At 39.3% G+C, this 67,925-nt stretch overlaps 1 protein-coding gene across 2 annotated transcripts; it reads right to left on the bottom strand.

The window, feature by feature from the left end:
• Positions 1-7,339: 7,339 nt before the first annotated feature.
• On the bottom strand, positions 7,340-52,682 carry LOC149822227 (putative LRR receptor-like serine/threonine-protein kinase At1g63430). 2 transcript variants are annotated; one of them, XM_089980765.1, is made up of 13 exons: positions 52,315-52,682; positions 51,807-51,945; positions 51,627-51,698; positions 51,315-51,458; positions 51,079-51,231; positions 42,985-43,101; positions 42,848-42,915; positions 11,589-11,825; positions 11,307-11,512; positions 8,697-8,829; positions 8,435-8,592; positions 7,938-8,144; positions 7,340-7,825 (listed from the first exon to the last, which is right to left on the bottom strand). In XM_089980765.1, the coding sequence occupies exons 1-13, from the start codon at positions 52,415-52,417 to the stop codon at positions 7,580-7,582; spliced, it is 1,983 nt and encodes a 660-aa protein (XP_089836891.1). In that variant the 5' UTR covers positions 52,418-52,682; the 3' UTR covers positions 7,340-7,579. The 2 variants fall into 2 exon arrangements, with proteins under 2 accessions (XP_089836891.1, XP_089836890.1); XM_089980764.1 differs by having other exon boundaries at positions 42,848-43,101; positions 52,315-52,674.
• Positions 52,683-67,925: the final 15,243 nt, after the last annotated feature.

Here is a 67,925-nt window from a genome sequence, read left to right as displayed (position 1 = left end):
CTTCTCTCTCTTCCCTCTTTACCTCATCTCTAACCCTTGCAGATGGATATTTTTGACAATCCCAATACTAGCGTGATAACTATTGTTATATGCAAACTCAACTATTGCTAGATATGTGTCCTAATCGCCCTTTCAATCGAGAACGCAAGCTCGTAACATGTCTTCAAGGGTCTGAATCATGCGCTTCGATTGTCTGTCTGCCTGGGGATGAAAAGTTGTGTTGAACTTCAGCTTCGTACCCAAAGCTTTCGACAACTATCCCAAAAAATGAGAAGTGAAATGAGAGTCTTGGTCAGATATAATCGATAAGGGAATACCGTGCAAATGAACTATCTCCCGAATGTATAACTCCGCTAAGCTATCTAACGACTAACTAATCTGAATCGATAGAAAGTGTGTTGGTTTGGTGAGTCTATTGACAATCACCCAAATTGCATCATGCTGACGTTGAGTCCTGGGCAAACCTACAACAAAATCTATCATGATCTCCTTCCATTTTCACTTTAGGATCTCCAACAACTGCATCGTACCACCTAGTCTTTGATGTTCGATCTTGATCTGCTGGCAAGTCAAACATCTCGAGACAAACCTTACGAAAAGAAACAATAATATGGTTATAAATTTATAAAATATATTATAGCATTATTAAAAAACTATTAAAATTACCTACCTGGCTATCTCCTGCTTTATACCATTTCACCAATACTTTCTTCGCAAATCCTTAAACATCTTAGTACTACTCAGATGTATGGTGTACTTGGCTCTATGAGCTTCCTCTAGCAACTCTAGTGTACTTGGCTCTGTGAGCTTCCTGTAGCAGCTCTGGTATACTTGGCTCTATGAGTTTCCTCTAGCAACTCTTTCTTCAATTTGGGATCATTGGAAACCCAAATATGCTCTTCCATCCATATACTCTCATCTTTTTTTTTATGGATGATAAAACCGAGAAAGAGCCTGCAATCTATCACACTGGGGTCTTTTTTTTGGGCTTCGATGATCCGAGCGATGAGATCAGACTAGACGGTTACACTAGACAACTGAATCACCCCCGCATCAACTGCAAAGGGCTACCAAGCCACAAAATCTTCCAACAATTTCCACCATGCTCCTAACAAACTGGTCGAAATGCCTCATGTTTTCCTACTAAGTGCATAAGCTATCACGTTAGCCTTTCTTGAATGGTAAGAGATATCAAAATTGTAGTCCTTGATGAACTCCAACCATCTTTGTTGCCTCATATTGAGTTTCTTCTGCGATAACAAGTACTTCAGACTCTTATGATCTGCGGATACCTTAAACTTCTCTTTGTATAAATAGTGACACCATATCTTCAATGCAAAGACAACTGTTGCCAACTCTAAATCATGAACAAGATAATTTCTCTTGTGAATCTTAAGTTGATGAGACACATACACAATGACTTTCTCATGCTTCATAAGAACACATCCTAAGCCAGTGCCTGAGGCATCAGTGTAAACCATGAAACCTCCATTGTCAGATGGTAGAGCCAAAACTGGGGCTGACATGAGCTTCCTCTTCAGAATCTGAAAGCTCTCCTCACACTTGGCGTCTCACACGAACTTGGTTCCCTTCCTCGAAAGCTTCATCATCGGCATAACTATCCGTGAGAAGTCTTGGATAAAACGTCTGCAACAGCCCGCTAATCCAAGAAAACTCTGGATGTCATGGACGTTCTTCGGCTGCTCCCAATCTAAAACCGCATTCATCTTCAAAATCATCCAAAACTGCTTAGCGAAAATCAAATTTACGAGTACGCTACATCAAAACAACGGTTATAAAGACTCAATTACCTTAGCAAGGTCTATGGCAACCCCATCCTTTGAGATCACATGACCCAAGAACATAACCTTCTCAAACCAAAACTCACACTTAGAGAACTTCACATACAGTTGGTGTTCTCTGAGTGTACTGAGTACGATCTGCAAGTGATCCCAATATTGTTTTTTGCTTTTCGAATACATCAAAATATCGTCTATAAAGATAATCACGAAAGAATCAAGGTAGGGATGAAACACTCGATTCATCAAATCTATGAATGTGACTGGGCCATTCATAAGCTCGAATGGCATCACCACAAACTCTTAGTGTTCATATCTCATCCGAAAAGCGATCTTCTAGATATCGTTATCCTTCACTCGAAGCTGATGGTAGCCAGAACATAGATCGATCTTCAAAAATATCTTTGTTCTGCGTAACTCGTCAAACAAATCCTTGATTCTGGGTAATGGGTACTTATTCTTAATGGTAGCTTGGTTGAACAAGCGATAATCTATGCACAACCTCATTAAACCATCTTTCTTTTTAACGAATAGAATTGGTGCTCCCCAAGGCAAAACACTCAGTTTGACAAATTAATCTGCGATCCACCAACTCCTGCAACTTCTTCTTAAGTTCTTCGAGCTCAGCTGGCACCATATGTTAAGGTGCTTTGAAAATTGACGTTGTCTCAGGCAACAGGTCGATACTGAAGTCCACCTCTCTAACTAGAAGAAGTCCTGGTAGGTCTTAAGAAAAACATCTGGAAACTCCTTGACTACCTTGGGGTCTTCTATCAACGAAACATCAGGCTTTGTCCCAACCACACTAACCAAAAAGGCAGTGTGTCATCTATCCAAACATCTTTGAGCCTTTACTGTAGAGATGATATGACTACACAAGGTAGGCCTGGATATCCTAAACACAATCTCTGGGACATCGGGTCTCAAAATCAAAACTTTCTCTTCTCAATACAAGATACTGGCAAAATGCTTGAACAACCAGTTCATACCGAGTAGGACTAGGTTGGCAGGCAAGACCTGCCCCTGCAACTCTAAACTAACATCCCAGATATAAGAAACACACAAAGAAGTATTCCCAATTGGGGTACGAACATTGAGAGCAAAAATAAGTGGTTCTACAAGCAATCCCATTTAATTAGCACAATCTACTGAGATAAACAAATGAGTAGACCTACTGTTGAAAAGGACTAAAGCGGCTTGTCGAGCCACAAGAATTGTACCTTGGACCAGATCATTCGACTGCATCTGATCTGTCGTAGCGGCATACATGCATCCTGACACCCGGTTCTGTTGGTGAACCTGCTACTCCTGTTGCGGCTATCACTAGGGCTGAGTCTTCCCAGGTTGTTGTCATCCCTCACCACCTTGCTTCCTGTAGCAATCTCCAGCAAAGTGACATCTCCTGTCACAGTAGTAGCAGATGGTAGTCTCATTAGAGCATGTCGATCCACTGTTCACCCTGCTGCACTTCTAACACCTCTGCTTGAATCTCTGTTGCGGCGGCTGCTACTGACCTCTACCTGCATGTTGCTCCTGCCTCTTGGCAGGAGGAATGAACTTCTTTTTACCTACGGGATACTATCTGCGATGATCATTGATCTTTGTAGGTTGTTGCTACTTGAATGGTTCCTTCTTTCCTTTCTTTCACTCTGCTGACAAGGTTGTAGCGGCCTTAATCGCATCAACGAAGGTCATGGGCATGCTGGTCATGACCTGATACCTAAGCTCATCCTTCAAACCTCTGGTGAACTTAGACGCCCTAGCCTCATCATCAGTAAAAAGCATGGGGCAATACCTCTCCAAACTCCTGAATTTGGTAGTGTAGTCTACCAAACTCATATTGCCCTACTCGAGCTCCAAAAAAAACTCCTACTACTTCATGATCCTGGCATGTTGAGAGAAGTAGGTCACCAAGAATGCTCATCGAAAAATCTCCCATGGGATGTCGACCACTTCTGTAAAATGCACAGTGCGAGCAATATCCCACCACTTTCTAGCTTCGCCTTTCAAGCGGTAGGTACCGAAATCTATCTATCTCTCATCCGGGACAGACAGAAATCAAAAAGCTCGCTCGATCTCCTTGAGCCAATTCTTCGAAGCTTCAAGACCAGCTTTCCCCGCAAACGTAGGTGGATCCAGCTTAAGGAACTTCTCGTAGGTCACCAGCCCTGGGTTCGGATTCTGATAAACAACCTGCATAGGAGGAACTGAGCAGTTCTGGTTCTACACCAGTGCCTAAATGGCCTGGCCAATATTCTGAAGGGTGTCCATGACAAAGCCCCTTTGCGTCTGCCACTCATCACTAGAGTTGGTCTTATTGAAAACATTTTCACTGAAAGTGTTCCTATGATGAGCCATCTACAATAAATTAACTACAACTTAGTTATAGTGCAAAACATTTAATTTAAACAATATCCATCTTATTATTATTCTCATAATACCCATAAATTCAAATATTTCTTCATGCAATCACATAATTTTAATTAAACATACTTATAGTGAGATGCCGAATTGTTGAACAACTATGAACCAATGACTTTCGATCCCAAGCATTGATACCAATTGTAACAGCCCGATAGATTTCAAACCAAAAATAGCAAGATTTTTTTTTAACATGTTACTGATTTACTTTTTTTTCAATATGTACTAATTCAACAGTCCCACCAACATACATGTTTCAACCGTACCAAGTACTAGACGGTCTGCCTGAGCGCAAGCATGAGCATGTCTTAGCCTCTTCGTACCAGATTCAATACAAAACCACCGGTAACAAATCCGATTGAACCATTATATAAAAGAAATTATTTAGTTTAAGTCTTTTATCATTAGCATTGCTTTAACCGAAATAAGCTCTAAGGAGTCAGCCTGCGCATGCACCAACATTTAATAGCTCCCTAGAACAAAGTTCGAGAATAAAGCGTCCAAATGACAAAATCCTTAAGTTATTATTTATGTGAGCAAAGACAATGGAAAATATTGATTTGGAATCAATTTAATAAGCTAAATTTTTGGTTAAATCTCTTGAACACATTACATTTTAAAAGCATCGTCATTCAATCACCCATAAGAGAAATTAATTGATATATGAAATAATTCTATTAAGTATTAAACCGTTCAAGCCATTGTTCAAAAATAAATAATTAAATAATCAATAAATATCAAATAAAAGAAAAGACAAGACAAGTATCCCCTGGGATCTTGAAAGCATCAGTCCTCATAGCCCCCTCTAGCATCATGCACTCGCTCTATATATCATATATTACCTGAAAAATATTTTATTTTGAAAGCATGAGACTTTAAAGAGTCTCAATAAGATTCACATAGCTAATGCAAGATACAATACATAAAGCTTGCAGAATAAGCATCAATCACCAAAGAACTATAATATTTTATATTTAATAAATAAATAAAGCATTAACAAAAAGTTCACGCATTCATGATTCTAAAAATATACACAAGCATGATATAACAATTTCAATCATACATAATTGCATTATAATTGAAACCAAGACATTTAATAATATGCATGAATCCATATAATCACATGAACATAAATAAAAGTGTAAAAAAGTAAAGTCAGCAAGTAATTTATGTTCCACTTGATTACCAAATGCCTATCGGGTATGCGTAGAACCAACACGAAATAGACTAGACTACTCAGATGTTTATTATGCCATGTATTTTAATGTTTTGAATAGTTGACCGAGTCGTCTCTCCCAGAAGTGGAGCCAGGTCGTGAGAGGTAGCGGTGTGCTCAGAGATAATCTACCCGAGGGTATGGTTTTATGCCACAACGATGATCATGATCACTCACTTCTGCAGAAGTATCAGAGACATGCCCGCCTAGGATATAAGAGACAATCCTAGTCCCCCTAAATTCTCTAAGCTGGGAGACCATTGAGGCATTACCCCTTGCAGCATAATAAGAAAGAATATGGCCTAGAGAGTTTCATACCGCCTACCCTCTCTAAGGTAGACCATCAGCCATTCTGTTTCAGCATTTACCATTTAGTCTAGTGCATTGCCATCTCATTGTTCCCTCTTTGGAATCATAAATTATCATTTTATCAAGCACCCCCAACTGCTCATGCAACCTTTTGGGAACAGATCCAAGATCCATATGAATCCCAATCTGGACCAGATCTTACTTAATATACATCTTGGACTAGGTCTAGATTCATATCAACTCAGATCAAACAGATCTCATCTAATCTAAAAAATGATAAAAAATAGAGGCGGGTCATTTTTAAAGAACATGATTTTCGAACCAACCGTAACCCGATTTCAAAAAAATGAAATATCAATATTCTCATAATTATGAGACGCATCTAACAATATACTTACCTGATTTTTGCCTTCGAATTTTGCCTAAATTTAACCTGTTTAAGGTTAAAAACAAAAAGTTTCTCAAATACTATTCGCCTCATTTTGGTATTGTCAGTGAGCCTTGGGCCATGCCCAAACCCAGCTAATGTCACCTATAATTGAGGATATTTTCTATGATTTTTATCAACTTTATAAAACACTTAGTCAAAATTTCAGAAATTCAAAATTTAAAACTATGGAAGAAACACACTATATTACAATGACAAAGTGCAAGTTATGATTGGTGATTCTCACTTGAGAATGCCCCTCTCAAGTGTGATGATGGCTCATTCCAACTGTGACCAAAACAAACGTGCCCCAAGTGCTTCGAAATGTACCATAATTTTTTCCCATCAAGTGAGAAAATAGGGTGGGATAATCAATGAGAATTGACCAGGGGCCGCACTTCAAGTGCTTGTTTCACCCAGGTGGGAATGCTCTCATATGAAAATGGGCCATCTTCTCACCACTTTTGGTGTAGCAAATGGAGCAATTCAGAGTTTCATTTCCTGAATATTCCAAATAGTGCCATGAGAATAAGTTGTGGCATGGGGACGAGTCATAGAACTCCATATATGATTAGATCATGTGCATCTCATAATCCTACTCGCATTAAATACATGTGGAATAGGAACGAGTTACTTTCTTACCGTATAAGGAAGAAATAAAATTGCTCATCTTAGTATTACCTGAAGAAAAGCAACTTCTTTTTATGAAACTTTATATATTGTAACTAGAATCAAATAAATAGCTTTCTTTTTCATTCAACAATAACTTTTTGTTTTGCGTGCCCACAATATCTGCCTTCAGCAAGGATAGGACTCTTAAGCATGGCCTCAGTTTTGTAGCACTCGATCTTACATGTTTCTCAATCATGTGGTATCAAAACTTGCTTATCTTGTAAAAATGTCTATTACTTTATCTAGAGAGATGTAAAACGCACATGCATCCAGATTGTTGATGGCCATTTTCTCAGTAACTCTTGCAGTACTATGGAACTCTAGAAAATAGGGGGTAGATAGCTTTAATTGCAGAGATACAGGAAAAGGCAAGGAATTGGAGAAAGTAAAAGAAGAGATGCATAAGCAGTGGATACCCACAAAGACAATCCGATATGTAAGCGGTCTACTAACAAAACTCAATTAGGACATGTACCAAGATGGACCAACCAGACATTTCATCAATGAACTTCATTAACACAAATGCTTTCTTTGTCAAACAGGTCCTCTTGTTATGATGTTACATAGGTCAACTTACAAAACAAAAACACGCACCTAAATCCTATGCTGTTAAAATGGAAATAGAACTTACATGTTACAAGCCAAGAAAACGAGTCAGCTGTACAAGAAATTTGTCTTCTTCACGATTAATACACGAACAGGGACTTTCATCAACTCCAAATATCTTCTCAATGACTATGACGCTAAGGCCAGCTCTGCCCAAGCCAAGGAAGATTCCTTTAGATTAGCAGTGGGTGACATATCAATACCATTTTCCAGCATGGAGCATAGTACAGTCATCAGTGGGCGCTTGGCTGGGTCGGGTTGAATGCTCAAACTCACCACCTCGCATATGACTTGGATATCTTCATACCGGAAGTATTTCAGTTGTGGATCGACCAGACAAGCAATGACCTCAGGCAGCTCTAAGTACTCTCTTGCCTAGAACAGAAATCCAATTGAATGTTTAACATGCATCATTACTCAAAATTCAACCTTGAAAGCATATATGTGCAATTTCTCACACATTTAATTTACTGAAAGAACTACTTACCCAGTCAACCAAGCACCCTTTCTCTTTGCAGTAGGGAGGTCTACCACTGATAATTTCGAGTAAGAGTACCCCAAATGCAAAAGTGTTTCCTTTGACATCAGAAGAGAATCTTCCAACCAACTCTGTGGAGTATCCAGTGTAGTTGACCGAACCAGAATTTTTCTCCGACCTTGAAAGTATTGTTTTCCAACTCTCAAAATCAACCAGCTAAACAGTAAAGAATAACTTATCAATGATAACTTCACCAGGATCACAATAACACAAAAAACAACGAAAAGAAAAGAAACATCTGTTAGGTTAGGTCATAACAAGCAGTGGCACATGTCAGTATCATATCAACCTGGGTGGACTGAATAATATTTTCTGTCATTCTTCACAAAATTATATTGATAATGAAATAGAAAGAAAAAGTAGTCATATTCCAGAGTTCAATATGGAAACAAACATTCGCATTGCAAATGATTGAAAGTACAATGCTGATTGTCCACTAGGTGTACCTTGGGTGAAAAATCTTCTGTGAGATAAATGGCACTGGAATTCAACTCTGATAAAGTGAAAGAAGGCTGAAGCTCACAATGCACGTATCTGAGGCCACGAGCTATTCCCACAACAATTTTCATGCGCTTAGCCCATGATAGTTGGCATTCCTCTCCATCTTTAGTAGATTAAGCAAGCAAATGTTTTAATTATTTAAACATTTAAGACAATGGCAGAATCGACATAAGTCTCAAAAACAATCTAAGAGGAGAAAGAACATACAGTGAAGGTGTTCATACAATGTCCCATTGGATGCATACTCAAAAACTAGCATCCTCGAAAATGGATCATTCTCACTGCAGTAGCCAATCAACTTGGCTGTATTCTCATGGTTCAACCTTGCCAGGTCTGCCACCTATGTTAAGGAACAGTATTTTAGAAACTTGCAATTGATCTCAATAAAACCGACCTTATACAATTTTCATTTTGCTAATTTAGCTAGGTTAAAACAGATTTGAATCAAACAGGGTATGTAAGATGAGGACTTCTTGGTGATCTGTTACATAGGTGTGGCGGTGAAGAGTGCGACAAAGCAATTTCAAGAAACTTGGGTGGGATATGATGCGGATATGCTTGGTATGAATCGATCATTTTCAAAAATTAGGACATGGGGACATGGCTGTACACACATATAGATGTATGTGTGTATGTGCTTATGTATAAAATAACAATTCTAAATCACTATAATTAGGAACATCAAATAATGACACTAAGTTGAAATTGAAATGTAATGTAATTGATCACAAATTTTAAAAGAAAAAGAACTCAAGTGAATATGAAATAGGTAAATATGGTCACAAAAAGAGTACATAAAGTTATTGACAATATTGACTGTGCACGAAACGGGTTTGACTGTGTCCATGAAGTGATGTATCGTATCTATGAAGTTTCTGAGTGCTCTGTCGTACCAACACGGGATACACATGCTAAGAGAAGTGTCCATGTGACATTTTTTTTTTGTGTGTGTGTGTGTGTGCGGGCACTCGTGTTTATATATTCCATAGAATGCATTTACAATTATACAGATATAAGTTTTTTAAGTTTTTTAGTTTTTAAGTATTTTAAAACTTGGACAGTTTGGAGCTATTGCCACATAGGTGCGGGTGCAGGTGCATCACAGCTGCTTTGGGGGTGCAGAAGCACCCGTGCTACATAGCTGGTGAGAATTCATCTAAAGGTGCAGTTTAGAACAGGCAGTGAGAATTCCCACCGGTGAGACTTCTGTTGATACACGTCGACACTTGGACACACGATTTTACCCTCCATACATACAAGTTTGTATTCAATTTATAATTTATAATTTATAATTATATTTTCAGTTTATAACTTTATATTATTTTAGATATAGCATATATATTTAGATTATATTGTTTATTTTGAATTTATTTTGTATTTATGTGATATTTAATATATATAGCTGTGTTCCTGTACTCACATCTTTTGGAATTTCCGTGTCGTACCCTCCATACCCGTACCCAGGTGACATAGGTGAGTGGAAAAGGAACCCAAGTTCCATCAAGTTCCCAATCATTATTTTCACATTACCACTTAGACAGGTGGTGAAAGGGATCCTGCTATCATGAATTCCTTGCACACATTTATGTGGAAAGATTGATCTTGAAATTTTTTCTTGCAAGGGTTCATATTTACACTCATTCAAAACACAAAACTTTTCTTCTAATGTATCTAAATACAAGCTTGAGAACAATACAACAACAACAACAACAACTACGCCTTCATCCCAAAACAATTGGGGTCAGCGATATGAACCAAAAAGAAATTCATTTTGGGTCTTCCACATGAATCCTTTTCCTCCAATCATTTCTATCCAACGCCGTGTCCTCGGTGAGGTTCAAAGCATTCATATCCTTTCCTATCATCTCCATCCAAGTCTTCCTAGGCCTACCCCGACCTCTTTTAACTAACATATTTTCCCATTTCTCCAACCTTCTAACTGGAGCATCATTAGGCCTTCGCCGAATATGTCCAAACCACCGTAAACGATTCTCTCGCATCTTATTTTCAATGGGTGCAACACCTACCTTCTTACGTATCTCTTCGTTCCGAATCTTATCTTTTATTGTATTTCCACACATCCATCTAAGCATCCGCATCTCAGCTACACTCATTTTTTGAATATGATGTCTCTTGGCAGCCCAACATTCCGTACCATATAGTAAAGCAGGTCTAATAGTCGTCCTATAAAACTTTCCCTTCAACCGCAATGGCATTCTACGATCGCACAGCACTCCAGTAGCATTTTTCCATTTCATCCACCCAACCTTTATCCTATGATTTACATCTCCATCAATTTTTCCATACTTTTGAATGATGGATCCCAAATATTTGAAATAATCATTCACTGGTATATCTTGCTCACCAAGCTTCACTACACTCCCATCACTACTTCGTTGCTTACTAAACCGACATTCCATATATTCAGTCTTACTCTTACTCAACTTAAAACCTCTAGCTTCCAATGTTTGAGAACAATGTTTGAGAACAATGTTTGAGAAAAATGTTTTTGGCGGCCTATAACTCAAAGATAACAGGTACAGATTAGTTGAGGATTTATGTTCAATTTTTTTTCTTCAACAATGAAACTCTGGCTTCAACTTGATCTTTGTGTACATAATTTTAGGGTTGCTTGTGAGCTTTAACATTCAGCCTATAGGGAACTAGAAAGCAGAACAGTAGAGGAAGAGACTTCAAGCTCTGGAAATAATCCTCTAGCTTTTCGATTAACCATCATGCTAACATTGACTTTCGAACATAAATATAGGGGAGGAGAATTAGATAAGCCTCACGGATGTGAAAGCAGTACTTCATTACCTCAGTTTGGAAGTAAAGATCAAGATAACTTGTCCAATAGTCTTCTGAGATGCAAAGAGATATCACTGCAATCTCAGGTCCACCTTTCATGGTGCCCTTGTATACCACACTGTCTGGAGAGGAGCCAATTATGTTGCTGAACTCTTCACATGCTACTTCAAGCTCTTGCCAGCTTATCTTCAAAACTCCCTTTACTATTTCATAGTCTGTTTGCAATAGCATTAGCATTTTATAGCATTTGAACTACTTATAAACATAGGAACATTGAACAAGTTGGCTAACCTGTTGGTAATTCTTTCACTTTCAGTCCTGATGACATTTTCTTCCAAGAGAACTCAACTTTGTATTTGCACTTAAGGAATGCAGTACCGACAACATACAGCAGAAGAGAACCTGCAACAACCCCAGTTGCAATTTCCACAGCTAGCAGCCACGTGGGTTTAGATGATGTTTTCTTTGCTGTTTCTTTTTTGTTTACTTGACTGGCTGCTGAATGGCCTTTTAGATACTTTGTAGCACCTGCAGAAAGATCAGTCCTGGTAAGTAAGATACAGTTTACTTTTGAAGCCCTTCACTTCAAAGTCTGAACAACTAGAAAAGTTAGGTCCTTGTAAGTGCAAGAAAGTCTACTGCAATTTTATTTTGTAACTAAAATGGAACAATAATATTGGCATCATTAGTTCAAGGTTAAAGAAACTTCCAGTGATGGTATAAAGCCATAGTCACAGCTATAGCCAGTATATTGAAAATATCAGCTATATATAGCTTTTTTGGGTAAAATGATTTAAAAGGAAAAATATCATTATTTAAAAAAATTACATAAATATTATCACAATAATATCATGACAATATCACGATAATATTTTCAGTTACTTTTACTTTTATATTTATTTTATATATCTTAAATATGTTTTTGCTTCTTTCTTTTATATCTTTTACTTATTTCTTTTATTATATTTATACATGTGTATTTTATTATCTAAACGTCATTTTCTTACTTATTTCTGCTGTTTTTATATATTAAAAAAATCTATTAAGAGCAAAGATTTTCCTGAGACTTATCAACCTGGCGTATATTATTACAAGTAGTCTTGCCGAGACCGATATTTGTGACTATGTATATAACATACTCAAGGTAACTTTTCGAGGATAATAAGTGATGCAATTGTGCAAAGTGACTACAAAATTTATTAAATTTAGGCAAAAAATATTGATGCCAAAATTCTACAACTATGTTGAGCACACAATCACATATAAAACCCAGTAAAGAGCATGCCAGCAGTTTGCATTTAGTTTCCTCGACAGCTCAATGTTCTTGCAATGCCAGTGATAACATTCATTAAATGGAAAGGATGCATATCAATAGATCATCAATGACACCAGAGTCAACCTGAACTCAAAAGCTCACAAGAAAGACATCTAAATATCCCAAACATATTCAAAACTACATTTATATGAAACTAGCATATGCTTGTGGTTTGTCAATTCTTACCATGTTTTTTCCTGGATGAAAATTAGTGAATCTTGAAGTAAAGCATTAAAAGACAAGAATAACATGGTGCATTTGGAACTGACATTTAAGTGAAATTATGCTTCATTGGCTTTGAATTGAGACCCATCGACTTAGTACTTATATTTGCTTGGGTTGGCTCTGTTAGAACCCTAGATGTAGGATTCCATAAGAATCCGGAGAACAGTGCTCAGACTAAATGAGGTCTTTTCAACAGGGCCCTGCTTGGCATGGCCTTGTTAAAATATGCTATATATATATATATATATTATATATAGATTATGACACATACACATATATACTTTACGTATATATGTCTATGTGTCTATCTACATATATAAATATATGTATTCCCTTTGTAATACCCACTAGGGGTAAAATAGTTATTTTTACTATTTCACGCCACATGTATATTTTTACACTTTCTTATTCTTTTTCCTTTTTCCCTTCCTTTTCTTTTTCTTTTTCCTTTTTCCTTTTACCTTGGAAAAGCCCCCCTTAAGGGACCGTTGGAAGGGCTCCAACGTCCCTTAGGAGCCCTTCCAAGGGTCCTCTCCTTGTGCCTATAAATAAAGGGGTTTTCCCCCATTGTATGCATGCTTCTTTGAAGCCTTCTTGAGTGTAATATATTTTTCCTCTTCTTTTGGGTGTTTTTCCACTTTTGTGGTTTTGTTGTAATTAGTGGCTATTTGTGTATGTGCAGCACTTGTTTGCTCTTGAAGATATCGCTCCTCTTATTCGACACTTAATTACATGGTATCAAAGCAAGGTTGTGAAAGCTTCATTGGATCCTCTCTTGACAAGTAATATCTCCTCTCCCTTGCTTTCAAAACTCTTTTTTCTATAAATGGTCAACAAGGATGAAAAAATCGATCTCTCATTCAAATTGAATGGGACCAACTATCGTATGTGGGCAGCCGCCATGGAAAATAACCTCAAAGGTAAAGAACTTTGGGGTTATGTGTGTAGAACCGTTCCGGAACCACAATTGAAATTAACCAAGTTTGAAGGCAATGAAGAAAGAGCATTGAATGAAGAAGAAAAGGAGAAAGTTATTCTTGACTTCTCTTCAAAAATGGAAGATTGGGAAAGTAAGCATGCTAAAATTTTAGCATGGTTCATGAATAATGTTGAATTGAAAATTTGTGCAAATCTAGCAAAGTTCAAGAAAGCCAATGAAGTTTGGTTCTTTATGAAAGGCATGTACACTCAAAGAGATCTTGCTAGACATTTCTTCTTACAAGAAAAAGTAAGAGAAACCAAGCAAGGTGATATGAGTATTAGGGACTATTATAGTACCCTATCTCCTTTATGGGATGAACTTGTCCTTCTCGAACCACAATGGGAAGGTAGTGTTATTGCCATGAGGCAAGATCAAATGGAGAAAGAAAGATTTTTTCAATTTATTCATGGGCTTCGGCCCGAATTTGAGCAATTAAGAGGATCCCTCCTTCATAGGGCTTCTATTCCTCTAAGTGACATTTTGGCCGATTTATGTCAAGAAGAGACTCGTTTGGCCTTTAAGAAGGATGTTGATGAAGTTCATGTCGTGTCTAGACCCGGCAACAATGTAAGGTCATACAAACCAAGGTTTTAAAACCCGTGACTCGGAACTCGACTCGTTCTTTATTGACTCGTGACTCGGCGGGTCAACTCGGTGTCTCGGACCGGGTTTTGTTAACTTTTGATTTTAAAAGAAAAACAATATATAATTTGTCTGAAACCATGTTTTTGAGTAAACATAGTCTCCAAATGTCTGTAAGAATATAAAAACAACTGCAAAGAGCTATAGAGGTTTGCTTGAATAATTGAATTTGATATCTATACAAGCACTTTGACAGTCAATTTGTCATGTGCCACAAAAATCTGGGAGTTTAAAGATTAAAAGTTTATTAGATGTAGAACAGTTGGTCACGACAAGCAAAAATTCATTAATTTTGCTAGTTTAAGTCCCGACTGCCAAACCATTTCATCAGCTTGCAGAAAGTACTAGACTCTTTTAGCCTTACTCAAGACCTGGTTCTCCATTTCAACAGTTTATCTGATTTTTCATATCAATCCCAATTTTGAGGTAAACAAGGTCTGAAACTGCAAAATAGACCATTTTTTATTTGACAAAAGCAAATGCATACAAAAATCTCCTGGTTTTGCCAATAGAGTAAGTTTTTCAATGTATGTTTTTACACAGTCAATTGTACATACAATCTATTAGAACACAATTTTTTTTTTCAAATAGTTTGTCAACATGTAAGCAAGTTTCTTAAGGGCTTCACAAATCAATGGCCTACAATATGCCAAAATTTCATGACTCAAAAAAACATATTTTTACATAAAAAAATATGATAAAGGTGTGATTCCTAGCAAATAAACCATGTTGAACACATATATGAGGTCAGATTGCTTAGATACAACTTGCATCTATGATTTTTCAACTAGATTGTACAGACAGTAAACAGTAGACTGCATATATGTAAATATATCATTACCATTTGAAACTCAAAAAACAAATTTCAAACATCCCAGAACTCGCCCGAGTCAAGTCGAGTCAAGCCCGAGTTTTGGCAAACCGAGTTTGCCTTGCCGGGTTGACTCGCTGGAGGGCCGAGCCGAGCCGAGTCAGCCGAGTCAACGAGTTGACTCGGCGAGTTTTAAAACACTGATACAAACCACCCTATTTTTGAAAAAATAATGGTGGTGGAGGAAGAAAAATTATTTACCATAATTGTAATGAACCGGGCCATATTCGCCCGGATTGCCCCAAGTTCAAGAAGAAGGTAGCTTCCATTGGGGAAATTCCTCCAAATGAAGATTCAAAGAAAGATGGAGACATAAAGGAGTCCATTGTTCATCTTACTGAAACTCTACAATAATTCATGAAGATGAACTCCACTCCATCATCCTCTACACCATCCACTTTCGGTGTTGCCATCTCTTCATTTTCAGGTATGACCTCTTAGATTCTTGACTCGGGTGTCTCCTTTCATATGACTCTGAATGCATCACTTTTGTCAAAACCAAGTCTCAATAAATTCAAATCATACGTTTCTACTGCCGATGGAACATCCTTAGATGTTGAAGGTGTCAGAAAGATCAACCTGCAAGAGACAAAGGTGAGGTAAAGAGAGAAGAGAGAGAAGAGGGGAGTCGGCGGCAAGTTCAAGAAGAAGGTAGCTTCCATTGGGGAAATTCCTCCAAATGAAGATTCAAAGAAAGATGGAGACATAAAGGAGTCCATTGTTCATCTTACTGAAACTCTACAATAATTCATGAAGATGAACTCCACTCCATCATCCTCTACACCATCCACTTTCGGTGTTGCCATCTCTTCATTTTCAGGTATGACCTCTTAGATTCTTGACTCGGGTGTATCCTTTCATATGACTCTGAATGCATCACTTTTGTCAAAACCAAGTCTCAATAAATTCAAATCATACGTTTCTACTGCCGATGGAACATCCTTAGATGTTGAAGGTGTCAGAAAGATCAACCTGCAAGAGACAAAGGTGAGGTAAAGAGAGAAGAGAGAGAAGAGGGGAGTCGGCGGCAATAGGGTTTTCCCTTTTCTATTATTACTTATAAGTATTGTACAGGGTATAACATTACACAAGTAATAAAAATAAATTACAAATATGCCACCGCCTACGCATCCTGAGGTGGATCCTTGGAATGTGGTGCAGGTCGGATCCATGATCCAAAACTAACAGCCTCCCTCAAGTTGAGTATGGTCTTTGATCATGCTCAACTTGTCTTTGAGTGCCCAAAACTGATGAGTTGATAATCCCTTGGTAAAGATGTCAGCAACTTGCATATCTGACCGAACATATGCAGGTTCAATTTCTTTTTCTTCCACATTTTGTCTAACAAAGTGTTGATCGATCTCGATATGCTTCGTGCGACAATGAAGGATGGGATTGAAGGCAATATTAATAGCACTCTGATTATCGCAAAGAAGCATAGAGGACGAGATCGGTTCTTGTAATTCTTGCAGTAGATGTCTCACTCATGTAACATCGGTTGTTCCTGCTGCCATTGCACGATACTCTGCTTCAGTACTAGATCGTGCCACTGCCTTTTGTTTCTTGCTACTCCATGTTACAATATTATTGCCGATAAGAATGCACTACCCCGAAACTGATCTGCGCTCGTCAGGATCACCAGCCCAGTCCGCGTCTGTGTAGGTGAATAGTCGATGCCCTGACGTATAAGTTGTGTCCTTGGTATACATCAAGCCATCTCCAATCGTACCCTTTAAATACCGAAGGATCCTTTTTACTCCTTCCATATGTACATTTGTAGGAGCATGCATAAACTGTGAAGCCTGATTGACAGAGTATGCTATGTCAGGCCTAGTGAATGTTACGTATTGTAACATCCCTACAACTCGACGATACAAAGTAGGATCATGATAAGTAGTGCCTTCTTTTGCACTTAGCTTATGATTTAGAAGGCAAGGTGTGCTAATTGGTTTACAATTCTCCATCCCTGTAGCAAGTAAAATATCAATAGTGTACTTATGTTGGCTCAATGTAATAGTCTCATGTCGACTATCAACTTCCACACTCAAAAAATATCGCCCGACACCCAAGTCTTTCATCTTGAATTTAGCCATCAGCATAGACTTAACCCAAGATATGTGAACCTCATTACTCCCGGTAATAATGATGTCATCAACATATATAAGCACCCAAACAATAGCTTAATCACTTTTGAATATGAACAATGAATGGTCTAGAACACTTTTAGTGAACCCATGATGCTGGATCTCTGTGGAAAAACTTTCACACCAAGATCGAGAAGCTTGTTTCAAGCCATAAAGAGAGCGTCGAAGTTTACATACCCAATTGGATGGATCATGCATGCTATAACTAGGTGGTTGCTCCATGTAAACTTCTTCCTTTAGTTCACCATGCAGAAAAGCATTTTTAACATCAAGTTGACTGAGTGACCATCCATGTTGTAACGCCAATGCAATGATAATCCTGACAGTGCCCAATTTTACTACTGGGCTGAACGTTTCATCGTAGTCCTGCCCATACTGCTGTGTGAAGCCTCGTGCAACCAGACGAGCCTTATAGCGCTCAACACTGCCATCCGGTTTGTGCTTGATCTTGTACACCCATTTGGATCCTACAACATTCTTGTTATCTGGCCTTGGTACAATTTCTCATGTATTGCATTCATGCAATGCTTCCATTTCCTCATTCATCACCTCTACCCAGGCACGGGAATGTACAACCTCATGAAAAGAGGAAGGTTTTGTTTCTTTGGACACTCTAGTTAGAAATGTTTGAAAAACCAAAGAGAAATTGTTATAACTTACCCAGCGATCTATAGGATGTCTAATCCGAGTGGAACGTCGTAGAGGAGTCTCATCATTGACTGGATGAGCTCTACGAGAATAAACAAATCAGAAAAACGTGAGGATGTTGTTGTAGGAGGAATGTCTTCCATATGCGGTTCCACATCGAAAGTATAAGGTTCATTGTCTGTCAATAAAGATGAATCCTCATAAGGCAACGAGTCATATAAAAGTGAGTCACTGAGCCAAGGATCATAACTATCCCGTGTATCTGTGGAAGATGAACCCAGAGTGTCAAAATTTTCATCATAAAAAACAACATTTCTAGATACCTGAATTTTGCCTGTATGAGGATCATAATATCTGTATCCCTTATAGTCATCTGCATACCCAAGAAACTTGCACTGTACAACTCTGTCTTGAAACTTATTTCTCAATGAATGATCAATATGAACATAACATACACAACCAAAGGGATGTAGTTCTTCATATGATGGATGACAATTATAAAGAACAAAATACGGAGAATTATCTTCAAGGATGGTCATGGGCAACCTGTTGATAACGTAAACAGTTGTATGGAAAGCCCCTGTCCAAAGAGAGAAAGGAATACCCACAGTGTGCATCATGCTCAAGGTTGTCTCAACAATATGCCTGTGTTTTCTCTCAGCTACTCCATTTTGTTGAGGGGTATGAGGGCAAGAAATGTTACGTGTAATGCCATGCTCCTTCAAATATTCACTAAAATCATGAGATATGTATTCTCTCTCCCCCCCCCCTCACACTGGAAATATACAACATTGGTATTGAATTGGTTTTGGACTAGTGCATGAAACTGTTTGAACAACTTGAAAACTTCATGTTTGTTTTTCATGAAGTAAATCCAACTAAATCAAGTGTAAGAGTCAAGAAAGAGTATATAGTATCGAGATCCAGAAAGAGAGGCAGTGAGCGCAGGACCCCAAACATCTGAGCATATAATCTCAAAAGGCTTTTGTTGCTCTTTTATTAATACTATGAAAAGGAAGTACATGACTTTTGCATAAGTGACAACTTGGACATTTTGACTCTAAACTGACTGCGGGTATTAAACCTTTAGCAAACAACTTGTCAAGAAAAACTTGACTACAATGACCCAAACGGAGATGCCATAAGTCTGGCTTATTAAGTTTCAAGACTCTAGATGAAGAACTATGATCTGTAGATCGACTCAAAAATGTTGGAAAGGAAGAAGGTGAAGAAGCCACGGCTACGAAAGACGACGTCTTCAAAGGCACATGAGATTCTTCAAAGATGTACATGTTCCCGCACCGTTCACCTTTAGCGAGCGTCTTCTTGGTGTGAAGATCCTTAAGATAAACAGAAGAAGGAGTAAATTCAACGGAAGAATTTGTCTCATCAACTAATTTTGACACGGATAGAATATTCTTTTGAATAGCAGGTGTGAGTAAGACATTTGACAAGGGTAATTGAGATTCAGGCAAAGAAAGGGAGACATTGGGGTGGTGAGATCCATCTCCTATGACTATAGTGTCATTTCCAGTGTAAGGAGTCAAGTGAGAAAATTTACCTGCATCAGAAGTAACATGTGTTGCTGCCCCTGAATCAATATACCATATACCTTTATCATTTTGGCGCAAGTTCATCTGATTGAAAGTAGTCATAAGGATATTTTGTACGTCCTGTGGAAGCACCTGTCCCTGAGGAGTGAGTGCAAACGTCTGAGTTGCCTTCTGCCCTGGCCTACTATCTGGCCTACTATCTGGCCTCCCTGTTTTGTTCTGGTTCTGAGGATTGTACCAGCAATTTGCTTTAACATGTCCCCGCTTATTGCATAGAAAACAAGTAGGAACACGTCCCCCTCGTGGTACATTGCCTGAGCCAATACTTCCTCCACCTGGTGTAGGTAGTAATCCTCCTTTGTTCATAGGTGTTCCATTGGGACGAGGAGGAGTAAATAAGACTCCTGTTTGAATAGGCGTATGTGCCATTATCACAGGATGAGCATCATCTGACGCGTGTTCCTGATTTAAACTGACCTCATATTGCAAAAGCTTAGATTGAAGATCATCAAAACATGGAAGAACTGAGACAATCTGAAGTGTCGTGCAAAACATGCGATATTCAGGTCCAAGGCTACCTAATACCTGTTGTACCATATCCTTATCTGATACAGGCTTCCAATGGCAGCTAACTGATCTGTAATCACCCTGACATCCCCCATGAACTGTGTAATAGATTTGTTTCCTTTTCGCATGGATTGAAATTGTCACTTGAGTTGCAAAGCCCGAGATTCGAAAACCTGAGAAAAGGAATGAGCTAGTCCATTCCACAACTCGGCAGCAGATTGATCATCAGAAATAGTTTGTAAAACTCGATCAGAAAGTGTGGAAGTTATGTAAGCAACTAATGTCTGATCCCGTTGTACCCATATGTCATAAGCAGGATTGGTGGTTCGAAGTTGACTCACCTTCCCATCTTCACCTGTTATTTCTTGCATGATATGTGTAGGTGGGGCGGGTGATCGCCCATCTAGATGCCCATAAAGACCATGACTGCGAATAAAAGGCACAATCTGGCGCTTCCAAAGTAAGTAGTTATCATGGGATAACTTGTGGGTCATGAGGTGAGTAAGAAAACTAGGGTTCAACTTGGAATCAATGGATTATATGAAGAATGAGATGCAATAACAGATAGGAAATAGGAATGGGATGATACCAAAATAGAATGCCGAATGCCGAATGCCGACTGTACTGACAGTGTATTAAGGGAAAAACAACAATGTTGTGTGCTGAAAATAATATCAGTGCCTTCGTCACACAAAGGAGTAGTGACGTGCGAACCAGAAAAATATTGAATAGAAATATATTGAGAGAAGAACAGCAATGTTGTGTGCTGAAAATAATATTTCTGCCTTCGTCACACAGAGGAATAGTGACGTGCGAACCAGAAAAATATTGAACAAAAATATTTTTGGGGAGAAAATCAAAGATTCGACAGACTGGAACAGAATATTAAGACATGCGTACCAGAAAATTATTGAAAATGAAAAGAACCGAAAGAGAAACTAGAATGACGTGAAAGAGGATTAAGGAAAAAGAGAAATAAATAAATCTGATTAAGGAAAAGGGACAGAAATAAATCTTACATCCTTTAGAAGCACGTTCTGGTCCTTATAAGTATTCTAGATGATTGATTTCCGCGCCTGTGCTTTGATACCATATCAGAAAGATCAACCTGCAAGAGACAAAGGTGAGGTAAAGAGAGAAGAGAGAGAAGAGGGGAGTCGACTGTTAAAATATGTTGTACATATATATATTTATATATATAGATCACGACACATACACATATATATTAATTATATATATGTCTATGTGTCTATCTACATATATAAATATATATATATTTATATCTTTTGTAAATAGACCCATATAGGGGTAAAACAGTCTTTTTACTTCTTATCGCATATTGTAATTTTTCTCCTTTTCTTTTATTTCCTTTTTTTCTTTCTTTTTTATTTTCTTTATTCCTTTTCTTTTCCACCTTGGAATGGGCCCCACCTAGGAGGACGTTGGAGCATCCAACGGTCATATTTATGACTGTTGGAAGGGCTCCAACGTCCCTCTAGGAGCCCTTCCAAGGCCTCCTCTTTTGTCTATAAATAAAGGGGTTTCTCCCCATTGTAAAGCATGCTTCTTTGAAGCCTTTTGAGTGAAATATATATTTTTCCTCTTCTTTTGGGTGCCTTACCACTTTAAGTGGTTGTGTTGTTCTTTTGCCCATTAGTGGCTGCTTGTGTATATGCGTGCTCTCTTGTTTTTGCTCTTGGAGACTTCATCCGGCACTTCATTACATGGTATCAGAGCCTTGGTTGATAAAGCTTCATCGGATCTTTTGACAAGTAATATCCTTCTCTTTCGTGCATTTATATTCCTCTTCTACAAATGGCCAACAAGGATGCAAAAATCGACCTCTCATTCAAATTGGATGGGACCAATTATCGCATGTGGGCGGCCGCTATGGAAAACAATCTCAAAGGTAAAAAACTTTGGGGTTATGTATGTGGAACCATTCCGGAACCACAATTGAAGTTGACTAAGTTTGAAGGTAATGAGGAAAAAGCTTTGAACGAAGAGGAAAAAGAGAAGGCTATTCTTGATTACTCTTCTAAATTAGAAGATTGGGAAAGTGAGCATGCTAAAATTTTAGCATGGTTCATGAACAATGTTGAATTAAAGATTTGTGCAAATCTCGCCAAATTCAAGAAGGCTAATGAAGCTTGGTTCTTTATGAAAGGCATGTACACTCAAAGAGACCTTGCTAGGCATTTCTTTTTACAAGAAAAGGTAAGAGCTACCAAACAAGGTGATATGAGTATTAAGGACTACTATAGTGCCCTATCTTCTTTATGGGATGAACTTGTCCTTCTCGAACCCCAATGGGAAGGTAGTGCTATTGCTATGAGGCAAGAGCAAATGGAAAAAGAAAGATTTTTCCAATTTATTCATGGGCTTCACCCCGAATTTGAGCAACTTAGAGGATCCCTTCTCCATAGGGCCTCTACTCCTCTAAGTGATATTTTGGCCGACTTATGTCAAGAAGAGACTCGTTTGGCATTAAAACGAGAAGTTGATGAAGTTCATGCCGTATCTAGACCCGACAACAATGTAAGGCCATACAAACCACCTCATTTTTTCAAAAATAATGGTGGTGGAGGAAGGAAAATCATTTGCCATAATTGTAATGAACCGGGCCATATTCGTCCGGATTGCCCAAGATTTAAAAAGAAGGTGGCCTCCGTTGGTGAAGCTCCTCCAAATGAAGACTCAAAGAAAGATGGTGACATAAAAGAGTCTCTTGCTCATCTTACCGAAACTCTTCAACAATTCATGAAGATGAGCTCCTCTCAGTTTTCTTCTACACCATCCACTTCCGGCGCCGCTATCTCCTCCTTCCCAGGTATGACCTCTTGGATTCTTGATTCGGGTGCCTCCTTTTATATGACTCCGAATGCATCACTCTTATCAAAAACAAGTCTCAACAAATTTAAATCTTTTGTCTCCACTGCCGATGGAACATCCTTGGATGTTGAAGGCATTGGGAATCTTGAGAAAACTTATAATGAAAACAAAGAATTTTTTGTTCCCAAAATTCGAATTATTCCAAAACTTAATTTAAATCTATTTTCCGTTTCCCAAATTACCGATTTTGAATGTAATGTCACTTTTTCACCTACCCATTGCTATGTGCAGGATCTCCGGTCCGGGAAGCGGATTGGGCAAGGCCATAGAAGAGGGGATCTTTATTATATGGATTTTTTGCCATTGCCAACCAAATCATTTTGTAATCATGTTCAATCCAAAGATATTGAGACTTGGCATAAAAGACTTGGACATCCTAGTGTTTCTAAATTGTATCTCTTTCCTTTTTTGGAAAAATTTTGTAATACAAATACATTCACATGCAATGATTGTATCCTTGGAAAAATTCATTCGCTTCCGTATTCTCATAGTAATTTTGTGTCAAAAAGACCTTTTGAACTTGTGCATTCCGATGTATGGGGACCGGCACCCGTTCTGTCCAAGGGAGGCTACTCCTACTATGTTAGTTTTGTTGATGACTTTACTAGATATACATGGGTATACATTATTAAAAACAAATCCGATGTCTTTAATAATTTTAAAGAATTTCATATTATTATTCAAAACCAATTTCAAAACAATATAGCTATATTTAGATCCGACTCTGGAGGAGAATACATGTCTAAAGATTTTCAAAATTATTTCAAAACAAATGGAATTTTACATCAACGATCTTGTCCTAAAACCCCACAACAAAATGGTCTTGCGGAAAGAAAACATAGACATTTAATTGAAACTACAAGAACACTTCTTGTTTCTAAAAATGTTCCTAAAAACTTTTGGGCCGAAGCTCTTCTTACCGCAACATATTTAATCAATCGTATGCCCTCTGCCTCTTTAAAAAATATATCACCTTTTGAAAAATTATTCAAAATTACTCCTGATTTTAATAGATTAAGGATATTCGGATGTAAATGTTTTGTGCTTGTTCAAGGACAAGATAAACTATCACCTAAAGCTATTGAATGTGCATTCATTGGATATGGTGAAAATAAAAAAGGTTATAGATGCTATGACACTCGAAATAATAAACTCTATATATCAAGAAATGTAAACTTTCTTGAAGAACAAAATGGATTTGATGTTCACACATCTAGAGAAAACCTTGACTATTCCTTCCTATTTGATCTTGCTCCTAGAATTGAAACACCAGATGCAAGTACTTGCGATAATACTTGTGATGGCATCTCCCATCATAATGATATACTCCAACATGGTAATGATTCTCAAGTTGAGAATCTTAATGAAATGAATGTATATACCTGGCGGTCAGGAATTGAACATCAACCTGCTCTTGAAAGATATTCTCAAGATCTCTCGTTAGAAGAACCTATTAATGCACCTAGGAGATCTTCTCGTAATAGTAGACCTCCACAAAAATTTGTATCTTATGAATCTTTCTCACCTAATTATAGGGCTTGTCTCATGTTAATTCATTCATATCATGAGCCTACTTCCTTTAAAGAAGCTAAAGATCATCCACATTGGATTGAAGCAATGAAAGTTGAATTAGAGGCTCTTAATAAAGCTCAAACTTGGAGTATTATTCCTCAACCATTAGGAAAAAAGGCAATTGGGTGTAGATGGGTATATAAAGTTAAAACCAAGTGTGATGGATCTCTTGAGAGATACAAAGCTCGTTTGGTTGCAAAAGGCTATGCCCAAGAATATGGAATTGAATATGAGGAAACCTTTGCTCCCGTAGCTAGGATGACTAGTGTGCGAACTTTAATTGCCTTAGCCTCCATTAAACAATGGCCTATATATCAACTTGACGTTAAAAACGCTTTTTTAAATGGAAATTTATATGAAGAAGTGCTTATGGATCCTCCGCCAGGTCTTGAAATTGGTAAAGGAAATATTCTAAAGTTAAATAAAGCTCTCTATGGTCTTAAACAAGCACCTAAAGCTTGGTATGATCTTTTTAGCAAAGTAGTTCTTGATAATAGTTTCTCCTCATGTTATACTGATACTGCTTTGTTTGTTAAAAATTCTAATGATCACATTACAATTCTGTTATTATATGTTGATGACATGATTATCACAGGTAATGATAAGAGAGGTATTAACCTTATTAAGAATATTCTCAAAGAAAATTTTGATATGTCTGATCTTGGTTATCTAAGATATTTTTTAGGTATTGAAGTTGCATACTCTCCCAAAGGGTATGTCCTCTCTCAGATGAAGCTTGCCTCCGACATTATTGACAGGTCTGGACTGACTGATGACAAGAAAGTGAAGACGCCAGAAATAATCAATGCCAAGATGAGAGCCAGTGATGGCACTCCTTTAGCTGATCCCACACCTTATCGTCAATTGATTGGGTCGCTCACATACTTATCCATCACTAGGCCCGATATTTCTCATGCAGTTCATAGTGCAAGTCAATTTCAGACTGCTCCCTCCACCATTCACATGGCTGCTGTCATGAGAATTATCAGATATTTGAAAGGCACCATAACAAAAGGATTATTCTTACCCTCTTCTTCACCTCTTACTTTACTTGCTTATACTGACTCTGATTGGGGTGGTAACCCCGATGATCGTATTTCTACCACAGGGTATTGTGTGTTTCTTGGAGAGTCACTTATCTCTTGGAGGTGTAAGAAGCAACAGAAAGTTTCACTCTCTTCTACTAAAGCAGAGTATCGTGCGATGGCCACTACCACCACGGAGATCGTATGGTTAAGAAGTTTGCTTAAAGATATGGGAGTCTCATTCTCAACTCCCTCAAAGTTGTGCTGCGACAACAAGAGCACTATCTACATTGCCAGCAATCACACCTTTCATGAAAGAACAAAGCACATTGAGATGGATTGCCATTATGTTCGTGATGAGTTCCTACGAGGCACCATTCAATTGCCTTATGTTCCAACCGAGTACCAGTTGGCGGACTTCTTCACCAAAGCTTTGCCATCGCCTCGTTTCTTCTTTCTCCTTAGCAAACTCTCGGTGATCTCACCGTGTGTTTGAGGGGGGGTGTTAAAATATGTTGTACATATATATTTTTATATATATAGATCACGACACATACACATATATATATTAATTATATATATGTCTATGTGTCTATCTACATATATAAATATATATATATTTATATCTTTTGTAAATAGACCCATATAGGGGTAAAACAGTCTTTTTACTTCTTATCGCATATTGTAATTTTTCTCCTTTTCTTTTATTTCCTTTTTTTCTTTCTTTTTTATTTTCTTTATTCCTTTTCTTTTCCACCTTGGAATGGGCCCCACCTAGGAGGACGTTGGAGCATCCAACAGTCATATTTATGACCGTTGGAAGGGCTCCAACGTCCCTCTAGGAGCCCTTCCAAGGCCTCCTCTTTTGTCTATAAATAAAGGGGTTTCTCCCCATTGTAAAGCATGCTTCTTTGAAGCCTTTTGAGTGGAATATATATTTTTCCTCTTCTTTTGGGTGCCTTACCACTTTAAGTGGTTGTGTTGTTCTTTTGCCCATTAGTGGCTGCTTGTGTATGTGCGTGCTCTCTTGTTTTTGCTCTTGGAGACTTCATCCGGCACTTCATTACATCGACGGCAATAGGGTTTTCCCTTTTCTATTATTACTTATAAGTATTGTACAGGGTATAACATTACACAAGTAATAAAAAAAATTACAAATATGCCACCACACACGCATCCCGAGGTGGATCCTTGGAATGTGGTGTGGGTCGGATCCATGATCCAAAACTAACAGAAGGCATTGAAAACCTTGATAAAACTTATGATCAAAACAAACAATTTTTTGTTCCCAAAATATGAATTATTCCAAAACTTAATCTATTTTTTTTTTTCGTTTCTCAAATTACCGATTTTGAAAGTAATGTCTCTTTTTCACCAACCCATTGTTATGTGCAGGATCTCCGGTCTGGAAAGAGGATTGGGCAAGGCCATAGGAGAGAGGATCTTTATTATATGGATTTTTTGTCTTTGTCATCCAAATCTTTTTGTATATTGAGACTTGGCATAAGAGGCTTGGACATCCTAGTATTTCCAAATCTCTTTCCTTTTTTTGAAAAATTTTATAATACAAATACATTTACATGCAATGATTGTATTCTTGGAAAGATTCACTCGCTTTTGTATTCGCATAGTAATTTTGTGTCAAAAAGACCTTTTGAACTTGTGCATTCCGATGTATGGGGCCCAGCACCCGCCATGTCCAAAGGGGGTTATTCTTACTATGTTACTTTTATTGATGACTTTACTAGATATACATGGGTACATATTATTAAAAACAAATCCGATGTCTTCATTAACTTTAAAGAATTTCATGATCTTATTCAAAATCAATTTCAAAACAATATACCTATATTTAGATCCAATTCTGGAGGTGAGTACATGTCTAAAGATTTTCAAAATTACCTCAAATCAAATGGAATTTTACACCAACGATCTTGTCCTAAAACCCCGCAACAAAATGGTCTTGCCAAAAGAAAACATAGACATTTAATTGAAACTACAAGAACACTTCTTATCTCTAAAAATGTTCCTAAAAACTTTTGGGCTGAAGCTCTCCTTATTGCAACATATCTTATAAATTGTATGTCTTCCTCTTCTTTAAAAAATGTATCACCTTTTGAAAAATTATTCAAAATTACTCCAGATTTTAATAGACTAAGGATCTTTGGATGTAAATGTTCCGTGCTTGTTCAAGGACAAGACAAATTATCACCAAAAGCTCTTGAATGTGTGTTCATTGGTTATGGTGAAAATCAAAAGGGTTATAGATGTTATGATATACGAAACAATAAATTCTACGTATCAAGAAATGTAAACTTTCTTGAAGAACAAAATGGTTTTGATATCCACACATCTAAAGAAAACATTGATTATTCCTTCCTGTTTGACTTAGCTCCTAGAACTGAGTCCCAAGATGTAATTATTTGCGATAATTCTTGTGATGGTATTGTGCGTCATAATGATATACCACAACATGGTGATATTTCTCCACATGAGAACCTTAATGATATCAATGTATATACTCAGCGGTTAGGAAATGAACATCAATCTGCCCTTGAAAGATATTCCCAAGACTTTTCTTTAGAAGAACCTATTAATGACAATCAACCTAGGAGGTCCTCTCGTAATAATAGGCCACCACAAAAATTCGTGTCTTATGAATCTTTTTCGCCTAACTATAGGACTTGTCTCATGTTGATACATTTGTATCATGAGCCCACCTCATTTAAAGAAGCCAAGGATCATCCACATTGGATTGAAGCTATGAAAATTGAATTAGAGGCTCTTAACAAAGCCCAAACTTGGAGCATTATTCGCCAACCTTTAGAAAAAAAGGCAATTGGGTATAGATGGGTATATAAAGTCAAAACCAAATGCGATGGATCTCTAGAAAGATTCAAAGCCCGTTTGGTTGCAAAAGATAGGCCCAAGAATATGGGATTGATTATGAAGAAACATTTGCTCTAATGACTAGCGTTCGAACTTTAATTGCCTTAGCTTCTATTAAACAATGGCCAATATATCAACTTGATGTTAAAAATGTGCTTCTAAATGCAACTCTATGTGAAGAAGTTCTTATGGATCCTCCGCCAGGTCTTGAAATTGGTAAAGGAAATATCCTAAAGTTAAACAAAGCCCTCTATGGTCTTAAACAAGCACCAAAAGCTTGTTATGACCTTTTTAGCATAGTAGCTCTCGATAATGGCTTTTCTTGTTATACTAATATTGTTTTGTTTGTTAAAACATATGATGAATACATAACAATTTTGTTGTTATATGTTGATGACATGATTATCACAGGTAATGATAAAAAGGGTATTGATCTTATTAAAAAAAAAAATTAAAAGAAAATTTTGATATGTCTGACCTTGGTTTTCTAAGGTATTTTTTAGGAATTGAAGTTGCATACTTCCCAAAAGGGTATGTCGTCTCTCAAATGAAGCTTGCCTCCGACATTATTACCCAGCCTAGGCTAACAAATGACAAGAAGGTGGAGAATCCAAAAGTGATTAACACCAAGATGAGAGCCAGTGATGGCACTCCTTTAGAAGATCCCACGCCTTATCGTCAGTTAGTTGGGTCACTAACATATTTATCTATCACCAGGCCCGATATCTCTCGCGCGATTCATAGTGCAGGCCAATTTCAGACTGCACATTCTACCATTCATATGGTCGCAATCATGAGGATTATCAGATATTTGAAAAGCACCATAACTAAAGGATTATTCTTACCATCTTCTTCCCCTCTTACTTTACTTGCTTATATTGACTCTGATTGGGGGGGGGGCAACCCCGATGATCGTATTTCTACCACAGGTTATTGTGTGTTTCTTGGAGAATCACTTATCTCATGGAGGTATAAGAAGCAACAAAAAGTATCTCTCTCTTCTACAGAAGCGGAGTATCGTGCGATGGCCACCACCACCACTGAGATTGTATGGTTAAGAAGCTTGCTTAAAGATATGGGCTTCTCATTCTCAACTCCTTCAAAGTTGTGTTGTGACAACGAGAGTTCTATTTACATTGCCAACAACCACACTTTCCATGAACAAGCAAAGCACATAGAGATGGACTGCCATTATGTTCGTGATGAGTTCCTACGGGGCACCATTCAACTTCCATATGTTCCTACCGAATACCAATTAGCGGACTTCTATGATTCACTGAAACAAAAATCAAGAGGAGCTTCCTCCTTTACATGGCCCAAGTATGCATGAAAGAAACAAGGCTAAAATCCATGACCGAATCTAGGGAGTCCAAAGACAATGCATTGATGATTTCTAGACTCAGTGTCAATACGCATGCCTATAAGCCTCCTCACTTCTACAAAAATAATTTTTGGAAGTCAAGGAACAATGATGGGAGAAATGATGGAAAAGGAAAGATTACTTGTCATAACTATAAAGAACCATAGCACACTAGACCTTTTTGCCTTAACTCATAAAGGATAAAAAAAGAGTAACTACCTTAGAAGTTCCTCAAGAAAACAAGGAAGCCTCCAACTCCGGTTACCAAGGCATGTCCTTGTCTCAACTTGCGAAAGCTCTACAACCGCTCCTCAACGGCTCATCCTCCTTGACTGGTGTCGCAGTTTTCTCTTCCTCACCTTTCTGTAAGATTTCTTGGCTCCTAGATTTCAGTGCCTCATTTAATATGACCCTTAATAGTACCATGCTCTCCGATTGTGATTTTAATTCAAATAAATCTAATGTTTGTACTGCAGATGGATCCTCTCTTGAAATCAAAAGAACTAAAAAAAATTCATTTTCAAAATTTTTTATTTCAAAAATCAGAATTGTCATGAAACTTAACTTAAATCTTCTTTCAGTTTCCCAAATAATCGACCATGGTTGTAAGGTCTCTTTCACAACTGATTATTGTTTAATACAAGATCTCCAATCCGGCAAGCAGATTGGGGAAGGACATAGAGAAGGCGATCCCTACTACATGGACCGGTTGATCATTCCCAAAGATTCTTTTTGCTTCAATATACAAAAATTGGATATTTTTCTATTGTATCAAAGACTAGGTCATCCTAGCATTTCTAAATTATCCCATGTATCTCATTTGAGAAAAAATTGTAATGAAAAAATCCAATATACTAATTGTATTCTTGGGAAAATGAAAGTCATTCCTTATCAAGATAAAACTTTTGTTGCCTCCAAACTGCTTGAATTAATACACTTGGATGCTTGAGGTCCTGCTCTTATTACCTTTAAGAGAGGATTTACTTATTACATGACATTTGTGGATGATTATTTTCCGTTCACTCGGATTTTCTTTCTTAGGCACAAATATGAAGTGTTTGAAACTTTCAAAACTTTTTACAACCTTGTTAAGACTCTCCTTAAAACCAATATTCTATTTTTTGGTCTGATTCAGGGGAGAGTATATGTTAAAAGTTTTTAAAAATTATTAGGAGAATCATGGCATTTTACATTAAATATCTTGTGCAAACACGCCTCAGTAAAATGGTTTGGCCGAAAGAAAACACAGGCATGTAGTGAAAACCGCTAGAACCTTGCTTATATCTAAAATGTTCCAAAACACTTTTTGGCTGAAGTTGTGCTTACTTCGGTTTATCTCATAAACAAACTTCCTTCAACCAAACTTAAAAGTATTTCTCCTTATGAGAAACTTTATAAAACTACCCTTGACTATTTCAAACTAAAGACTTTTGGATGTAAATGTTTTATCCTTACAAATAAAAATAACAAACTTTTACCAAAAGTCATTCCTTGTATTTTCTTGGTTACGGAGAAACCCAAAAAAGATTTAGATGTTATCACTTTAAACATGATAAGTTTTATATATCAAGAAATGTTACCTTTATAGAGCAAGAAAGTTTCTTTGATTTAAATGTGCCTAATAAAGAAAATAATGATTAATCTTTTCTTGAATTACTTCTTAATGTAATGATGATATATTAAACAACAATGACGTTGTTAATGATGAACCTCGCTCCAACATCCAGGATGGTGAGTCTAATGACATTAATGGTGAACCTCCAATTATTCAATATGAAAGAAGAAAGCACTCTTAGGAAATCCACTAGAATACATAGGCCTCCAGATAGATTTGTATCCTATAAAAACTTTTTTCCTCAATATAGAGCTTGTCTAGCAAAAAATTTCTTACTTTGAACCCGCTTGATACAATCAGGCCAAAAATTGTCCTGAATGAATGAGTGCTATGAATGATGAAATACAAGCCTTAGAAAAAATAAAAAATAAAAAACCTGGGATATAAGAAGTCTTCCTCATAAAAAGAAGACGATAGGACGTAGATGGGTGTTTAAAATTAAAACCAAGAGTGATAGAGCTTTAGAAAGCCATAAGGCTAGATTAGTGGCCAAAGGTTACTCTCAGAAATATAGTATAGATTATGATGAAACTTTTTCCCCAGTATCTAAGATGACTTTCGTTAAAACTCTTATAGCAGTAGTTGTCATTAGATGTTGGCCTATTTATCAAATGGATCTCAAGAATGTTTTTCTCAATGGTGAATTGAAGAAAGAAGTTTATATGGATCCACCACTTGGTTTGAAACAGGCGCCTAAAGTATGTTATGATCGTTTTAGTTCTGTTATGGTGAAACTAGGTTTTACTTCCTGTTATACTGACACTGCTATGTTTATTAAAAAATCTGATGCAGGTATTGTTATCCTCTTTTATGTTGACGACACGATCATCACTGAAGGAGACAAACAAGGAGTTAGTTTCATTAAGAATGTTTTAAAACAAAGTTTTAAAATAATCGATTTAGGTTTTCTTAGATATTTTTTAGTGATTGAGGTTGCATATTCTGCTAGTAACTATTTTCTAATTCAATCCAAGTTTGTTTCTGACATCATAGCCAAGTCTAGAATAACAGATGAGAAAAGGGTGGATACTCTTGAAGTAATAAATGCAAAAATAAAGATAGATGATGGCATACCTTTGGATGATCTTACTCCTTACCGCCAAAATGATTGGAGCCCTTACATATTTGACCATTACGAGGCCTGATATCTCACATGTAGTTCATACTGTCAGTCAATTCCAGCATTCCCTTACCACTGTGCACATAAGTGTCGTTATGTGTATCATTAGATATTTACAAAATTTTGTTTTTAAGGAAATTGTTGTTTAGTTCACCTCCTCACTCGAATTAATTGTTTATACTGACTCTGACTGTGGAAGAGATCCCAATGATAGACGTTCAACTACAGGTTTATGTGTTTGTAGGTGACTCCTTGGTGTCCAGGAAATGTAAGAAGTAGCAGAAGGTGTCATTGTCGTCAATCGAAGTTGACTATCATGCCATGGCCACCACAACATCCAAAGTAGTGTGGTTGAGAAGATTATTGAACGGCATGGGAGTGCATATGCAATCACCCTCAAGGTTATGCTGTGACAATAAAAGCGTTACTTACATGGCCAACAATCACATGTTTCATGAGCGTACCAAACTGTTAAAATGTAATATATATATTATAATAATATTATTATTATAGATATTCTATTTTTATTTTTATTTTTTTTATTTTTATGTATTTTATATTATCTAGTTCATATAGAACTAGATAATATAGTTTGGTTAAGTTCCAACCGAAACTTAACCAAACATCTAGTCGTTGGAACTAGTCCAACCGCTAGATTTCTAGTCGTTGGACTAGTCCAACGACTAGAAGGGAGAGCTCAGGAGCTCTCCCCCTTGCTCTTGTATAAATAGGGGTGCAGCCCCTCATGTAAAATAACTTCTCAAATGCTTTTTAAGCATTTGTCTACTTCAATAAAATTGCATTATTTATTTGTGGTTTCCTGCTTTTACCCTTTTATGGGTCTTGTAGACACTTCCTTTTGAGTGATCTGAGTGCATTCATGGAAGATTACCATTTCATTACATGGTATCAGAGCTGCGGGATTATTAAATCTTGGAGAAAGGTTGCCTCGGTTTTTGTGTCCCTTGTGTAAAAGGTGTCATCACCTTGTTTTGCAAAGTGTTTCATCACTTAGAGAGAGGTGTTTTATCACTTCATTATCGACTTCAAATCGCATCATTTGAAGAGCTTCAACATCTTTGTATTGTATCTCTTTCCCTTCCTACTTTTTTTTTTCTTCTATCTTTCTCTTTTTTCTCCTCTTGTAAACGATGCATGACAATGATAAAGTCACCATCATCCCCATGAAATTAAGTGATACAAATTATGTAACATGGGCTTCAATCATGAAGCACCACATATGTGGTAAAGGCTTATGGAGGATCGTGGATGGTTCCGATTCGGAACCTAAACTATCCCTTACCAAGAAAGAGGGAGATAAGGAGGTCCCATTATCAGAAGAGGAGAAAATAAAGGCTTTAGCCTCCTATGAAAAAAAATAGAAAGAGTGGAGAATGGGACATGCGAAAATAATGTCATGGCTTATCAATAGTATTGACATTAAAAAATGCTCTAGTCTTGCCAAATTTGATCATGTCGTTAAGGCAAGGAATACCTTAAAAATATGTATTCTCTTAAAGATAGTGCACATGTGTGCAATCTTCAAGAGAAGGTTCGGATGATGACTCAAAGAGACAAATCAATTCGAGAATATTACAATGGGTTATCCGAACTTTGGGAAGAACTATCTCTTCTAGAACCAAAATGGCACTGTGCCAAAGATATTGAGCTTCGCCAAAAGCAACTCGATGTTGAACATTTCTACCAATTTATAACTGGGTTAAGGCCAGAATTTGAGTCCACCAAATCGGCTCTCCTTCACCGAAGAAAAGTTCCTTCTATTGTGAAAACTATTAAAGAATTAATAATTGAGGAAAATCGTCTCCGAAAAAGTTTCTCTAAAGTTGATGATGATTTTGTCCTAACAGTATCTAGGCCTGAGAATCATACTCGCACTTATAGTCCACCCCATTTTGGGAGGCAGAATGGCGAGTTTGACAAAAGAAAAGTGATTTGTCATCACTGTCATGAATCGGAGCACTATAGCCCCATTGTCCAAAGTTAAAAAGGACAGATGAAAAGAAGGTTGCATCAGTTGAAGTCGAGTCAAAAGATCAAGATGCACTTGTTTCCATGGCTCAATTAATGGAGATCCTTCAACCCCTTCTCCAAAGGGTATCCTCTTCCGCTGAAGCTTCAACTGGAGCAATAGTCGCATCTGTATCCGATCCAGGTAACTCTCCTTGGCTCTTAGATTCTGGTGCCTCATTTCATATGACCCCAAATTACAAATGTTTATCCGAATGTCTTAAAAATAACTCAAATATTTCAAAAGTTTTTACAGCAGATGGAACATCTCTCGATATAAAAGGAGTTGGATGTTTTGAAAAACCCAAAACTTTTTGTATTTCAAAAGTTAGATATATCCCAAAACTGAATTTAAACCTTTTATCTGTTTCTCAAATTTCTGATTATGGATGTAATATATCCTTCTCTTCTGATGGTTGTTGGATACAGGATCATCAGTCAGGGAAGCTGATTGGGGAAGGTCATAGAGAAGGAGGGCTATATTACATGGACTTTTTGGAATTATCAAAGAATGTATTTTGTTTAAATGTTCAGAAATTGAAAACAAACTTATGGCACAAAAGACTTGCCATCCTCATGTCTAAAATTCAATACTTTCCAAGTTTGGGAAAATTTTGTAAATCTGAAAATTTTGCTTGTAAAGACTGCATTCTTGGAAAAATGAAAAGATTATTGTTTTCTAGTAGAACCTTTGTTTCTACAAAACCTCTTGAGCTAATACATTCGGATGTTTGGGGACCCGCACCAGTTATTTCTAAAGGCGGTTATGCATATTATATCATTTTTGTTTATTTTTTTAGACATACATGGATTTATTTTCTTAAACATAAATCAGAAGTTTTTGCTCACTTTCAAATCTTTCATAAAATGGTCACAAACAAATTTCAAAATAATATTTTCATCTTTCGCACTGATTCAGGGGGAGAACTTATTTAAAAACTATCGTAATTCATATGGCATTATTCATCAACGATCTTGCCCAAACACCTCTCAACAAAATGGCCTTGCAGAACGCAAACAACGCCACGTTATGGAAACTACTCGGACTTTGCTAATAGCAAGTCAAGTGCCAAAAGGGTTTTGGGCTGAAGCAGCTCTAACTGCCACTTATCTCATCAATAGAATGTCATCTTCTTCTTTAGAAAATATATCTCCAATTCAAAAACTCTATGATTTAGCTCCGGACTACTCCAGATTAAGAGTGTTTGGTTGCAAAGGTTTTGTATTTACAAACAAGAACGATAAATTCTCCCTTTGGGCAATCCCATGTGCCTTTTTAGGATATACTGAAAATAAAAAAGGGTACAGATGCTATGATCTTCAAAATGGTAAATTGTATGTGTCAAGAAATGTGACTTTTCTTGAAAAAGATTTTTTTTTTTAAGTGAAAAATCCAAAGATATTACTGAATATTCTTTTTTAATTGATTTAACTTCAAAATCCAACGAAGAGGATTTTGAATATAACTTTGACAATGATCAAAGTCCTACTATCTCTGGAAATGATAGTAAAGACCAAACCAGTAGGGATGTTGGTTTACAATATTCAAGATGAAGAATTGGAGAGCAACGCCCTCCATGTGCGTTAGAAAGATTCTCCGAAGCTCCTACTCGCAAGACTTCTAGAATTTCTAGACCTCCTGAAAAAATCGTCTCTTATGAATCTTTTTCACCCTCGTGTAGGACAGCCCTTGCATTAATTCAATCTTATGTTGAACCTTCCTCATACTTTGAAGCCAAAAATCATGTAAAATGAATTGAAGCTATGAAAACTGAATTAGATGCATTAGAGAAGACCAACACTTGGTCTATTCAAGACTTGCCACTTGGAAAGAAACCTATAGGCTGTAGATGGGCTACAAAGTCAAAACCAAAAGTGATGGGACCCTAGAAAGATATAAAGCCCAACTCGTGGCCAAAGGTTATGCTCAAGAGTATGGCATTGACTACGAAGAAACCTTTGCTCCTATGGCCCGAATGACCACTGTTCGAACTTTAATTGCTTTAGCTTCTATCAAAAAATTGCCTATATTTCAAATGAAAGTCAAAAATGTCTTTTTAAATGGGAGTCTTATTGAAGAAGTATACATGGAAGCTCTGTCTGGTATCAGTCTTCCTAAGGATCAAATTCTTCGTCTTGAGAAGGCCTTTTATGGCCTTAAGCAGGCACCAAAAGCCTGGTATGACAGATTTAGTCATATTATGACTGATATTGGATTTCATTCTTGTTTGACTGACACTGCCTTGTTTATTAAGCAATTTGATGCCGGTATCATCATTCTTCTTATTTATGTGCATCAACGGAGGTGACAAACAGGGAGTAGTCAATATCAAAACTCTTAAAACTCATTTTGAAATGTCTGACCTAGGAATTTTACGATATTTTCTAGGAATAGAAGTTGCTTTTTCTCCTCATATTGAAATGGATTGCCACTACGTTCATGAAGAGTACCCGAAGAAGACCGTCATTATGCCTTATATAGCATCGAAATTTCAGTTGGCCAACTTCTTCACGAAAGTTCTTTCTTTTCTTCGGTTTCATTCTTTGCTTGACAAACTTTCGGTGATTACACCGTAAGTTTGAAGAGGGTGTTAAAGTATATATATGTATATATATATATTGATGTAATAAGTAATACCCATTAGGGGTATTTTTGTCATTTCATTATATGTAATTAGTTGCGTCCATTAGGGGCAATTTAGAGATTTGTTTTTTTATATTTTACCTATTTCATTAAGGCATTATAGTCCTTACAATGCTCTTTAAAATAGATCTGTTGGGAGAGCTCCCAACTGCTATATTTCTAGTTATTGGGAGCACTCCCAATGGCTCTATATTGCTTTCTTTTGTGTATAAATAGGGGTGAACCCCCTCTTGTATTCTAAGCTTGTTCTCAAGCATTTTTTCAATAATATCCTTATATTTTTTATGTTGATTCTCTTGCCCATAAGTGGCATTGTGTTCATGATTGTATTTTGACCCATAAGTGGTCTCCATTTGTGCATGTTGTTTTGGCCATAAGAGGCACTTGTTTGTATTAATCACATTTCATTACATCAAGTACATGTATTTATATCTTTGTGACAGCTGAAAATCTAGAAAGGCAAACCTCGTGCTCATGCAAAGAAAAAGCACCATGTAAATGTTTTATTAGCTTAATGTTACAACTACCTAGCCTAGAGTTACTGGAAGCTTCTTAGATAGGTGGGAAGCTCGCTTCCTGGAAACTTGCTTCGGAAGCGTGATACTCTGCGCTTCCGAAACTTGATAGGAATCTCGCTTTTCCTATGCTTTCCACACGCTTCATCTATTCTTCTTATATGTTTTCTCACCCTACTTTTTATGTTTTTTGTGTGTTTTCTCTCATGCTTCTCACTCACTTCCATGTATTTTCTCTAAATGGGCAATCATCATTTTTAGATTTTGTTAAAAAATTAATTCTTACACTAAAAAATCATAAAATTTAAGAATAGTCACATTTATTTTAGTTTTTATTTGCATTCCATTTCGATTCTCATTCAATTCTTATATTGTTTTTTTATTCCTCGCTTCCTGCTTCCTATACATTTTAAAATGCATCGCTTCTCGCTTCCTCTTCCCATATCTTTTCCCGCTTCCACTTCCTAGTCTGGCAACCTTGGTCTAGCCCTCATTTTACATAATATATCCAATAAGGAAGCCTTTTATCTTATTGCAATCCTAGATCATAATTGAATTCTCTGGTACATTTTCCCTATCTCCTAAACCTTTACAAGCAGCCAGCAGAAAGGTATATTGTATTTCAGATTCCTTGTTTTGATCATTTAGGAAATTGTGGCAGAAATATTTCTTCGGATGATCAGAACTTATTTGCAAAAGACAAAAAAGGATGTTTTAACATCTAGTCAGCATAATAAAATGAGTTTAACATCTCTAATCTGAGTAGTGCTGTCTTGTGTATTTTATAGTATATATGGTATCAAACAATCTTTCCTCCACGCAAAGTGAACCATTTTCTCATTTATTCACAATTTCACATACTCTTGTCTATGCATGTATAAAACCTGTGAGCTTCCCCTGAAGCACTAAATGCAAAAAAGAAATGACAAGGGCTTAGACAAGTTTTTGATGTTAAAGCACTAGATAGATCTTTCACAGAAATCCACAATCTGAGCCAAAGAGGAATACGCTAACAAACCAAGCAGCTGGGCAATCTAGTTGAAGCATATGACAATCACCTCAATATATTCAGAGCTTTCAAAGCTTTATATTCTTAGCAGTGTATATTGTATCATAATCAAGGGGAATGGAAGTAGAAAGTAAAATTAACGAATGAAGCCAGATGGCTACATACTATATCATAGATTGTACAATTCTCCTATTTTCTTTTTCTCCACCAAGAAATCAGTCATTCACAAGATTCAAATTCAGTGGCTTTCCAATTTGATAGTAGGACATTTCACCAGAATAAGCACCAAGAGAGAAGTTGAAGATCAAACAATATCTGAGGGTTCTTCTTGATTTTATAGTTGCTAAGCATTTGGCTGTGAGGTCCTTGCAGGCAGGCGATCAACATGGCCTACATACATAGGATATGGGAAGGAAATACCAAATACAGTAAACTCTCAACGAGTTGCCTGGGAATTGGAAATAGCCCTTGAGGTTCAATGTGACCCAAAAACTTAGATTCTTGCAACTAGTTTCATCTTACACTGAGGTCCTCTAGGTGTAAGTCTGGCTTCAATTCCATCAAGTATAAAACCTTCTCATATATGACATTGCATAAATGGAGCACATAAGTTATATCCTGAAGCACTAAGATTAACCAAAATGAGATACAAAGATCCCTCCATCAATGCCTAAAAGCACTATATTTATACATGGATGATGGATTTGTTCTATTGAAAAGAAAATAATTCCCCAAGTCCTGAATAATCAAGTATGAAAAATGTGCAAATGTGGCACAAAAGCAGCTCAGTTTTAATGTCACACAGACACTTCACTTAAAATGAATGTATTGTGTCGGCACAACATGACACTAGAGACACCAGTACATTTCATGACACAATCAACCATTTGTCGGACATAGTAAACATCATGTCCTTAACTTTATCTATTTCTTTTATTGATCTTGATTAATTATTTTATAGTTATGTGCATTTTTTCTTTTAAAACTTGTCAATGATTGCATTACATTTCAATTTTCAACTTAGATTTATTATTTATCTTTTTAGTCATATTGAATTGGAATAGTTGTATATATACAGCTGTCTACTTGTCTCCTAATTTTATAACTCATTGTGATGTATCAACTGCGTTTGTGTCTGTGTCTATGTTAATGTGACAGCTTTTAATTTTAAGAAGAAAATCATTCCATTCTTCTTGTCTTCACCTCCCAGATTGTAATAAAGATACAATTACGGGATATGATGAACATAAATTAGTTACCTCTAAGATCAACGACATACTATTTCATGACACAATCAACCATTTGTCGGACATAGTAAACATCATGTCCTTAACTTTATCTATTTCTTTTATTGATCTTGATTAATTATTTTATAGTTATGTGCATTTTTTCTTTTAAAACTTGTCAATGATTGCATTACATTTCAATTTTCAACTTAGATTTATTATTTATCTTTTTAGTCATATTGAATTGGAATAGTTGTATATATACAGCTGTCTACTTGTCTCCTAATTTTATAACTCATTGTGATGTATCAACTGCGTTTGTGTCTGTGTCTATGTTAATGTGACAGCTTTTAATTTTAAGAAGAAAATCATTCCATTCTTCTTGTCTTCACCTCCCAGATTGTAATAAAGATACAAATACGGGATATGATGAACATAAATTAGTTACCTCTAAGATCAACGACTTACTCATTATCAGACCTATGTACTGTGGGAATGGGTGTGTGTGAAGAAGTTGAAAGCCCAAATTTATAAATCATTTAGTAATACTGAATCTGAAGAAGACTGTGCAAGGGCAAGTATAGCTGGGCAGTTTGAAATAATGACTTTTAGATACTTCCATTTCACCTGTTAATCAATCATTAACAATATTGAACTATAATACATGATATCAATGATAAACTTTTTGCAAAACCAATTAGGCTGTCCAATAACATATCATCATATCTGCTACCCATTTGGCATTTCATCCTGATCAATAAAATTTAGTTTTTCTTTATTTTGGAAAAAAATGGTTTGTATTTTATCCCATGCCAATTTTAGCATACTTCAAACCACTCAAGTTACCTACACATTTTCAACAATAAACAGGTGCATACTTAGAAAATTGTTGGGAAAAAAAAGAGAAAATTTCCATGTATTCCACCACGTATCAATTATTATGTGGTATTACTTCCTCTTCTAGTCTTTTCATCATTATTTTCCTATAGTAAAAACAACTTTTAGGAAAATGGTTTGTATTTTATCCCATGTCAATTTTAGCATACTTCAAACCACTCAAGTTGCCTACACATTTTCAACAATAAACAGGTGCATACTTAGAAAATTGTTGGGAAAAAAAAAAGAGAAAATTTCCATGTATGCCACCACATATCAATTATTATGTGGTATTACTTCCTCTTCTAGTCTTTTCATCATTATTTTCCTATAGTAAAAACAACTTTTAGGAAAATGGTTTGCATTTTATCCCATGTCCATTTTAGCATACTTCAAACCACTCAAGTTACCTACACATTTTCAACAATAAACAGGTGTTGTTGGGAAAAAAAAGAGAAAATTTACATGTATCCCACCACGTATCAATTATTATATGGTATTACTTCCTCTTCTAGTCTTTTCATCATTATTTTCCTATAGTAAAAACAACTTTTAGGAAGCATGATACTGGCAATAAGGAGCTAAGAAGTGAAAAAACTGCAAGAAAAAAATTCAGCAGAATTCAGATTGTCTATCTTGCCTAAGTCTACCTTGCCAAAAGAAAAACAAACTGTATGAGTAATTTGGAAGAGATGACTCATCTGTTTGCTGCAGTGAGTCCAGAAGGTTAGAGCAGTATGCACTTTTTAAGTATATCAGCCAAGTGCTGATCTAGAAAGTTATGCAAATACAGTAGAAAAATTAAGAATGATGATAACCTTCAAGAAGTAACCCAAACTCCGAAAACAAACTCTTATTTCAGAAAAAAAGTCAAGAACAGTAACTTGCCCAAGAATTTGAGAATGAGTGACACATGCACTGTTTTAAGAAGTCATCGAATAGGATCTACTCTTAAAAACATCATCAAGTGAGAGGATAGTGATTAAGTGACACTAAGAAAAGAACCAGAAAATGGCACCAATTATGTAGTAAGTTAGTAACCAATCATGGCTCTTACCAGAAATAAAGGATTCCTGCAATCTTATGCAACATATACCCTAAAACAACATATAAGCAATTTGGAATTTAAAACTATTCTGGCAGAATGCATGGGAATTACAAATAGAGTACTGAAACAAAAGACACATACTATGGATAACAAGATGAAGCATGAAAACAAGCATTCTGAAATGGAAGAAGTGTACCTCACAAGAAAGTCATCAATGAAAAAAGTAATGTATTATGTTCATCAGCAAACATAGAGAACAAGCTTAAGTGGAAGAAGGGTAACTCACAAGAAAGTCATTAATGAAAAATAAATAAAATAAGTAATGTATAATGTTCATCAGCAAACATTCACGCAAAACATAATTAAGGGGAAAAAAATGAAGACCAAGTATCAAATGACATTTCCAAAGAGATGCATAATAGGTCAAACAAAAAACAAGACACCAGAAAAGCCATGATTTGAAAGAAGATATTTTTTTTTCTTTTTTTACCTCTGAAAAGATAGGTGGCTACATTAAGTTTGGTATTCTCAAGATCAAGCCTCCGAGATTAATATCACAAAGTTTCTAAACTTAACATTCTAAAGCAACCAAACAGAGGAAGGAGAGAAAGGAATAAAGACAAAAAAGAGAAGATGGTATGACATAGTAATGGTTTTTATAGCATAAATGTAGCAACCTATTACATTAAACAAAATATGGAGTCGGGATATTTCATAAGATCAAGTACATTTATGCCACAAAAATAAAATTATACGGTGAATATGAATTCCATGGCATACATACCACATTGTTGGACAGAATGTTGAATGATGGAATCTCTATCAAGGAAACAGTTCCTTTGAAAGCTTGATCTGCAAAACAAAGTATCAGAAGATTGCTTATAGGTCCACATGCAAAGCCAGCAAATAGTAGAGAAGCACCTTGGTAGATATTTCAGGCATGGGGGAACTCTTCCTATGAAAAAATTATCAGAGAAATCTGCAACCCTCAACTGAGTCGATTGACACAAACCAATGGAATTACTAGGAGGGGAATACCTGGCACAGAAAATGTGGTTTACCAGATCAAAGAAAGAAAATGCACAAATGAAAAGATTGAACACTTTATAACCTGAAAAAAAGTCAATACAACAACAACAACAACGCCTTCATCCCAAACAATTGGGGTCGGCGATATGAACCAAAAAGAAAATCATTGTGGGTCCTCCACATGAATCCTTCTCCTCCAAACATTTCTATCCAATGTCATGTCCTCGGTGAGGTTCAAAGCATTCATATCCTTTCTTATCATCTCCATCCAAGTCTTCTTAGGCCTACCCCGACCTCTTTTAGCTAATATATTTTTCCATTTCTCCATCCTTCTAAACGGAGCATCATTAGGCCTTCGCCGAATATGCCCAAACCATCGTAAACGATTCTCACTCATCTTATTTTCAATGGATGCAACGCCTACCTTACGTATTTCCTCGTTCCGAATCTTATCTTTTAGTGTATTTCCACACATCCATCGAAGCATACGCATCTCAGTTAGAGTCCTTTTTTGAAAATGATGTCTCTTGGCAGCCCAACATTCCGTACCAAAAAAAAGTCAATGAAAATGCTAATATAAATTTTTAGCAGAAGAAACAATTTCCCATTGGGTAGAGCAAAGGTCACAATGGCAGCTTATGGTAGCACTTTACACACTTGATGTGTATTAAAACAAATAAAAATTGCTGGCAACTTTTGGCCAATCCAATTGTGGTAACAGTTGCTAAAACCAAGTACCCATATGAACCACATGCTGTATTGAGAAACTTGGTCATTTACCCAAAAAAGTATTACAAAAGACAACCACAGCAACCACATCAGTCTTGTGTTAGATACTTGGACAACATTTTCAAGCTTTCAGAAAAAACTGTGCATTCTTTGATATCTCCATGCTGGTGGCATGGGTCAGCAAATTTCTTCTAAATGTTAAAATATATAAATATACATGTATTGTAACTGAAATACCCAGCAATGGTATTTCAGTCTTTTCACTGTACTAGGTGTCAGCCCATTAGGGGCTGACAACCCTTTTTCACCTTTTTATTTTTTGTTTTTTATAATTTTTTGTTTTTGACTGTTGGGCCAACTCCAATATAGCTGTTGGAGCTGCTCCCTGTAATAAAGTGCCGGATGAAGTCTCCAAGAGCAAAACAAGAGAGCACGCACATACACAAATAGCCACTAATGGGCAAAAGAACAACACAACCACTTAAAGTGGTAAGGCACCCAAAAGAAGAGGAAAAATATATATTCCACTCAAAAGGCTTCAAAGAAGCATGCTTTACAATGGGGAGAAACCCCTTTATTTATAGACAAAAGAGGAGGCCTTGGAAGGGCTCCTAGAGGGACGTTGGAGCCCTTCCAACGGTCATAAATATGACCGTTGGATGCTCCAACGTCCCCCTAGGTGGGGCCCATTCCAAGGTGGAAAAGGAAAAGAATAAAGAAAATAAAAAAGAAAAGAAAAAAAGGAAATAAAAGAAAAGGAGAAAAAATACAATATGCGATAAGAAGTAAAAAGACTGTTTTACCCCTATATGGGTCTATTTACAAAAGATATAAATATATATATATTTATATATGTAGATAGACACATAGACATATATATAATTAATATATATATATATATATATATATATATATGTGTATGTGTCGTGATCTATATATATAAATATATATATGTACAACATATTTTAACACCCCCCTCAAACACACGGTAAGATCACCGAGAGTTTGCTAAGGAGAAAGAAGAAACGAGGCGATGGCAAAGCTTTGGTGAAGAAGTCCGCCAACTGGTACTCGGTTGGAACATAAGGCAATTGAATGGTGCCTCGTAGGAACTCATCACGAACATAATGGCAATCCATCTCAATGTGCTTTGTTCTTTCATGAAAGGTGTGATTGCTGGCAATGTAGATAGAGCTCTTGTTGTCGCAGCACAGCTTTGAGAGAGTTGAGAATGAGACTCTCATATCTTTAAGCAAACTTCTTAACCATACGATCTCCGTGGTGGTAGTGGCCATCGCACGATACTCTGCTTCAGTAGAAGAGAGTGAAACTTTCTGTTGCTTCTTACACCTCCAAGAGATAAGTGACTCTCCAAGAAACACACAATACCCTGTGGTAGAAATACGATCATCGGGGTTACCACCCCAATCAGAGTCAGTATAAGCAAGTAAAGTAAGAGGTGAAGAAGAGGGTAAGAATAATCCTTTTGTTATGGTGCCTTTCAAATATCTGATAATTCTCATGACAGCAGCCATGTGAATGGTGGAGGGAGCAGTCTGAAATTGACTTGCACTATGAACTGCATGAGAAATATCGGGCCTAGTGATGGATAAGTATGTGAGCGACCCAATCAATTGACGATAAGGTGTGGGATCAGCTAAAGGAGTGCCATCACTAGCTCTCATCTTGGCATTGATTATTTCTGGCGTCTCAACCTTCTTGTCATCAGTCAGTCCAGATCTGTCAATAATGTCGGAGGCAAGCTTCATCTGAGAGAGGACATACCCTTTGGGAGAGTATGCAACTTCAATACCTAAAAAATATCTTAGATAACCAAGATCAGACATATCAAAATTTTCTTTGAGAATATTCTTAATAAGGTTAATACTTCTCTTATCATTACCTGTGATAATCATGTCATCAACATATAATAACAGAATTGTAATGTGATCATTAGAATTTTTAACAAACAAAGCAGTATCAGTATAACATGAGGAGAAACCATTATCAAGAACTACTTTGCTAAAAAGATCATACCAAGCTTTAGGTGCTTGTTTAAGACCATAGAGAGCTTTATTTAACTTTAGAATATTTTCTTTACCAATTTCAAGACCTGGCGGAGGATCCATAAGCACTTCTTCATATAAATTTCCATTTAAGAAAGCGTTTTTAACGTCAAGTTGATATATAGGCCATTGTTTAATGGAGGCTAAGGCAATTAAAGTTCTCACACTAGTCATCCTAGCTACGGGAGCAAAGGTTTCCTCATAATCAATTCCATATTCTTGGGCATAGCCTTTTGCAACCAAACGAGCTTTGTATCTCTCAAGAGATCCATCACACTTGGTTTTAACTTTATATACCCATCTACACCCAATTGCCTTTTTTCCTAATGGTTGGGGAATAATACTCCAAGTTTGAGCTTTGTTAAGAGCCTCTAATTCAACTTTCATTGCTTCAATCCAATGTGGATGATCTTTAGCTTCTTTAAAGGAAGTAGGCTCATGATATGAATGAATTAACATGAGACAAGCCCTATAATTAGGTGAGAAAGATTCATAAGATACAAATTTTTGTGGAGGTCTACTATTACGAGAAGATCTCCTAGGTGCATTAATAGGTTCTTCTAATGAGAGATCTTGAGAATATCTTTCAAGAGCAGGTTGATGTTCAATTCCTGACCGCCGAGTATATATATTCATTTCATTAAGATTCTCAACTTGAGAATCATTACCATGCTGAAGTATATCATTATGATGGGAGATGCCATCACAAGTATTATCGCAAGTACTTGCATCTGGTGTTTCAATTCTAGGAGCAAGATCAAATAGGAAGGAATAGTCAAGGTTTTCTCTAGATGTGTGATCATCAAATCCATTTTGTTCTTCAAGAAAATTTATATTTCTTGATATATAGAGTTTATTATTTCGAGTGTCATAGCATCTATAACCTTTTTTATTTTCACCATATCCAATGAATGCACATTCAATAGCTTTAGGTGATAGTTTATCTTGTCCTTGAACAAGCACAAAACATTTACATCCAAATATCCTTAATCTATTAAAATCTGGAGTAATTTTGAATAATTTTTCAAAAGGTGATACATTTTTTAAAGAAGCAGAGGGCATACGATTGATTAAATATGTTGCGGTAAGAAGAGCTTCGGCCCAAAAGTTTTTAGGAACATTTTTAGAAACAAGAAGTGTTCTTGTAGTTTCAATTAAATGTCTGTTTTCTTTCCGCAAGACCATTTTGTTGTGGGGTTTTAGGACAAGATCGTTGATGTAAAATTCCATTTGTTTTGAAATAATTTTGAAAATCTTTAGACATGTATTCTCCTCCAGAGTCGGATCTAAATATAGCTATATTGTTTTGAAATTGGTTTTGAATAAGAATATGAAATTCTTTAAAATTATTAAAGACATCGGATTTATTTTTAATAATGTATACCCATGTATATCTAGTAAAGTCATCAACAAAACTAACATAGTAAGAGTAGCCTCCCTTGGACAGAACGGGTGCCGGTCCCCATACATCGGAATGCACAAGTTCAAAAGGTCTTTTTGACACAAAATTACTATGAGAATACGGAAGCGAATGAATTTTTCCAAGGATACAATCATTGCATGTGAATGTATTTGTATTACAAAATTTTTCCAAAAAAGGAAAGAGATACAATTTAGAAACACTAGGATGTCCAAGTCTTTTATGCCAAGTCTCAATATCTTTGGATTGAACATGATTACAAAATGATTTGGTTGGCAATGGCAAAAAATCCATATAATAAAGATCCCCTCTTCTATGGCCTTGCCCAATCCGCTTCCCGGACCGGAGATCCTGCACATAGCAATGGGTAGGTGAAAAAGTGACATTACATTCAAAATCGGTAATTTGGGAAACGGAAAATAGATTTAAATTAAGTTTTGGAATAATTCGAATTTTGGGAACATAAAATTCTTTGTTTTCATTAGAAGTTTTCTCAAGATTCCCAATGCCTTCAACATCCAAGGATGTTCCATCGGCAGTGGAGACAAAAGATTTAAATTTGTTGAGACTTGTTTTTGATAAGAGTGATGCATTCGGAGTCATATGAAAGGAGGCACCCGAATCAAGAATCCAAGAGGTCATACCTGGGAAGGAGGAGATAGCGGCGCCGGAAGTGGATGGTGTAGAAGAAAACTGAGAGGAGCTCATCTTCATGAATTGTTGAAGAGTTTCGGTAAGATGAGCAAGAGACTCTTTTATGTCACCATCTTTCTTTGAGTCTTCACTTGGAGGAGCTTCACCAACGGAGGCCACCTTCTTTTTAAATCTTGGGCAATCCGGACGAATATGGCCCGGTTCATTACAATTATGGCAAATGATTTTCCTTCCTCCACCACCATTATTTTTGAAGAAATGAGGTGGTTTGTATGGCCTTACATTGTTGCCGGGTCTAGATACGGCATGAACTTCATCAACATCTCGTTTTAATGCCAAACGAGTCTCTTCTTGACATAAGTCGGCCAAAATATCACTTAGAGGAGTAGAGGCCCTATGGAGAAGGGATCCTCTAAGTTGCTCAAATTCGGAGCGAAGCCCATGAATAAATTGGAAAAATCTTTCTTTTTCCATTTGCTCTTGCCTCATAGCAATAGCACTACCTTCCCATTGGGGTTCGAGAAGGACAAGTTCATCCCATAAAGAAGATAGGGCACTATAGTAGTCCCTAATACTCATATCACCTTGTTTAGTAGCTCTTACCTTTTCTTGTAGGAAGAAATGCCTAGCAAGGTCTCTTTGAGTGTACATGCCTTTCATGAAGAACCAAGCTTCATTAGCCTTCTTGAATTTGGCGAGATTTGCACAAATCTTTAATTCAACATTGTTCATGAACCATGCTAAAATTTTAGCATGCTCACTTTCCCAATCTTCTAATTTAGAAGAGTAATCAAGAATAGCCTTCTCTTTTTCCTCTTCGTTCAAAGCTTTTTCCTCATTACCTTCAAACTTAGTCAACTTCAATTGTGGTTCCGGAATGGTTCCACATACATAACCCCAAAGTTTTTTACCTTTGAGATTGTTTTCCATGGCGGCCGCCCACATGCGATAATTGGTCCCATCCAATTTGAATGAGAGGTCGATTTTTGCATCCTTGTTGGCCATTTGTAGAAGAGGAATATAAATGCACGAAAGAGAAGGATATTACTTGTCAAAAGAAGATCCGATGAAGCTTTATCAACCAAGGCTCTGATACCATGTAATGAAGTGCCGGATGAGAGCAAAACAAGAGAGCACGCACATACACAAATAGCCACTAATGGGCAAAAGAACAACACAACCACTTAAAGTGGTAAGGCACCCAAAAGAAGAGGAAAAATATATATTCCACTCAAAAGGCTTCAAAGAAGCATGCTTTACAATGGGGAGAAACCCCTTTATTTATAGACAAAAGAGGAGGCCTTGGAAGGGCTCCTAGAGGGACGTTGGAGCCCTTCCAACGGTCATAAATATGACCGTTGGATGCTCCAACGTCCCCCTAGGTGGGGCCCATTCCAAGGTGGAAAAGGAAAAGAATAAAGAAAATAAAAAAGAAAAGAAAAAAAGGAAATAAAAGAAAAGGAGAAAAAATACAATATGCGATAAGAAGTAAAAAGACTGTTTTACCCCTATATGGGTCTATTTACAAAAGATATAAATATATATATATTTATATATGTAGATAGACACATAGACATATATATAATTAATATATATATATGTGTATGTGTCGTGATCTATGTCACATGGGTGCGGGTGCGGGCGCGGGTGCGGGTGCGGGTGCGGGTGCGGGGATTCGGCACTTCCAAAAAACCCGGGTGCGGGGGTGCGGCAGGGGCAAAAATGTAATAAGTAATATATATATATATATATATAAAGGGGGTTGGGGAATAGGCGGGGTTTTTTTTTAAAAAGGGGGTTGGGGAATAGGCGGGGTTTTTTTTTAAACTTTGCAGCTGTCAGGCAGCTGCTGTCAGGCAGCTGCTGTCAGCAGCTGACAGGCAGCTGCTGACAGCAGCTGACAGACAGCTGCTGCAGCTGTGCTGACAGACAGCTGCTGCAGCTGTGCTGACAGCACAGCTGACAGCACAGCTGACAGCTGCTGTCAGCAGCTGTGCTGACAGCTGCTGTCAGCAGCTGTGCTGACAGCTGCTGTCAGCAGCTGTGCGTGAAAACTGAAAAACTTACTTTATGCTAGGCAGCTGACAGACTAGCATAAAGTTTTTTAAAAAAAAATTTGAAGCCCATTTGGGCAATTTTTTTTTTTTTTAAAATGGACATTAATGATCCTGGGTGCGGTCAACGCACCCAGGATCGAGTTGACCGCACCCGGTGCGGCACCCGCACCCGCACCCGCGTCGAGTCGCGTCGACGCGGGTGCGGCACCCTCCTAGCTGAATCCCTGTGACATAGGTCGTGATCTATATATATAAATATATATATGTACAACATATTTTAACACTCCCAACGGTCATAAATATGACCGTTGGGAGCAGCCCAACAGCCATATTGGCTGCCCCCTTTAGCCTCTTGTATTATAAATAGGCCTCATGGCCTTTGTATTATTTCATCTCTTTTTCAAGAGAGTTTTGTATGCAATATACTTTCTCATTTGACCCTTGTGTGGGTGGTGTGATTATTCAATCAAGTGTTCCCACTTGATTGAGGTGTGTGTTCTTGCATATTCATCGGATTCGATCCACTTCATTACACTAAAGAGACTCAGTCTAGTTGGAAACACGTGAGTGAAAAACATAGGCTCTAAGTGGTTTGGGATTGCGAGCTCCGTGTCTGGTGGAGACAAATAAAATCATAATGCTCAGAACTTCAAAAATAAGTTTCAAATTATTATCTCCACCACATCATCAACTTACTATAAAATAGGTAGGCTTATCCCTGTAGGAGGGATGATGTGGAGTGGAAATTCAACAGGCCTTTGGCCTGAGAATCATGAGAATCTTCCCCCACTACCTGAACATGTCAACATCTCAATTGGTTTCATTTGAGAATCCCTTTATTTTTATATTGGATTCTTTTGCTCTGTCTCCCTTTTAGACACAGGTTATGGCCACTTCGTACTTTTTCCATCCTTGTTTTCTACATGACAGTATGCTGATATCACATATGAAAGTATTAAAAGCATAAAGACAAAAAGGAAAGCTAAATTCAACAAGCATCATCCTACACTTCAATGCCATGACACACCAATAAGCAAATAATGAAACCTTATGCCCTTACAATCTTTGCAGATTAACAGTGAAGTTCACACGGTTGTAACTTCCAGGTAAAGGTCCTTGAAGCCTGTTCCTGTTCAGCCTCAGTTCGACAAGGCGCTTTAAGTTACCAAGTTCAGGGGGCAAGCTCCCAGTCAACTGATTGTATTGAAGGTATCTGAGGGGGGAAAGCAAGTACAGATCATGATGCAAAAAATTATTATATCAACCACAAATCACCAAGAATAAACCTTCACCTACATTTTTGTAATGCTAGTCAAGTTTCCGACTTCATTAGGTATGGGTCCTGATAGTTGATTGCCGCTCAAATCCAGGACATTGAGGTGTGATAATTTTCCGATTTCTTTGGGTATTATACCAAGAATATTATTTCTTGAGAGATCCCTGAGTACAAGTAGAGAATCGTCAGCACATTTGAGAAGAACAATTTTATCTTCTTATCCCCTCAGTTCTTCTTTTCAACATTAAGCAGTCCGATCTAACAGCAGAGGGGCATAAGGACACATATTTCCAGCAGAAAATGTGAATATATGTTGAATCTTGGCAACGTACAGCGTCTGCAGAGAGGTAAGCAGGCCAAGCTCTGGCGCAAGAAATCCTCTCAAGGATGAATTGGAAAGGTACCTGTGGAACCAAAAAGAGTTCAATTAATTATTTGTGAAGCAAAGTTTCCACACCACAATCAAGACTCCAGAAAAAGACATGAACAGATTCAGATAAAAAGACACATACAGAGATATAACATTTCCATGATCTGGCAAGCAAACAACGCCGGACCAATCGCAGGGATCTTTGTCAAGAGCATTCCAATTCGATAATCGTGAAAGAGGGTCATCGTATATAGATTCCTTGAAAGCCAATAGTGCACTCACTGTAAAAGTTCCACAGACAACAATCTGAATCAGAAACAAATTACAGTGAATTATTGTCGATATCCATCACGAAATTACTTCACTCTAAGAAAAAAATCCGAAGAAACGCATGCTTATCAGTAGATAACTTTACAAGATCCCATCTCAATCTTCCAAATGTACATAAAATCTCCCACACCAACAAACTAATTTAACGACATTCACTAAAATTTAAACATGATCCAACGAATTTTATAAGGTTAGCATAACTACCAACCGATATCAAGAGCACCCATCATGTGATTCCATGAGAAAACGGTATTATTCAACCGAAAAGATACAAAAATACAATAAAGAAGCAAAACACACCATGAAAGAGAGATCCATACCTTCATTCATGACAAAGGAATCACAAGAAGTGAAAAGAATTGTCAAAAAGGCTGCAGGAAGAAGAAGCCCACTTGATCCATCTTTCTTTCTCTCTCTACCCATTCTGAACACCAACCAGAACAGGGGTTTTCTCTCTCTAACTCAAGAAACCACCAACACCCATCTTCGGGATCCAGTCAAAAGAGAAGAACAAAGCTTTTAATCATCTCGCACTCACTCTGATTCTCTTCCCATCTTTCTCTCACGCTGAGGAGTGAGAGCGGAAAGGCACAAGGATGAAGGAAACGAAGCACATAACGACTGGAGATTTGAAAAAACACAGAAAAGCAAAAGGAGAAGAAAACAAGAGGAAAGGGAGAGTAAGAATAGGATCGCCTTGGTAACTGAAAATATATATAAAAAAAAAAAAGGAAGAGAGATGGAATGCTTGTTGAGTTTCAAATTAAATACTCGTTTTCACCTTGGTACTATTTTGGTCAGTGGGTTGGTATCAATAGGAGAGAAGGAGCAGTGACGCCCTTACCCCTCTCTTTAAATCTACATTCTATATTCAAGTTACCATGCCTAGCACAAAAAAGATTATATGCAATTTCACAAACTCATTTAGGAAAAGCCTCCTGATCAATAAAAGACTGGTTTTCTTGAAAATCTAAAAACAAAAATTATGCATAGGCAACCATGGTCTGTCACTTCACACTAAACGACCATGATTCGAAACGCGTGAAAAGTATCGCCGCAAGGCCAAAGCTCCTGTGGCATGCATGGAGGAGCTCAGGAGTTTTTTTTTTTTTAAAGGCAAGTGGGGTTAGGCAGACCCCACTAGTTAGACAACTTACCATTGGGAGAGGGTGGTGTGTATTCTCTCCGGAAGACCGCCGTTAGCTGCATCTCGTGTTCGGGGTCCCAATGAGTGTCATGTATAAGAGCTTGTGGAGCTCGTATCCCCGTGTGTGTCGGCATCACTTAGCATCGGAATTTGGTGCGGTTGCAAATACTTAAGTATTTTTTCCCGCTATGCTCGACATGAAACGATGATTCAAGAAAATTACAAAAATATCCTTTATTCAAAAAAAGGGAAACGACGATTCGAGAAAAGGACAAAAAAAGTCCTTCATCCAGAAAGTATGATGTTAACTTTTCAAAGTCCAAACGTTCCGTTTTCGCACTAAGGAGTAAACTTTTGCGCCAACTGTTGTAATAGGAGCTCCCTTTGACAACACAAACTTTGTTGTTGTCTCGAGTCGAGGTTCTCGCTTTGTTTTTTAGCCTGTTTTAAAACACATTATCGCCTTCTCGTCCCTACCTTGTGTTACAAAATATTTCTGTGTTTGTGATCTGTAACGCCCCAAAATTTCGAACCTTATAATTTCCTTGAAGTAGTTGGAAAATTCTTTTTCTTTACAGAATTTATTTCTAAAATCAGCGGAAACGATTTCTTTTAAAAGAAAGAGGACAGGTTTGACAACCTTGGGCACGTTAGCGAGAAAACAAAGATTTACCATGGACGATCTGCAATAATACTTAGGAAACCATTTCTTCTATTTAAAGAGAGTATCAAGTTTGTACAAAATTTGGGTTTCCTCAAGGGAAAACCGTATCAAAAACCAAAATATCCAGGAGAAGAACTACGAGCAGAAACAGTGGATCCTTAAATCATCTCGCAGTCGCGCCATCGCCTGATGCACCTAATCGTCACCTGTACCCATGAAATGGGTTAGTTTTGCGAAAAACTAGCAGGAGAGTACAAAGACAGAAAGAACTAAATTAGGCATAGATAATTTATGCAGCAGGTAGTAACGAGCAAACTAAGCAGATAGACTGGAGGAATAGGCTAAGTACAACAAACTGAAAAGGGTGTGCATGCTCAATTTAGTTATTACTTGATAATCGGCCATGCGGGTACATACATGGCACGTGAGTCGAAACAGTCGAGTCCAAGCCGAGTGTTCATTATGTTAAGTATTTTAATATACTTCGGTTGTCTGACTGAATCCTATTCCTATGGAGACGACCGATGGTCGAGAGAGTAAGTCCCCAAGGCCTGATAGGGATGCATCCAACTTCTGCAGAAGTGTTAGGCTAACTTATGTAGCCCCTATCCCTCCCCCTATCCTCCGATGACTGGGGAAAAACGGGTCTTTTGCCCTTTTTGAAAGCCATAAATGGAATGTCTATCAGAGTTGGTACCCTTCGTCCTCTCTCTTGACGAAGCAAAGTTGAATTGAGCGCGACGGGGTTTCTTAGCCGTTGCCTCATTCTTCATGCTCTGGTCCATTAGACCGAAACGAGCATCTTGCCTATGAAGGTGATCCCACTCTTATATGTGTTTTCAACAACCTGCACTAAGCATTAATCGAGGTCATAAGACTCTCTCATCCAATCGTCGTAGTACTAACATGTCTCGTATGTTTAAGAAGTACACTTACGAGAAAAGGGATACAGGTCCTTAATAGGAGTCTCGGGAGTGTGTTTCGCAAAGATATAATGTTTTTAAAAACTATTTTAACATATCAAATCTTTCAAAATGACACACAACTTGCCAACATAAGGCATGTGATTTTTTCGAATCTGACATCCGATGACGCAGTGTCTGGGTGCTATGTAAGTCACGGCACTGGTTTTGGTAATGGGCTTCACAAATGAACCCATCACCTAACAACTTGATCTTGCCCCAGATCAAGGGTTCTCCCAAAACATATCGGGTAGAAAGAGGAATAGGTATTCCTCCCGAGTACACTGAGTCTATGGTAAGGCAAAAACAAAAGACAATAATGCGAAAAAAGAAGTGTCTGGGCGCGAAGCGCGACGACAAACAGGAACTGCGAAAGCAAGGGACAAGGATCGCGAAACCGCGCCCTTGAATTAAAAGACAGTAAGTAGTAACTATGAAAGCAAAAGCCTGGGCGCAAAGCGCGACGGCAACAGAAACAGAAAGTGCGTAAGCAAAGGACAAGGACCGCGAAACCGCGTCCTTGAATTAAAAGACAATAAGCAGTAAATACGAAAGTAAAAGCCTGGGCGCAAAACGCGACGGCAAACTGAAATGCGAAAGCAAAGGACAAGGATCGCGAAACCGCGTCCTTGATTTAAAAGTGTACTTATATACATATAAGTATATAAATATATCATTAAGTCCTTTCGATCATCAATTATTTAAGCTTGATTTAATTATTTAAGTCCTTGTGCAACTTCTCCTACCTTGGAGTATTGCGAGAATGAAGCCATCTACGAACGTAAGTGATCGTTGGTTTAGTTCACGGGGCGCGAACGGGCTCCGTTGTGTAACACTGCAAAAGTACATAGTTTAGCATGTATAAAATGAATATAGGTAGGGAGAAAGCTCGGTTTCTCCGCAACTCAATGCAGGGGTCATCGGCCCCTACCGTTACGAAAGAGAACGGGGTAGGGTCCAATGACCCATGCCATTAAAGGAGATGGGTGCAGGGGCCATCGGCCTCTGCCGGATATCTAAAGGAGGGCAGGGGCCATCGGCCCCTGCCGTGATAATAGTAAGAGGGGCAGGGGCCTTTGGCCCCTGCTAAGTCTTCAAAAGGAGGGGCAAGGGCCTTCGAGGCCCTTGTTGGGTTTTTTTTTAAAAGGAGGGGCAGAAGCCTTCGGCTCCTACCGGCCTTCTTAAAAGAAAGGGGCAGGGGCCGAAGGCCCCTGTCAAGGGAATGCACAGGGGGAGAGTGCAGGGGCCAAAGGCCCCTGCCGAGCCCTTGCTCGCCAGAAAAAGAGACAAGGGCCTCTGGCCCCTGTCGGTTAAAAGAGGGGCAGGGGCCAAATGGCCCCTGCTTGGTTTCCGAGGGGTGGGGCAGGAGCCTTCGGCTCCTGCCTCCTCTCTTAAGGAGAAGGGTAGGGGCCATCGGCCCCTACGTGGAAAGGGAAGGGCAGGGGCCATGGCCCTTGCCAGAAAATTAAAAGGGCAGGGGGCTCCGCCCCCTGCCTGCTAAGAAGAGGAAAGCAAGGGGGGCGGAGCCCCCTTGCTTGTCGAAAAAGAGGAAGGCAAGGGGGCGGAGCCCCTTGCTTTTCGAGATAAGAGGAAGGCAAGGGGGCAGAGCCCCTTACCTGTCGAGAAAAGGAGGAGGAAGGCTCGGTAGGGGCCGCCGGCCACCTGTCGGCCTTCCGGCGAATCAGGGGGAGGAAAAAGGGGGAAATAGAGGGGGCTGCCGTGAAGGGGGGGGCGGGGGGGGGGGGGGGGGGGTCGCCGGAGAGGGTGGCGCAGTGAAGGGGGTTGGCCGGCGTCGGCAAAGAGAGAGAGAGAGATAGAGTCGGGGGAAGAGAGAGCAGAGGGGAGAGAGACGAGAGATGAGAGAGAGAGTCGGGGGAGGCTCGTAGGCCCTCCCCTCTCGTATTTTAATAAGGAGGGGGCGCACACAGGGCCCGCCCCCTGTGTCGCCGAAGAAGCCCCCTGCCATGGGCTGCCAGTCCCCTCGAAAAGGGTTTTCGAGGGGCTGGCACGGGTTGGATCCGGGTCGGGTCTGGACCCGACCCGGGTCCGATCTTAATTTTTTTTTTTTATAACTGGTTTTTACATCCAACCCTCCTTAAAATAATTTCGTCCTCGAAATTAAATTGAACTTAAAGATCAAGGTACAAGTCAGGGTATTTCTCCCTAATAGCAGAGTCAGGCTTCCAAGTACATTCCTCTATTCCATGGTGCTTCCAACGCACCTTTACAAGAGATATTGTCTTAGATCGAAGCACTTGATCTCGATGATCAACGATCTCGACTGGTCTTTCCTTAAAAGACAAATCCTTCTAAATGTCTACATCATCATAATGGATGATGTGTGATGGGTCGTGAACGTATTTCCGAAGCATGGTTACGTGAAAAACATTATGGATCTGAGTGTACTGAGGAGGTAAAGCCACACGATACGCTGCTTCACCAATCCGTTCCAGGATCTCGAACGGTCTGACAAATCTAGGGCTTAGCTTTCCCTTTTTCCCAAAACGAAAAACGCTTTTTGTGGGAGATACCTTAACAAAAACCATATCTCCTATCGAGAAGGTGAGCTCTCGACGACGACGATCCGCGTAACTTTTCTGCCGACTCTGTGCAGTACGGAGTCGCTCTCGTATCATCTGCACCTGCTGAGTGTAGTGTTGTAGCACTATAGGAGATTCCATCCTTCGGTCGCCAACCTCATCCCAGTAGAGAGGCAAACGACAGGGCTTTCCATACAGGGCCTCGTAAGGGGCCATCTCGATGCTAGCATGATAACTGTTATTGTACGCGAATTCGGCCAGACTGGTATGAGAATCCCATTCTCCCTTCCAGTCCATCATGCACGCACGCAGCATGTCCTCCAAAGTCTGAATTGTGCGTTCAGACTGTCCGTCAGTCTGAGGGTGAAAAGCGGTACTGAACTTTAAATTCGTACCCAACGCGATTTGAAGTTGTCCCCAAAACCTCGAGGTAAACCTCGGATCACGATCGGAGATGATAGATACCGAATCACTGTGCAACCTCACAATCTCACGAATGTAGAGATCCACCAAACTGTCTAAGGACTGACTAATACGGATAGGAAAGAAATGAGCCGATTTGGTGAGTCGATCAACGATCACCCAAATCGCATCGTTCTTTCTTCGTGTCCTTGATAAACCGATGATAAAGTCCATAGTGATGTCTTCCCACTTCCATTGTGGGATCTCCATTTGCTGCATCACTCCGCGAGGTCGTTGATGCTCGATCTTAATCTGTTGGCAAGTCAAACACTTAGAGATGTATTCGGCCACATCTCGCTTCATTCTTCTCCACCAATATCTGCGCTGCAAGTCTTTGAACATCTTCGTGCCTCCCGGGTGAATCGTATATTTGGATTTATGGGCCTCTACGAGAATTTCGTCTCTCAAAACAGGATCATTTGAGACCCAAAGACGATCTTTGAGCCAAATGCTTCCATCGTCCTTAAGTCGGAAAGGAGTATCGGTTTGCTGTGTACGAGTCTTTAACTTCTCGTACTGCGCATCAGTCTTTTGCCTAGCAAGGATCTTGGCTAACAGCTTAGGTTGAGCTATCAGATTAGAAAGACTGATAGAAATTGATGAGACTGCAAACGGTTTCCATGAAACCAAATCCTCAATCAACTTCCAACCTACGTATAATAGGTTGACGAAAATACTAGAAGCCTTACGGCTGAGATCATCAGCTACCACGTTCGCCTTTCCTGGATGGTAGGAAAGGGTGAAATCGTAATCCTTGAGAAATTTTAGCCACCGTCGTTGCCTCATATTAAGCTCCTTCTGTGAAAACAAGTACTTGAGGCTCTTATGATCCGTAAAAGCCTCGAATTGTTCCCCGTACAAGTAGTGTCGTCAAATCTTTAATGCGAAAACCACAGTCGCTAATTCCAAATCGTGAGTCAGATAATTCTTCTCATGAATCTTAAGTTGACGTGATGCGTAGGCGATTACCTTACCATTCTGCATTAGGACGCAACACAAGCCTGTCCCGGAAGCGTCAGTATAAATCACGAAGCCGCCTTGTCCTGAAGGCAAGGCCAAGATAGGAGCGGTAGTAAGTCGTTCCTTCAGCAACTGAAAACTGTTTTCGCACGAATCGTCCCTCACGAACTTAGCATCCTTCTTTAGTAGCTTTGTCATAGGCAGGGAGAGTTTGGAAAAATCTTGGATAAATCTTCAATAATATCCAGCTAATCCAAGGAAACTTCTGATGTCACGAACATTCCTCGGTTGCTGCCAGCTTAGTACGGCCTCCACCTTTGCAGGATCTACGGATACGCCTTTCTCGGATATAACATGTCCCAAAAACATAACCTCCTTGAGCCAAAACTCGCTTTTAGAGAATTTAGCAAACAAACGCTCCTTCCGCAAGGTTTCCAAAATGATGATCAGGTGTTCGCGATGTTGATCCCAGGTGTCTGAGTACACCAGGATGTCATTAATGAACACGATGACGAAGGTGTCTAAAAAGGGTTTAAACACACGGTTCATGAGGTCCATGAAGGCTGCAGGAGCGTTGGTGAGTCCGAAAGGCATGACAGTAAACTCGAAATGCCCATACCTGGTTCGAAAAGCCGTCTTAGAGATATCATCTTCCTTAATTCTGAGTTGATGGTATCCTGACCAAAGGTCGATCTTTGAGAAAATCTTGGCATTCCGCAGTTGATCGAACAAATCTTCGATACGCGGTAACAGATACTTATTCTTTATCGTGGCCTGGTTGAGCATTCGATAGTCGATGCACAACCGCAATGATCCGTCCTTCTTTTTAATGAATAAAACAGGAGCTCCCCAAGGCGAGACACTGGGGCGAATGAATCCTAGATCCATCAATTGTTGTAGCTGCTTCTTGAGTTCCTCGAGCTCGGCTGGCGCCATACGGTATGGAGCTTTAGAAATTGGCGCTGTACCTAGTAGTAACTCGATGTTGAATTCAACCTCTCGTGGTGGGGGAAGTCCTGACAGCTCCTCTGGGTAGACGTCTGGAAAATCCCGAACCACCTCCAGATCTCTAATCGAAACTAGCGTCGACTTGGACTGGACAACACTGACTAAAAAGGCAGTGCATCCCCTTCTCAGGTAATGTTGTGCCTTTAGCGAAGAAATCATCTTGCTTGCACGGGCTGACTTCACGAACTTGAATTCCACCTTAGGCATCCCTGGTGGAGATAACACAATCTTGCTTTCATGGCAAAAGATTTTGCCATGGTACTTGTGCAGCCAATCCATGCCTAGGATGACGTCAAATTTGGTCATATCTAGAAGGATAGTGCAGGCCGGATAATGTCGATCTGCCAATACTACGTCCAAAGCTGGCACGTAGGTCGCACAAATAGTGCTCTTCCCAATCGGGTTATAGACGTTGAGAGCATTATCTAACGAACTTACAGGTACGTGCAAGAGTTCAGCAAATTTTACAGAAATAAAAGAATGAGTGGCACCGCAATCAAAGAGTACGAAAGCTGCTTGGTTAGCAATCAAGATGGTACCTTGCACAAGCTCGCCCTTGGTCAGCTGTTCGACCGTGGCAGTGTAAACGCGTCCTGGTGCTTTCTTCTGGCCGCTGGACTGTGGTTGTTGCGCCTGGTAGGAATGTTGCTGTTGTTGCGGTTGCGGCGGTGGTCGGGGGAGTAGAGGTGCTCCACTATTCCTTCTGAGGTCGTCAGCCACCTTCTTGCGGCAATCGCGTGTAAAGTGGCCCATCTTGCCACAGTACAGGCATCCGCCTGTAAGAAGAGGGCATGCTTGCCCGGGGTGAGGTCGTCCGCATTTGGGGCAGACATCGCCTGCCTGCTGCCGGGCGGGAGGGTTGCCCTGAGGACGCTGACGTTTGGAAGGAGGATAAGGCTTTCTTCCACCTTCCTTGTTTATGAAAAAGGGCGGTCGCTTGGTTTGACCGCCAGAGGGATATCTCTTTTGATCGTTACCCGCAACGGGTGGCTTCTTGCTTTGGGTGCTCTTGGAGCGTTCCCAATCCTTGGTCAGGAGAGTGGCTGCAGCAACAGCTGCGAAGAGAGTTGATGGCATGTTGTTTAGGACCCTAGGTCGGAGTCCTTCCTTTAATCCGCGGATGAATTTCCCCACCCGCTCCCGATCATCAGCAAATAAGTTGGGGCAATGACGCTCCAACTCCTGGAACCTGGAGATGTAGTCTACCAGACTTGACGTGCCTTGGCAAAGTTCCAAGAACTCCACCTTTTTCCTCTCCCTCGCATGAGGAGGAAAATAGTTCTCCAAGAAAGCCTTCTTGAAAGTCTCCCAAGGAATAAACGAGTCTGTCGGAAACTGTATGTTTCGAGTCGTGTCCCACCAATGGCGGGCGACACCCAAAAGTCTGAAAGTACCATAAAGAGTCTTCTTGTCTTCTGGGACTACCAAAACTTGGAAAACTCGCTCTACTTCTAATATCCAATTCTCAGCTGCATCAGGGTCGGGCTTGCCTGTGAAGGTTGGAGGATCGAGCTTTAAGAACTTTTCATATGATACTGCCGCAAGGTGGCTTGGTTCTGCGGTAGGTACTTGGTTGTGTGCTTGATTTCGCATGGCGCTAGCCAATGCGCTCAGGGAATCCATGATGAATCCCCGCTAATCTGACCATTCGTCAGATGAACCCTCGTTCGACCCTCGAACCATCATTAAAATAACCAGATGATACATAAGTCAATACTTGAAGGAGAAGAATGATATCAAAAAGTTTATCGTATTTTCGAGTAATAGAGATTACAAAAGCCCAGCAGTGTTGGTACAAGAGGGCATTAACGAAAAGCCAAAAACAAAAACTGCCCACGGGTACAAAAACCAACGAGTTTAATAACCTTTAGGGATGATGAGAGTACTTTCTCAAGTACTCTCTCGCGATACCCGTGCGCCTTAACCCGCGCAGAGGGAGAAAAGGATGCAAATCCTCATTCGGGACTCCTTGCCCGTGAAGAGGAGTAGTGGGGGAGTAATGTGGCGAGGCATTCGGTGCAAAGGGCGGTGAAGCCAGAGTGTACACAGGAGAATCCGGTATGTATTGCGGCGAAGCTGGTGTGTACACCGGGGAATCCGATATGTACAGCGGTAAAGCCGGAGTGTTTACCGGAGTATCTGATATGTATTGCGCTGAGTCTGGAGATGGTGTGTATATTGGTGAGTTGGGGGAAGGCATATGAGTGGGTGGAGCGACGTCTTAAGCACTCTCTAGGAGTAATATTTGTCCATCACACGATGGTGTGTCATAAGTACCCTGGACTGAGGATGCTGTGTCTTCCAGATCTTGTGCTGCAGACGCCCTTCTATCGTATGCTTCCCTGAGTTGATAATTATCTATCGTATGTCCTTCTTCACCACAGAATTCGCACCCTATCTGGGCTTGCCAGGGGGATTCTGCTTCAGAGGATTCCAGAGAAGTGTGCCGATTAACTAGGACATGGTTCAGTATACGACTCCCTTCCCGAATGTGCACTGCTGCCCATGTCGCGGCTAGCGGTGCTTGGTAGGTATCCAGAAGCGTAAAGCCCCAAGAATCCGCAAAAGTGGGAGGGGGCGGCCTGCTGGTCCAATGATCTGAACCGGTAGTCGAACGCTCAAGTCTTCCTACCACAGAACTTTTGCCCCTTACAGAACGACAGCGCGTTCTTCTTGCGCCTCTTCTGCGTCCCAATCTTTCACCATCCGGAGGGTTCATTTTCTTTGAATCAAGAAAAAACCCAAAAACTCATGTAAGGTATACTCTAGTCTAGTAGAGTAGAAAAAGAGAAATAAATTACTTACAGCGCGATGCGGATGCTCGATGACCAAGAATCACTGTTTTCGATCTGCTCTGATACCAAGTTGTAACGCCCCAAAATTTCGAACCTTATAATTTCCTTGAAGTAGTTGGAAAATTCCTTTTCTTTACAGAATTTATTTCTAAAATCAGCGGAAACGATTTCTTTTAAAAGAAAGAGGACAGGTTTGACAACCTTGGGCACGTTAGCGAGAAAACAAAGATTTACCATGGACGATCTGCAATATTACTTAGGAAACCATTTCTTCTATTTAAAGAGAGTATCAAGTTTGTACAAAATTTGGGTTTCCTCAAGGGAAAACCGTATAAAAAACCAAAATGTCCAGGAGAAAAACTACAAGCAAAAATAGTGGATCCTTAAATCATCTCGCAGTCGCGCCATCGCCTGATGCACCTAATCGTCACCTGTACCCATGAAATGAGTTAGTTTTGCGAAAAACTAGCAGGAGAGTACAAAGACAGAAAGAACTAAATTAGGCATAGATAATTTATGCAGCAGGTAGTAACGAGCAAACTAAGCAGATAGACTGGAGGAATAGGCTAAGTACAACAAACTGAAAAGGGTGTGCATGCTCAATTTAGTTATTACTTGATAATCGGCCATGCGGGTACATACATGGCACGTGAGTCGAAACAGTCGAGTCCAAGCCGAGTGTTCATTATGTTAAGTATTTTAATATACTTCGGTTGTCTGACTGAATCCTATTCCTATGGAGACGACCGATGGTCGAGAGAGTAAGTCCCCAAGGCCTGATAGGGATGCATCCAACTTCTGCAGAAGTGTTAGGCTAACTTATGTAGCCCCTATCCCTCCCCCTATCCTCCGATGACTGGGGAAAAACGGGTCTTTTGCCCTTTTTGAAAGCCATAAATGGAATGTCTATCGGAGTTGGTACCCTTCGTCCTCTCTCTTGACGAAGCAAGGTTGAATTGAGCACGACGGAGTTTCTTAGCCGTTGCCTCATTCTTCATGCTCTGGTCCATTAGACCGAAACGGGCATCTTGCCTATGAAGGCGATCCCACTCTTATATGTGTTTTCAACAACCTGAACTAAGCATTAATCGAGGTCATAAGACTCTTTCTTCCAATCGTCGTAGTACTAACATGTCTCGCATGTTTAAGAAGTACACTTACGAGAAAAGGGATACAGGTCCTTAATAGGAGCCTCGGGAGTGTGTTTCGCAAAGATATAATGTTTTTAAAAACTATTTTAACATATCAAATCTTTCGAAACGACACACAACTTGCCAACATAAGGCATGTGATTTTCTCGAATCTGACATCCGATGACGCAGTGTCTGGGTGCTATGTAAGTCACAACACTGGTTTTGGTAATGGGCTTCACAAATGAACCCATCACCTAACAACTTGATCTTGCCCCAGATCAAGGGTTCTCCTAAAACATATCGGGTAGAAAGAGGAATAGGTATTCCTCCCGAGTACACTGAGTCTATGGCAAGGCAAAAACAAAAGACAATAATGCGAAAAAGAAGTGTCTCGGCACGAAGCGCGATGGCAAACAAGCACTGCGAAAGCAAGGGACAAAGATCGCGAAACCGCATCCTTGAATTAAAAGACAGTAAGTAGTAACTATGAAAGCAAAAGCCTGGGCGCAAAGCGCGACGACAATAGAAACAGAAAGTGCGTAAGCAAAGGACAAGGACCGCGAAACCGCGTCCTTGAATTAAAAGACAATAAGCAGTAAATACGAAAGTAAAAGCCTGGGCGCAAAGCGCGACGACAAACTGAAATGCGAAAGCAAAGGACAAGGATCGCGAAACCGCGTCCTTGATTTAAAAGTGTACTTATATACATATAAGTATATAAATATATCATTAACTCCTTTCGATCATCAATTATTTAAGCTTGATTTAATTATTTAAGTCTTTGTGCAACTTTTCCTACCTTTGAGTATTGCAAGAATGAAGCCGTCTACGAACGTAAGTGATCGTCGGTTTAGTTCGCGGGGCGTGAACGAGCTCTGTTGCATAACACTGCAAAAGTACGTAGTTTAGCATGTATAAAATGATTATAGGTAGGGAGAAAGCTCGGTTTCTCCGCAACTCAATGCAGGGGTCATCGGCCCCTACCGTTACGAAAGAGAACGGGGTAGGGTCCAATGACCCATGCCATTAAAGGAGATGGGTGCAGGGGCCATCGGCCCCTGCCGGATATCTAAAGGATGGCAGGGGCCATCGGCCCCTGCCGTGATAATAGTAAGAGGGGCAGGGGCCTTTTGCCCCTGCTAAGTCTTCAAAAGGAGGGGCAAGGGCCTTCGAGGCCCTTGTTGGTTTTTTTTTAAAAGAAGGGGCAGAAGCCTTCGGCTCCTGCCAGCCTTCGGCTCCTGCCAGCCTTCGGCTCCTGGCAGCCTTCGGCTCCTGGCAGCCTTCGGCTCCTGGCAGCCTTCGGCTCCTGGCGGCCTTCGGCTCCTGGCAGCCTTCGGCTCCTGGCAGCCTTCGGCTCCTGGCAGCCTTCGGCTCCTGCCAGTCTTCGGCTCCTGGCAGCCTTCGGCTCCTGGCAGCCTTTGGCTCCTGGCAGCCTTTGGCTCCTGGCAGCCTTCGGCTCCTGCCAGTCTTCGGCTCCTGCCAGCCTTCTTAAAAGAAAGGGGCAGGGGCCAAAGGCCCCTGCCAAGGGAATGCATAGGGGGAGAGTGCAGGGGCCAAAGGCCCCTGCCGAGCCCTTGCTTGCAAGAAAAAGAGACAAGGGCCTCTGGCCCCTATCGGTTAAAAGAGGGGCAGGGGCCAAATGGCCCCTGCTTGGTTTCCGAGGGGTGGGGCAGGAGCCTTCGAAGGGTAGGGGCCATCGGCCCCTACGTGGAAAGGGATGGGCAGGGGCCATGGCCCTTTCCAGAAAATTAAAAGGGAAGGGGGCTCCGCCCCCTGACTGCTAAGAAGAGGAAAGCAAGGGGGGCGGAGCCCCCTTACTTGTCGAAAAAGAGGAAGGCAAGGGGGCGGAGCCCCTTGCCCTTCGAGATAAGAGGAAGGCAAGAGGCAGAGCCCCATGCCTGTCGAGAAAAGGAGGAGGAAGGCTCGGCAGGGCCCGCCGGCCACCTGCCGGCCTTCCGGCGAATCAGGGGAAGGAAAAAGGGGGAAAAAGAGGGGGCTACCTGGGCTGCCGTGAAGGGGGGGGGGGGTCGCCGGAGAGTGTGGCGCCGTGAAGGGGGTTGGCCGGTGTCGGCAAAGAGAGAGAGAGATAGAGTCGGGGGAAGAGAGAGCAGAGGGGAGAGAGATGAGAGAGAGAGTCGGGGGTCGGGGGAGGCTCGTAGGCCCTCCCCTCTCATCTTTTAATAGGGAGGGGCGCACACAGGGCTCACCCTCTATGTCGTCGGAGAAGCCCCCTGCCATGGGCTGCCAGTCCCCTCGAAATGGGTTTTCGAGGGGCTGGCACGGGTTGGATCTTGGTCGGGTCTGGACCCGACCCGGGTCCGATCTTAAATTTTTTTTTTATAACTGTTTTTTACATCCAACCCTCCTTAAAATAATTTCATCCTCGAAATTAAATTGAACTTAAAGATCAAGGTACAAGTCAGGGTATTTCTCCCTAATAGCAGAGTCAGGCTCCCAAGTACATTCCTCTATTCCATGGTGCTTCCAACGCACCTTTACAAGAGATATTGTCTTAGATCGAAGCACTTGATCTCGACAATCAACGATCTCGACTGGTCTTTCCTCAAAAGACAAATCCTTCTAAATGTCTACATCATCATAATGGATGATGTGTGATGGGTCGTGAACGTATTTCCGAAGCATGGATACGTGAAAAACATTATGGATCTGAGCGTACTGAGGAGGTAAAGCCACACGATACGCTGCTTCACCAATCCGTTCTAGGATCTCGAACGGTCCGACAAATCTAGGGCTTAGCTTTCCCTTTTTCCCAAAACGCAAAACGCTCTTTGTGGGAGATACCTTAACAAAAACCATATCTCCTATCGAGAAGGTGAGCTCTCGACGACGACAATCCGCGTAACTTTTCTGCCGACTCTGTGCAGTACGGAGTTGCTCTCGTATCATCTGCACCTGCTGAGTGTAGTGTTGTAGCACTACAGGACATTCCATCCTTCGGTCGCCAACCTCATCCCAGTAGAGAGGCGAACGACAGGGCTTTCCATACAAGGCCTCGTAAGGGGCCATCCCGATGCTAGCATGATAACTGTTATTGTACGCAAATTCGGCCAGACTGGTATGAGAATCCCATTCTCCCTTCCAGTCCATCATGCATGCACGCAACATGTCCTCCAAAGTCTGAATTGTGCGTTCAGACTGTCCGTCTGTCTGAGGGTGAAAAGCGGTACTGAACTTTAAATTCGTACCCAACGCGATTTGAAGTTGTCCCCAAAACCTCGAGGTAAACCTCGAATCACGATCGAAGATGATAGATACCGGAACACCGTGCAACCTCATAATCTCACGAATGTAGAGATCCGCCAAACTGTCTAAGGACTGACTAATAAGGATAGGAAGGAAATGAGCCGATTTGGTGAGTCGATCAACGATCACCCAAATCGCATCGTTCTTTCTTCGAGTCCTTGGCAAACCGACGATAAAGTCCATAGTGATGTCTTCCCACTTCCATTGTGGGATCTCCATTTGCTGCATCACTCAGCCAGGTCGTTGATGCTCGATCTTAATCTGCTGGCAAGTCAAACACTTAGAGATGTATTCGGCCACGTCTCGCTTCATTCCGCTCCCCCAATATCTGCGCTGCAAGTCTTTGAACATCTTCGTGCCTCCCGGGTGAATCGTATATTTGGATTTATGGGCCTCTATGAGAATTTCGTCTCTCAAAACGGGATCATTTGGGACCCAAAGACGATCTTTGAGCCAAATGCTTCCATCGTCCTTAAGTCGGAAAGGAGTATCGGTTTGCTGTGTACGAGCCTTCAGCTTCTCGTACTGCGCATCAGTCTTTTGCCTAGCAAGGATCTTGGCTAACAGCTCAGGTTGAGCTATCAGATTAGAAAGACTGATAGAAATTGATGAGACTGCAAACGGTTTCCATGAAACCAAATCCTCAATCAACTTCCAACCTACGTATAATAGGTTGACGGAAATGCTAGAAGCCTTACGGCTGAGATCATCAGCTACCACGTTCGCCTTTCCTGGATGGTAGGAAAGGGTGAAATCGTAATCCTTGAGAAATTTTAGCCACCGTCGTTGCCTCATATTAAGCTCCTTCTGTGAAAACAAGTACTTGAGGCTCTTATGATCCGTAAAAGCCTCGAATTGTTCCCCGTACAAGTAGTGTCATCAAATCTTTAATGCGAAAACCACAGTCGCTAATTCCAAATCGTGAGTCGGATAATTCTTCTCATGAATCTTAAGTTGACGTGATGCGTAGGCGATTACCTTACCATTCTGCATTAG

This window comes from Nuphar pumila, chromosome 11 (assembly GCF_984573655.1).
Source record: "Nuphar pumila chromosome 11, dmNupPumi1.hap1.1, whole genome shotgun sequence".
In the NCBI taxonomy this organism is placed as follows: Eukaryota; Viridiplantae; Streptophyta; class Magnoliopsida; order Nymphaeales; family Nymphaeaceae; genus Nuphar; species Nuphar pumila.
The sequence above is the reverse complement of the archived record's forward strand: the minus strand, read 5'-3'. Positions and strand labels throughout refer to the sequence as shown.

Bases quoted from the DNA above. Each gene is read 5' to 3' on its own strand.
- LOC149822227 (XM_089980764.1), bottom strand. From the start codon at position 52,417: ATGGGTAGAGAGAGAAAGAAAGATGGATCAAGTGGGCTTCTTCTTCCT. The intron at 8,830-11,306 runs GTAATGAAGTAC...TCCTTAACATAG, and splicing joins ATCTTTACTTCCAAACTGAG to GTGGCAGACCTGGCAAGGTT. The intron at 8,593-8,696 runs GTATGTTCTTTC...AATCTACTAAAG, and splicing joins ATTGTATGAACACCTTCACT to ATGGAGAGGAATGCCAACTA.